Genomic DNA, 63,894 nt, shown 5'->3' on the forward strand with positions numbered 1-63,894 from the left:
AGCTCCAGGCACCACGATCATGGGGTTGCCCAGACCTAGACCTGGAAATGAGAAAAGTGAAATTTAATTCTTTGTAAAGTTATTCCAACCGGTGATTGATAACTATCCAGCATCTGAACTCTGTCCTCTAGGATCGACCACACATATGAATTAGCCAAGAGAAAAAAAAAATCCAAACTTATCAACTCAATATAAATTTATGTATCGCATCAATAAAAGTCTCAACTTCCTGGAAAAAAGATGTCGTATTTAGGCTTATCCTGCTATTTTTGCTTCACTCCTCAAGCCGATTTAAACCATTAGTGACGGTCCTTCATGACCTAGGTTATTTACCTTAACACATATATTAAAACATGACACATATATTACAGATGTTAATATGACAAATGATATCACTAAAATTACTTATATTAAATCTATCATGCATTCACACGCTCACTCACTCAGGACAGTGTATATATGTTTAAAGGAAACCAACTAACTACAAAGGTACAAATAGTTTATTACATTCATAGTGAAAAAAAAAGGACAAAACAAATAATTATGAAGAAAATATTAAAAGCACAAGTTCTTGGTTATATATTAATAGAGTACATAGTGTTATATTTTAGTAATTTTTTATATATTCAATCATATTGACAAACGAAAAAGAAAGGAAAAGAAAAAAATAATTACACGTATCATATCTTAGGCATGCTAAAGCAAAATGATGATTTGCGACATACGCAAAAGAAAAAAAACTTATTTCACTAAAAAAAAATTGGACAAAGAGGAAAGAAAAAAAAACTTTTAAGTGTATTAGAACTTATATGAGTCTCTACCTCACGTCGAGATATTAAAATATTAATAATTTCGAGCGTCCAAATCACAACTCACGCACTAGTCGTAGTGTCCAAAACGTTTCGCTCCGTTTAACTTAATTTGTGGTCATTTATATATATCTCTATATGTATATATATATATCTATTGGTTTACAAAACCATTCGTCGTCTATATTTGGTTTGTAACTGGTAACAGTTTATCTCTGCAATCGCACACTGCTACGTCTATATCCATCTAGGGATTTCGAGAAAATAACTTTCACTAGAGGAAGTTTCTCCTCTTAGACGGTCTATTTCCAAATTTATTAATCGAATAATTTCAAGTTATTTATCCAACACTGGGACACTTCACGAGACCTTTCATTAGGATCACTTTCGTATATGTTTATACATGGTTCGGATTAAAAAAAAATGATCTCCCACAGGTGTACGGAGTATGATGGTTCAAATTGAGGATAAAAAAAAACTGGTCAAGTCACAGGATACACATGTAGGTGAGAAGGATTCAAGGTGCACTTTCCACAATGGTTTTAGGTTAATTGTTCAGGGATAATATTTGTTATGATGTGGGTTACGTCTAGACCTGCCGATATTTTTTCAATGCATGCCATTATATAAGTACAGAGGTTATCACTTACATTGATTCAGAGGAAAAGGAAAATTACTTAATTGCACGGCGGTATTCTTAACAAAATCTACATTCTTAAATTCGTCGGAAGACTTCTGGTAAACTATAGCAACCAATACACGTCTAGGGGGACAGACACGAGCGCTCTTACATATATTCATAATACATTTAATATCATACTTTTACTTTAACATCATATTCACATACTAATTACACATATATTTCGAAGTATTTATTTCTCTCTCTATATATATATATATTTATAATAAATGCGCACACATTTAAATTAATCACCCCAACAATAAAATTTTTCAAGGTTGCAACATTGTCCAAGAAAACAAATGACTTCCAACATTACATTTGGAAACAAATTAACTTTTATCTGATACCGCGCGTCTATAAATTTTTAACTTTTATATAATCAATTCGTGTTTAAATCATGAAGGAAAAAAAAACTTTGTGAGGCAGGCACGTAACACAGAGCATTTCTAGATATAACTAGGTAAATCAAAATACAATTTCTGGGCCCAGGTTAACTACAAGGTCATTGAAAACCAAAACAGAAAGGAAAGTGACCAACGGATTAAAAAAAACTTAAGAGGAACGACGGTGAAAGAACGTAATCGAAGTGTCGTCAAATACTAAGTCTTTGTTCATTTCAGCGATAGGTCAAAATGTGATGGAGGACCCAATCATTATCTACTCCATTCATGAATCGTGTCTTGCAACGTCTCAGCTGGTAATTTCAGATCCGAGTTGTACGTTAAATAAATCGTAAGTAACAAGTTCAAAATCTTGGGGGGGGGAGGTTGAAAAAATTAAAAAAACTTGAAGAAATGAAGACAGAGAGAGAGATAGAGAAGAAGGAAGACGAAGAATAGGGGCGCCAAAGACTTAAGTGAGAAATAACTAACGCTACAAAGTTAGAAGTCGAATTTCGCTCTCAACAAAATCCATAGCCAAAATATTCTTAACATGCCAAAAAGGGTGGTCTACTCAAATACGTAGACTCAAGGGGCGTCCTGCTGCCAAGGATGCAAGTTCTGTGTCCATCAGATCCCAATCCCACAAGAGTTTGCTTGTAAGATTGAAATCCGATCCCCGTATCCGGCCCAGACCAGCAGGAAAAAAGGAGGGGGGGAAAGGGACCAGGTAACTGCGTCCCCAATTTTGAAATCTCTAAGTAAAAAAAAAATATTCGACCTCTTAGAAAAACTAAGAAGGTTCGAGGACAGTAATGAAACTAGAATAGAAGTATTATCTAAGATATCCCTAACTAATGATTTGCCGAAATAAAAAAAAAATTAAATAAACTGAATTTTGGATCGGTGATTTCTATTGCCAAACTTCACCGATAGCTACCCCGCGCAGACACGCCACAGTCTGGGATGTCGTTAATTTCCCTCGTCTAATTAAACTAAGAAAAGAAATGAAAATACTTAAAGGGACTAGGGGTCGACATCCGGGTACGCGAAAATAAATTTCAATAACTAATTGTTTTGATTCTGTACCCAGTCAGAGCTGTCGCCTCCATGAACATTGTAAGCTAGCCTGAGTAGGTAACGTGAAGAAAAAAAAATCTCACGGAGTGGTACATTCTATTTTTAAAACCGACCAGAAGATATGATTCACTACAGCCCTGTTGTCTAACTACTATTGTCTTTTCATAATTTATTATTCAATATGTCTAGTCAGCGATTAGATGATGCTACCCATTCTATCAGATGGTATTACTATGGTTGATTACTATTATGACACATAAACTACAAAGTATTACCGTAGTCCGACTATATATCGCCCTCCGGTCCGCGTGATATTATGGTGCAGGGGTCAGAACCCGAGATGTTTGTAGTTACACGTATCTATTCAATATCTATATATCAACACGCGGCGAAGTATTCACTGGGCTACTATATATTTAACTATATGGGTGTCCTATATTCTATATTCATTTACTACAATATTCATATACTTATTAATATTCATATTCACATTAATATTCATTTGCCACGACGCTATATTCTACAAACACCCTGTTTCCTCTATCTACGCCCAGCCTATTTACACATTTCATCATAATACTTTAAAATCTATAATCACTACAAACATTTCCCGCTCCGATCACCGCACGACAACCTCACTCGAACCCGAGACTCTTTCACCACACACACAATACTATGTAATACTTGGTAGCTTTCTTAAGAACGAAAGAAAAAAAATCCTATGTATGTTCACTGAAAATAGAATTATCTGCGATAATGTCTAATGTTTATAAAATTCTGCATCAACAATGAAATTCTACAGCCACGAAGAAAAATGGACATTTAATATATTTTCAAAGCGAAGAACTAGCATCATATCGCCCGACTTCTGTTAAAAATTTACGTATTGTTTATTTATTTAAATATTTAGATTTCTAGACTATGCAGAATGTTGAAACTTTCAGAATATATTAATTTTAGGTCACTTGACCTAACTGTACATTCATATGGGCTGTGAATTATACCTTCTAGGTTTTATTTCGGAAAGAAAGGTCAATTTCATGAAAACTAAATCACTAAGCACCTCGACGGAAGAATGGCGGTTAGTACTGACTTCTGACACTAGGGCTAGCGACGATATAATGAACCCTTGAACAACTGAATGTGACCTTGTACACGGAATTATTATACTATATTACGTTCACTTAATGACGGAGTAATAAAAATTTATCGCATAGTAAATACTACACTGTCCAACACACTCCTTCATCACTTAATTATAACTATCACTGATACTACATTACAAATATACACATACTACTCGAACTACAAGACACATCATGCCACATTCATACTACACACTACATTAATACATGTTATACTAATAAATATACACAGAAATCATTTAGATTTTACCATGTTAAATCGGCTCTATGAAAGGTAACGAAAGGAAAGAAATGAACAGGGCCAACTGGCCCTTATATTTACTAAATCATATTCTTTACTCGACCTATTTAATCGATGCCCTGAGGGGACATATCGGAGTATTAGCTAGCAATAGGACCCCTGCCCTGAAGGGGCAGGAACCCGGAACAAACTGAATGTTCAACTCATCCCGCTGGAAGCCGTACTCCCAATTTGGGAGTCAGATAGGAGCCCTTACTGAAATTTACACGTGCATTGTGATTACTGGACTGACTACCACAAAATTAAATACCGCCATGTATGTAATTAAAAAACAATCACTCACTAACTACATAAACAAATCTATAATGGACAGGTCTTGTAACCCTCAATTAGTAGGAAAATTGGGAGGTAGAAATATGATGGGAAACACTGATCTTCTGAACCGGTTTTGGGAAAAGAAAGACGGAAATCACACTACTGTTGAATCCTGTCCATAGCGATCCGCAGATGAAAACATGGCGTCACTGTTGCACTTACTATTTCAGCTTTTTTAGTCCAGTTTTGACTATGAAATTTAATAGTTTTTTGGCTCCTAGAGACTTCCAACGATTTTAGGTTAAAAAACTCCCAAATATTACCTTGTTTGCAGTTTTCTCACTCCGTTGCGACCTTTTAAGCTCGACGATCGAAATCTGGCTGTTGTCAGCAAGATTTTCCGGCTTGGAATGGAATAATTGCGCGCTAATATCATAGCGTGGGTTTATCAGCCAATCAAAACTAAGCATTTTGGCGGTGGGGCTTTGAAGCGAATAAAATTTGGTAAAATCTGGATTAAACTAGATTTTAGAAGGACCTAGGTATCTAAAAGAGAGGTGAAGGGTGGTCCTGAAAATTCTGTCGAATTTTAGATTGGTTATTTGATCTGAAAAGTTCCGTCCAATAGTGGATCTATATTTTCGGATAGCACTGACACCGTAAGAATTGTAATAATCCATTTACATATACATATGCAAGACTTATAACTAATTTAAAATATAAATAAAGATATTGATTCCCAAAACTATAACTCCTAATGAATTTTTTACAGTTTTTCCATGTTAATTTGAAATAGAATAACAAATAAAATTACGGATTATCTGAACAGCCAGAAATTTTTTGTTAAACGTCAAGTACAGTCGGTGCAAAAAATTTCGGGCACCCTCCTATTAAAAACATAATATCATTAGACTGTAATGGCACATTACAAGTTAGCCAGTTTTGATTTGATGATGAATCCATTTCGTGTTTCCACTATCTGTGAAATCTCGGAGCGTGGACGATACTTGAGAAGTTGCTGGAGCAAGAGCTTTGAATTCCTGTACTTTGGATCGTAGTTTTGCAGTAGGAAGCTGTAGATAGGCTGCAGAGGAGGAAAATCGTCGTCGATGATAAGCCGTTCGGAATCAGCGTCGGAGCTTGATATGCTATGTGCGTCGGTATGTTTCTTCTTCGATGGTGGTGAACTAGTTGATGGTGCTAGGTTGTGCCCGTGGATTGGAGAACGAGAACGCTCTGGACTTGGGCCGGTGGACGTCTTATCACGATTTCTCCGCTTCTCGATCATCTTCAGAGGTGGTGGAGGAGGTTGTCCAATATCCATGAAGCGATTAAGATAACCGATCTGAAGCAAGACCCATGAGTATAGGATGAAGATAAAAGAAAAAAATGATAATGAGGTTCAAAATATGCACTACTTGTGCACTTCAGCTAGCTTCCACTTGGGAGAATCCCTCAATCTCTTGCAGCCTCTCGCCCGCAACTGTGTTCGGATCACCGTGCGTCCACACGTATGCGATCAACACAGCCTGGACTTGGCAATGCCTCACTACAAGAGCTGTACTACGCCAGCTGGGAAAGTATGTAAAACTGGCCTGAGATATTAACACTTCATACTATTGAAACACATCTAATACTTGCGATAATTGAATATGAAATTTATTTGAAATGATATAACAAGGTTTGATATAAAAATATTTTAAATATTCTTGCAAGCAAAATTTTAGTTAATTTAATTAAATTAAATTTCCTTACATTTGAAACATATTCGTCGTTATTACCAACTGGATAATTTCACCACGTAGTTGTGACATCTAGGGTCAATCAGTTGAATTACGCTTAAACAGGCATACCGCAATCAACATATATAAATCGTGAATTGTAAGAAATTCTTACGTGATATGAAGAAACTAGTCCAGTTTCGGTTTCAGCATGTTCAAATACATATAAAACACCCAAAATTATAAAAACAACAGAACCTATGCGGCCCTGTGTAATTACTTTCTGATAAACCTTATCAAGTTCAATATCTGAACTTTTTCGTTCTTCAAACCTTGTTCTAGCTGTCATTCTAACATTATGAATTTGCGCAAACTTGCAACATTAGTGAATTTTATTCCCCTTTCTCTTGATGAATTGGAACCTCAAACACGGACCTTTGTAGAAACATTCCTAGCGCTCGCTTCGAAGTTTGTACTTGACATTCATTTTACAATTTTTATTATTTCGTTTATATGTCTCAAAAAGTTTTATGTAAGTATATATAATATTTTATAATTTAGTCAGTGTAATCACTCACCTCAGTTTTAATGACCGTCAAGTGCTTAAATTTAAATTATTAAATATGGAAGACTGCTGAATAAAACCAAAAAAGAAATAATCAAAGATAAAAGAAACATTTATTCAAACACAGTTTTATTTAATTTATTATGTATACCTGTTTTCTATATGCGTAATTTTCCTTAAATTGTAATCATTTCCCCACTCTTTTAGTTTACCATAATATAATGAAGTGTTATTTCTAAGTCTTCTGCCATAGGCTCAAATTCTGTTTAAGACATTTTTTCTCAATACACCTACCATCTTCTTTACTTAAAGAACAGAACCGTTGGTAGAAACTATAAATATATACTGTAAATAATAAATAGAAAGGTGGTAATCAATATAAATCTTGAATTGCAAACACAAACTCGTGTAAGTAGTGCTGTAATAATACAATTATAGAATAAGACCAACGTCTAAACAAATGTAAATTATTTTAACACATTCTTGCTTTATTTCTATAATTAAATCCAATTCAATTCGCACAACCAGGAAACCTATCTACGTTGGTCAGAATAGAAATATGTTGAGAGGAGTACAAATTACCTTCCTACGTTGAAAAAAAAGCGCCCTTAGATGACCTAATTCGAAGTTTCGAGTACGTCATGGTACTTTCTGTTATCCATTCAAAAACGTCTTGATCTCTGGTCAAAGAACCCGAAGTAAGTACCTCAAGAAGCACAAGATGCCTTTGTCCTTCAATTCCAGTCTACCACTGTGAATTGCATAATTTGATCAACTTCAAATGCATCACATGAGGAGGTAAACCTAATCAAATGTGATCTGATGGACTCTACAGGAAAACTAGACGGCTGTAGAAATGGCTACATCGAGCGTATAGTCCCGTTTATGAATCTACTAATTGGTCCCTAGAAATGAAAAATACCACAATAGTAGATCTGATTACTTATATTAGCACTTTTATTTAATTAGATCAATACTCAAATACAGTACTGTAAGATCATAGAGTGTAGATAAGTAAGAATTCTACTCAAGAGATTGCGCTTCACTTCATTACCATTTTAGTCTAGAAGAGAGCAGAGTTACTTGGTAGAAATTCAAACTAAACACTTAACATCTCAAAACACGTCATTCTGCGACAGTCAATATTTTGTTGCATCCCTAATAATGATCAAAATTAATTCCTACGTAACCAGGTACGTATAACCTCAACAAAACTGTTAAAACTCTTAAATATATGCATTAGTAAAACTCCGTTGAATTATGAACTAAGTATATGAGATTCCGTTATTCGGTTTACATAATTCTAAAATAAATTTACATCAGAAATATACTTCAAATATAAGAAATATTAAAGAATATAGTCTATACGCCAATACAGTCGAAGTTATTACGTCCTTGAAACAATAAGCATCGTCTTTTCCTTCATTAACTATGGCCTCTTATTTCGTATTATCTTACAACTAAATTCCTTATCACAGTATGTCCTTAACAGAATAAACAGAAATACTTCCAAATAGTTATATTTTCCAGTGATTCCTGCTGCAACCTATGCCCTACAGAGATGGCGGCGAAGGTGATATCCATTATTCAGACAACTTACGGTCCATGATTCAGGATGTCCAGTCAACATAAACTTAAAAATGATTAATGTTCTTTAAGAAGAACAATCAGAGACCTACACGTTCACCTTATATGCTACCTAGTGAACATGTTTTGAGTGTAGTTAGTAGCCCAGTATTCGGCACAGTTCTATAGGAAACAATGTTCGTATCTTTTAAACTCACGTGCAGGCAGAGCGGAAGGCGATTCCTAACAAATCCACCAATCAACTATTTAATTTGATGCGAAAATGTGGTAGATCTCTGAAGCTTAATAACTTCTTTATATATAATGGAGCACTATTCGTGTTTGAGATGACAAGTTTGTGATTCAATTACTGGATATTTTAAGTTAATCTGTAAAAAAATTTGACCTTGGCTCTTCTCTCTAATTTTCATATTCTGTTCCTCAATCTTACTTTACCAGTTATTTCATAATCATTCAATAAAAGCAGTGATTCATCTCGCTTACTTAATCGATATAACGAGTTTAAATTACATAATTTATTGACATGTTTTGCGTTCGCAAAATGCAAAAAATAAATAAACAAATAATAAAATAAAATAAAATAAACATTCCAATTCAGGTTGATAGAACACAAACTTATTGCACTACTTGCAACATTAATTCCGCTATCCGTAAATTATATTTTAAACCACAATTAATAGAAGAATGACAGATATGAAATGCTGAATTGTTTGTACATTTCTATTTCGAACTATTAAAAATATATAAAACTAAAATCAAAATACACACTAATTCACCCTTTCATTTACTTTCTTGTCACTCCTAACAAGGGTAAGCTATCTTAAGCTCCAAAGGTGCACAGCTATTCACTGAGATTTCGTTCATATGCACGAGTTCCAGAATGGTTTTAATCGAATACATAAATTGGTATTCAAGAAATGCTGATAAAGAATTCTCAACAGATGGCAAATAAGTTTATAAGAAGCTTTTGTTCCATTTCGGTACACCTTAAAGTTGAAGAATAACAGCGTCGTAACACGAAATTTAGAACTAATTAATTGTATCCATGCTAGCACCAGACTTTCTCTTTTGTCTAAAAAATTACACTAGCCTGCGAATTTTAACTTTTGGATCATTGCATGAGGTATAGTATGCCACGTTTCAAAATTCGGGTGTACCAAATTCAGAACAAAAATCGGTTTGGTTATTGCACATCAGGTTTTCTTGCAAATTTCATATTGCAATATCAATGTATCTAATGGTTTATTGCTACTCATAACACTGCTACGAATACTGGTACACTTACTAATATAAACAATATTAATATGTTATATTTGTATTTCTAGTGCTGTATGCGACAGTAAGTTAACTCGTAATCACGATATTAGAAACACAACGCAAGAAAACGAGGAAAAAAAGAAGCAATGTTTATGGATAAGCATTCACTATAAAACAGTAAGTTATAGTAACAGACTCAGAAAGCAAGCAAACGTAAACTGCATAGTGTTTTTGAATTTGTGCTCTTATCTGCGCCATTTTAAATGAGGAACTAAAGCACCCATAGGTCATGACATGCAGCACAAATATACACACTAGTGGGTTTTACGCCTCTTCCCTGAGAAACTGAGTCTTGTCGCGGCACGCTTGTGACTAGTGGCAGAGTCTTCTCTCTGCAACAACTATCAGTAGTCTGCAAGCATGTTGCAATTTCACTTTCCTTGATAACGACGTTCGAGTTCCTTGAGGTCCTGATGAAATTTCTCTCCTTGTTCCTCACTCACGACTCCAAGATTGTCTGGAAAATAGTCCAAATGGGAAAACAGTATGTGCACTTTCAAATTCATGTTACAACCCAATTCTTTAAAACACAGTAGCATTCTTTCCACCATGTCTTTAAAGTTTGGATCCTTTCTGTTGCCAAGAAAGTTTTTCGCTACATCTCGGAAGGCTTGCCATGCTGAACGCTCGTGCCAACATTCCACTGCCTATCTGGGCATTCCTTTTGAGTCCAGTGGACTGCCCCTGCCTCACTGTCCCACTCACACAGAAAACATGGGAATTTGGTATAGCCTGACTTTTGACCCAACAGAAGGTCGATGACCTTAAAATCCCCACATATTTGCCATTGATGTTCGTGGTACTTTACCTTGCTCAATATCAAATCAAGGTTGTCGTAGCTTTCCGTCATAACAACAGAATAAGCAACTGGAATGGATTCTGGCTTGTTTCCGTTGGGTGGGAGTACACACTTCAAACTCCGCTTGGAAGCATCGATGAAAAGTCTCCATTGGGATCGATCATAATCAGGTGATCCTAATTCTAGTATTAACTCCGGAATGTTGTTGGAAAATACTATATTATCTTCAGCAGAAACGAAAGCAACAAATTCTTGTTCACGATGCCTGTACCAATAGTACGTCGTCTCAGGCATCAACAGGTTTCTCTCCTTTAGTCGTGATCCCAGTAGTTCGACAGATTCCTTTGTGAGACCAAGGTCACGAATTATATCATTTAAACCACTCTGTTCGAAAAGTATAGGCTCTGTTCATTCTTGTGGGTCAAAGTCCGAATCGTTATTGTTGTCACTAGGAGTTTCGGAAGAGGCTTCGTTTAATTGGTTTGGTGCCTGTGGGACAGGTATGTCAGGACCATGGGATAGTGGTAGACTGACAAATGGAATTGTAGTTGGGTAAGCAATTTTAGCCCTGTTTCTACTGTTGAAACCTTTCACATTCACAGAACAAAAGTAGCAATTAATTGGTGCTGTGGTCAGTAGGCTCACGCCACACAGTGGGGATTCCAAACGGCAATGCTCGTCTCTCACCTTTCATCCATTGCCGCAGTTGTTCTATGCATGTTCGACAAAACTTATGTGGTGCCCAAGACTTGTCCTGATCTCCCAATGCTATACCAAAATACGCAAGATAAGCCTTTCGCACAAAGGAAGTTATATTGCGTCGTTGTTTCATGGGCACAAATGTCCCACATATATAACAGAATATATCTGGATTATTCTTACAATTACGACGCTGCATTTCGAAAAGTCTGCGAACAAGAACTTCACTTTCGTCACTAAATACTAAGCACACACCACGATATTAGGGACTTCAAAGCACTGAGAACAATTAGGTAGTTTACAACGAAACTGTATAGATCATTCGCAGAAAAAGCAATATACTAAACGAAACAATGCCGCTAGGTGTTACTATCGTACCGTACCGCTAGGCGGACACGATAAGCTGTTGTTTAGCTACTGCTACAACATTACAAGCCATGAGAGTAATTAAATTTCAGCCAGTCAGGATGTTTAGTCGTCCTGGCTTAAGACGCATATGAATGAATAGGTAAAATGAATATCTCGATTTTGTCACAAAATGTGATGTGATGAGACAAAACTATCTTCACTTTTAGCCTTAGGTGACAATCACCACATCACAGAAATATATTGCACTTATGCAATAAAATCATCGCAGGCTAGTGTTATGGATAGAGAGAAAAGTCAGTTTCAGTACACGTAAGTCGAATAATCGAAAAACGAGACATATGCACGTAACATATCTAGTTGCAAGAATCCTTGGCCTCTCTATTATTTGTTAAACATATTGTATAAGTAGAGCATTTATTTTCGTCAATTATGAGTTATAAATAAAACTGGATTTCAAGAGATGAGACTTCTAACACATGAGGCCTTTTATACTACACACGTTTTAGTGTGTTTTAGAGCAAAAGTTGACAAAGTTATTTTTTATTCACAAAAATATTTGTATAGTAATATTGTATGAAATATTAGAACTCCTGATAAGTTTGAGTTAATACCAGCATTTTGAGAAAAAAAATCCGTAATTGGTTGCACGCGCGTACGTTACCAACGTTTCGCATAGATTACTGACCTAATTCAAATTATCACTATGCCATCACGTTTTGTTATATAAATAGATGGAAAAATCAATGCATTTATACTTCAAAATGTCGAAAATAATGTGGCAAACATTATGAAAAATTCTGTGGTAAATTAAGCAAAGATTTGTACTAAAATAAACTGCAATTAAGTACAAGTTATTGCAGGTTAGCAAAAATATTCTTCCTCATATGCTGAAATACAAATTTCATGAATTGATACAAGGTATTTCACTTTGAAATACACATCTACAATTAGATTCTCGACAGAAATTAAAATACGTTAAGAACTTTAAACTTTAACACAAGTTTGAAGGTCAATGGTTAGTAGTAATTACATGTTACTACGTGTCGGATTTCAGTTAAAACTTTTTTTTTGTCTGTATATACTTCAGAAACAATAAGGAAGGTCAACATGTAATTAGCAAATGTAGCAACTAATTAAATTTAATAATACCTAATATAGTCTACTTTCCTTGATAGAACCTATTTTTGGTAGAAGCAGTGTTGCCAGACGAGTCAGCTGGAAAAGCAGGAGATTCGAAGATAAAAAACAGGAGAAAGCAGTAGACACATACAGTGGTGGAGTTTGAATGTGAATCCGGGGAGTTATAACATTTGCCATTATTAAGGGGGCAGTAGTCAAAACAAACAGTCCAGAATTCATTTCCGATGAACTACGTTGAGCAAATAAAAGGGAAAAGTCCCGATTTATATTAATATTATTTGACACACACATGTGTGAAGTAAAACGTAGTGAAAGAGCAAAGTGGAGTGGGAAAATGTCTTTTCATGCACGTAGCGATATCGTAGCTACATGGTGCAGTCCAGTGGCGTATTTAGGGGGGCTTCCGGGCTTAAGCCCCCCCCCGAAATCATACTTACTATAGTAAAGTATATAAAATATCTTGCAGAATTTTCACATTTTCAGGAACCTCCCCCCGAAAGTTAGCAAAGCCCCCCGATATAAAATCGTAAATACGCCACTGGTGCAGTCACACGTGACCGTGGCGTAAGACGATTTCTTACTGACGATCGTGGAGAAACGATCTAAGCTACTCTTCCAACCCAAGTCCCAATCTAAACAACACTTATTTGTAAATCTTACAGAAAGTCATAAAAACGGTAACCATAATGCATATAGAAGATAACGTACAGTTGTATTCTTTGGATTCATATTATATACAGTAAAGCTCTATAACTATATGCTCTATAGAGCTTTGTGTATTATAACAGAGAAATTTGTTTTCTTATGTGAGGAAACATTGAAAATTCAATATTATTAATAATATATTTTTTCAACTTCTCGAAGTAAGGAAAAAGCAGGAAATTGTTAACTTTTCATTTTCTTTCGCAGTAGATCAGTAGAACGTAGAAAAAGCAGATCTCCTGCAAAATCAGTAGATCTGGCAACACTGGGTAGAAGCCCTACATCAACCTTTTTTGCATTAGTTTTATGCTTAATCAATTTCATTAATAGTTTTGTTTTGAGTTTTCAAACATGGAGAAAATTACGACGAGATTACGTGTGGTTAATGTGGTAACATCTATAGTATATTAATCCTATGATTTGTTGAGCTCCTTCGTGGCTAAGCGGTTAGCGTACGCGCCTTTGGCGTGGGAGACCCGGGTTCGAATCCCGGCGGGAGCTCATGTGGTTGGGATTCCACGTTAATCAGTAGGTCCACGTCTCATATAGCCTCGCTGCTGAACGGGTCGTAAGACTCAAAGTCAACTCAACTCAACTCCTATGATTTGCTGTTAAGGAAGTTTGTTGACGCAGAGGTATTTGGGAACAAATCATCAACTCTTTTCGAGTTGAAGGCGGAAATCATACGTGTGATTGAAGGCATTGAGACAGATCTGTAAGAGGGTTATCAATAATTTCTTAGAATATTTAAATGCATCAGACTCTACAGTGGTGGACATATTCTTGCAATTATATTTAACATGTAAATGGGCGATTATATATAAGTAAAATATAACAATTTTCACGAAACTCTGCTCTTTGTTAAATTCCAAAATTGTGGGTGTTGTTTGTAACACAATATATATTTAATAATAACATCGTTCTTTAGTCTTCAGCATCGGACTCTGATATTTTCAGATGACATAGACAATCGAGTTCTGTAAACAGATGCAGAAAACAGTATGTTTACATTATATCGCCTTTGTTCCATTCCACCAATTAATGCATACCTTTCTTAGACAAGAAGTTAATTATTTTAGTTAGAAAACAAAGTTATGTCACCGTGTGAAAAAACAAAACTAATAATGCTTCTTGGTGCTCCACACATCCTGACACCCATTTTTTTTAAATTAACATTCTAAAGATTTTAAATAAACCACGTCCTGTATTCAAAAAAAAAATAACATTACTCCCTGGTTGCTTCCTCTCTACAGATTGTACTCAATTTTGTTTGGTAATACTGTAATAAGTCTTAATTCAAAAACAAAGGTGTACTATCACTCCACATTCCTCTCCAAATAAATTAGGAGCCAATCTGGCTCAATTGTAGAGGGACACGATGCTTACCTCTGGAGCGTGAGGTTGCTGGTTCGATCTCTGGAAAAGTAAGTTTGTGGTGGACATCATCATGTCTGTGGGTTTTCTCGGAGTACTCCCGTCTTCCCCACATTTTCAATTTACCAATTATTCCATCATTATTTGCTTGCCTGAATCATCCGTCTCCCTTAGCCTTACAGGCATACTCTTTGAAACCTCAACTTTATCCCTTGGCGAAAGAACCATACACATATCCGTGACGTAAAAGATAAGTTACAATGTACAGTAAAATATAACACATTTCTTAATATGTAACAAGGTGATCCACTGTAACCATGTGCCAACGACGTCTCTTAATATTATGAAGAGGGTAAAGGGCATATGCTGTTCCCTAATTTAAAGAGTGTCGTGGTAAGTTTTCAGATATGTACCCCTGTGTTAATGTATATCCTTTCCGTAAGATGGATCATGATGCTGATGTTTGAAAATTAAAGAAATTTTTAATCACATGCTATGTAGAGGTAATACCCTCCAAACATTGACCTATATACCAGGGGCGGATCCAGGGCGGACTGCTGGGGGGCGGTGGGTTGTAATACTGCTACTTTTAAAGAACTTCCGACTCTGGGATGGGCTTTATTTATATATAAAATAAAAAAAACTTTACTCATCTGGGTGGGATGCCCCGATTACATTAAAATTAAAATTATTGTCTAAACTATTTCTAAATTCTTTTACATAATAAGGGACAGATAAAAATGAGATATTTATCATCTATTATGCCTCAATATCATACAATTGCTTAAAACTGCAAATATAGCAAAAAATAAGGGACAATTGAGAACAAGGTATCTTACCACTGAAATAAATTTTTGTAGTGGTTACCATTAGACATGGAATGAAAAATATCGGGATTAGTATTTATGTTGTTTTCATCTGTTTGAATCTATGTAGCCTAAATTGTATAGATAAAAAATCTGTAACTTTACACCAATATACAGTAATAAATTATATAGCGTAAAGAATAGGATACTAACAACCAATGCAAGAAAGATTTCCTTTTCGATGAAAATTTGCACACATTTACACTTGATTGAGTTCAAATACACAATTAAGAATAAACCTTCAATTTCAGGCAAATCGTCTCTGCGCCTGGAAGAACTGCTATGTGACATTTTTATCGAAAATGAGTTATGCCGTGCAAATAAACCTGAAAGCTGTCAGTCAGCGTCCCTTACAATGTGGTAAGTGAATATTCAATTGTTTCGCCACAACATTGAAAAAAATAATAGATTGAAATAAAAGGCTTCAGTTTCTCATCATGTACGTATTGATTAACGTATAGAAATCCTCCATGTGCTTATAAAAGCGCAAAAGGTAAACCGACATATGCTACGTAAACATAACAAGAGTAATATAATACTGTTGAAGCAGGATACAACAATTTCCAGTACATTATACACGCAGAAACAATTTTACTATATTTTTCAAGTGTTTCCGTGTATATTTGGCAAATGTTTAAGTTTGGAATGTGTTTTGCTTGACCTGAAAAGTTGTGGTTTTAACACATAGCGGTTCTTCGAGGCGCAGCAATGAAATATTATTTTTCGAAAAATAACATTTACTCTTTCGTCTAATGTTGCTAGAAAACCATGTCCTTCAAGTCAGTTTTCTTCCAGAAATGTTTTGATGGGGCAGTGTCTCCCGGAGCTCTTAGAGTGCTCTCCCGGAAAGAACAGACTGATACGTCTGTAATATAATAATAAATAGAATGGAACCAGAGATACCCCTTGGACCACTCAGTGCGTCCCACTGAACATTTTTCTGAAAGAAACACTGCTTCAAGATAGACTTTAATTAAATCTTAGTCCACGATTAACGTCTATTGTGAGTATGCAATAATAGGCCTCAAGTAAAGCAATGTAAAACTTGACAAAAATATTAAAAATTAGACCGATAAAAATGAAATGAAATTAAATATTTCAGTTTAACGTATCACGATTTTGACGTTTACTCAAAAGGAGAAGTGAATGACGATGGAATAATTGGTAGAATAAGTTCGTAGGAGAAAATGGGAGTATCCTGAGAAAACCCGCCACACACACACACACACACACACACATACGATGTTGACCACCACAAACTTACTTGGCCAGGGCCTCAATCAGGGGCCGCACACACCAGAGGTAAGCGCTCTACTATTGAGCCACAATGCCCTTCTTATAAATTCTAAGATGTGAACACTTTGGCATGTGCTGTTTTTAAAGGATAAATACACTCCGTACCTCTTAGTAATTATATTTATTGATCAAATATAAAGCAGATTAAATTAAATATAAATCGGAAAACTCTTCAACGTTAATTGCAAAAAATGTTAGAGGTATATGCGTTCTCTTTCTTGAGCTCCCTCGTGGCTAAGCGGTTAGCGTACGCGCCTTTGGCGTGGGAGACCAGGTTCGATTCCCGGCGGGAGGTCATGTGGCTCGGAATCCACGTTAATCAGAAGGTTCATGTTCCATTAAGCCTTGCTGCTGAACGGGACGTTAAACCCAAAATCAACTGTACTCGTTCCCTTCCTCTTTGATGGGCTTTCAACACATGCTACAGGATAGATACTAAAGTACCCAAGAAAACTATGTAAGTGTATGGGACGATTAGTTTTAATGTTGTCTGAAATTTTTACAGAATAATGGAAGCGTAGCTAAAGGTCTTTGGAGATCTTAAAGATGAGGGTGTAAGATGTTATTTTGATGATCTCCTTATAGCTAGTAGAAATGTGGAAGAACATAAAAGAATTTTGCGTTTGGTATTGGAAGGAATGAGGGAAAATGGAATTACCATTTCGCCGGATAAAAGTTTATTTTTTTATAAGAAAATTAAGTATTTAGGTTTTGTGGCGGATGGTGAATCCATTGAAATAGATCTATCAAGAATAGCTGCCATTAAAAACATACCACCTCCTAGAAATAGGAGAGGTGTTATGAAAATTTGTGGGCTATTCAATTATTATTCCAAGTTCGTAAGTGGGATGCAGGAAATCATGGCTCCCATAAGTGAATTACGTTCGGAGCGTAAAAGATTTGTATGGTCAAGAGAACATCAGAAAACATTAGATAAATTAAAAGAAATTTTAATAAATAATGTAATATTAAGAACTCCGGATTTGAATAAAACCTTTTATTTGCATTGTGACGGAAGTGGGAAAGCGATTGGAGCTTGCCTGTCACAATTAGATAGTGAGAATCGACTCGTTCCCGTGTCGTTTTATTCTAAAAAACTAACGGAAGCCGATAAACACCGGAGTATATACGAAATAGAATTTCTTAGCTTGGTTAAGTCAATAAACAGGTTTAGACATTATCTCAGTAGGGAGTTTGTAGTCTTCACGGACAATAAAGCTTTGTCTTGGATATTGGGAAACTCTAAAAGATTGCTTAAATATGGACCATTGGTAGAGACACTCTGTCAATTTTCTTTTACAGTTCAACATGTTAGGTCGCAAAATAACATTGTTGCGGATTTTTTAACAAGAGTATATGACCCATTTGAATTTGTTCAGGTTGATGGGCCAGTAGGAATGGCTATAATTAAAAGAAATATGAAGATCGCAAATACTTGGAATTTACCTTTAGTAAAAGAACCTATCGATGTTCTACAGAGAAATGATCCGGAATTATTGAACATTATAGAGAGGATAAATTATGGAGAAAATGTGCGAAATTTCATCCTGAACAAAGGTATATTAATGAAGAAGAGTAGAGCATTTAACTGTCCATATAAAATATATATTCCGAAAGACTTACAACGGTTAGTAATAGAATATTTTAATGATCAAGTTCTGTCAGGCGGACATTCTGGTACATATCGTACTCTTAAGAAAATCATGAAAAAATACACGTGGGATACTATTGTGGAAGATGCAAAGGAATATCTAAAATCTTGTATTCAGTGTCAGAAAATTAAAGATCATAATAAAAGAAAAATGGGTCCTTTGATATCAAATTTTTCTGAAAGAGTTTGTGAGAACTACATGATCGATATTATTGGACCAATGCCTGTCTCTAATGGCTATAAGTTTGTACTTATAGGAGTCGATAAAGCGTCTCGATTTGTTTTTCTAGAAAAATTGAGAGTATTGAATTCGCAAATTATTTGTAATAAGCTACTAGAAGTGTTTAGCAGACTAGGTTTTCCGGAGACCTTGTCCACAGACAATGCTTCTGTTTTCGTATTGGAGAATTTCAAATTATTTTTGTTTAGTCTAGGTATTAAACATATTAGAATAAGTCCTTACCATGCTGAAGCTAATATGGCGGAGAGACTTATCAAGACTCTAAAATATTCTTTGAGAGCATATTGTTCTAATAACCAAAACATCTGGTCGAAATATATTCCGGAGATACAGTTTTCTCTGAATCTCTGAGCATTCTGGTCTAAAAGCCGTACCGGCGGAACTTTTTTTAGGACGTCCGATTAACACCCCTTTAGAAAATCGCTGGCAGCTTAATAGTACAGAATTGTTTAAATTTAATAAATCAAAAACTTGGGAAAATGCTCTCAAAAATATGGAAACGGCATGGATTAAAAGAAGGAATGTACTATCTAAATTGAGGCCCAGTGGTGGTTCAAGTTGGTGATGAAGTTCTCAAAAGATCACATGGTAAGTCATCGTTGACAGAGAAGATTACAAAGTCTTTGAGTGATAAATGGAATGGACCATTTATTATTCGAAGTTTTTAACTCCAAATACTGTTTTAGTGTCGAATCTGAATAATGATCAGAATTCTTTTAAAAGAGTTCATGTGACCGATCTAAAGAAATTCTTTCTGAGGCGTCAGAATAATTGAATCTCAGTTCGATCTAAGTTTGAATCCATTCATAAAGAAATATTTGAATATGTAAGGTTGTTAATTGAGAAATTGAGTTGTGATTGATCTGTTATTATTAGTGAATTGAAAAACAAATTTTTTATATTTTTACAGATTGTAATTTGTAAGTTTCTTTTAGAAATTGATTATTGTAAAAAATAATTTGATGGAATTTTAGACCATGGTCTTATGTATTCAAAGAATGTATGAAAGGTAATGGATGAAACAAATTTTTAATGAAAGTTTTTAGGCTAGCCTATAATAGAACTAAGTGATTGCAATGTTATGAATGTATTGTAATGTTATGAAAATTTCAACAAATTTTAATGTGTTTTCCTTTTTATTATTTTTTGTGAGTTTTACAGTATGGAGGATTGTTATTTGCCCGAAAAATTCCAAAGAATTTTTCTCCCTCGGCCAGGGAGGTTTGTGGCGTGTCTTGGTAGCCACAAGAGGTGAAATTAATTGTGGACGAAGTTTGGAGATGAAATGTTTGTATCCATGCAGATTTCCTGGAAACTCTGCCGACGCCCATGAACGGAGGTGAAATGTAAAAACAAAAAGGTGAAGAAATAGTTCTTTGTTTGTTGAGAGAGACTTTAAATAATGATGTTAATTTTCTTCTTCTAAGTCATTGTGTAATTTTTTTCTTTTTTTAAAAAAAAAGAAAATAGGAGAATTGAAATAATGAATATTTAAATGTTTAAAAAGAATAAAATTGAATGCTATTTGTAATTTGTTAAGAGCATAAGGCAAAGAGAAAGAAAGAACGATTGTATGTATGACGTCAGCACTCAATGGAGTATCCGTGCGCTTCTGTCTTGTGACTGGAGGTCTTTTCGTGTAGCTTCAGTTGCAAGCCAGAATGGGAAAGAGATAGTTGGTGTGTCAAACGGAACCTGTGATTGATTCAACCGTGAACATTCGTTGTCACTGTCTGGACTTAGGTTGCTGCCGAGTCGAGCTGAGAAGCGTTGATTTGATAGAGGAGGAATTCAAGGGCGATATCGGAGTTGTTATTATCGTAATCTGTGTGAGCTGTATAAAAGGACGAAACTTTCTTTGCTGCTGAGTTGTTGTTAGTCTTCGTTCATGGAAGATTGTCTTTTCGAAGTACCCTTTAGTTGAATGTTACTTTTGAAGCCAGAGAAAGGGAAACCATTGGGAGCTGATTACGGTAAGTGTAAAGTAGTAAAACCCGTAGAATATCCCTTTGTCCTTGTCCAATTCATGTTTCGTGTGGTCGTCTGATTGAATTCTCAGTTTGACATAATTTGCAGTCCGATTTGTTCAGCAGTTTTCTCCTTTGCATTGATATTGAATGGCTATTTAACGTCCCTATTTTGTGCATCGAAATTGAATTACTATTTAACGTCCCAATTTTGTGCATTGATATTGAATGGCTATTTAACGTCCCTATTTTGTGCATCGAAATTGAATTACTATTTAACGTCACAATTTTGTGTATTGATATTGATTGGCTATTTAACGTCCCAATTTTGTGCATTGATATTGAATGGTTAGGATTTTGATCTCGTTATTCGTTGAATTGAATAATTTACTTAAAACTAGTATTTTTATCATAATAGTTAAAGATTAAAGAATCAATTTTGATATTTTTGAAGCTTCGCTGACGTTGAATTTACTAAACGTGATTAAAATAAAAAATTACTTCTTACCTAATTTACTGAGTAATTTTGCATAGAATCTTGATTCTAAACTCAACTTGGGTAACCATTGATTGCCGACTTTTGGTTGCTTTTGGTTAAATAGGTTGATAAATTAAAATAAAATTGTGAAAGGGTAATTTGCAATTACTTGATTATTGTGTTTAGAGTTGTTGAACTTAATTAATCAGAAGTGTTGGAATGAGAAAATATTTAACTTATTGTTTTTTTTAAGAAATTTCAAGTTGTTTGTTGAATCTAGGATTTATATTCGTTAATTGAACTTAAAATTATTATTGTTGGATTTCCATTTAAAGTTAATGAAAATAAATTTACACAATTGTTTATGCGAGTTTACATTTCTATTTTTCAACTATAAAGACTGTTTTATGCTTGAATTGTTAAGTATTACTGCAATAGTTCTGTTACGTTATCAGTTGAATTGATATCAATTGAGATAAAGGTAAGAAGTATAATTGCTATTTCTTTGGTACGTTTGACCTCTCAGAAAGCCGCCCGCTGTGTTGGATCTGAAATACTTCAGTTTAAATTGTCCCATTATAGATTGGTAAACAGTCGTAATATTGCGGATTCCAAATAGGTGTGGTAGCGTTGCTACACGCCATATGAGATTGCCAACTTAACATGCCACTCATGTGACACTGGTTTTCCTGTTCAGTTGTTTCGTTTTTGCAAATATAAATGAAACAGAATTTCTTTTTTCTAAAAGTAAGATGTTTTACTGAGCGCAGAATAAAGACAGGGCCTATATGCATTATCCAACGCACCCCCCGATATATATATATATATATATATATATATATATATATATATATATATATATATATATATATATATATATATATAGTACCGCTAAACGTTTTCAGACACCCTCATATTTTTAAAGGATCAACTGTGATTCAATTATTTTGGCACAAGAACTTTACCGAACTGCATGAGAGATACTTCTCTCTATAGCATAAAGTTTGGCAACAGTTGAATCGAGGCCTGAGATATACTGTAGTTATGTCAAATCACAATTCTTAAATTGAAGCCAAAGAAGACAATTCGATATAGATATTACATAGTATAGAGAAATGTGTGGAAGGTGAGGCAAGATTATTAATTTTGTTTGCGAAATGACCACACAGAGGGTCAATGTAGAACAAAAATTTAAATAGAACATAGCTTTCGAAATTTTACAGCTGTTTATACTTTGTTGACAAGTTAACATCGAAACATTAAAAATGCCATACTTTGAAAGATACTTAGGACCGTTTCATATACTCTATTATTGCTCGTTAGAATCGTAAATACGAGTATTACATACACGCTCCCACTGAGAGACAATTCAGCAAGAAATTATGTATGACTGCTGCAAAAATATTTCAAAAAAGAGCGTTCTTAGCTTTCATCAAATAAGCATTTCTGTAATGTAAAGATACCTACAAATTACGAAAAACTATTTTCTCTTTCAAGCTTTTGTCACAGCATATACCTCACCCCCCATGTCTACACTTTTCAAACAAAACAAATATCGTGCCTCACAATACACACTTTTGTTTATACTGTGCAATATACATACATCAAATTGTCTTTTTTGGTTTCAATTTTAAGAATTATAAATTGACATGCCATGTACACGTACCTCTCAGACCTCAATTCAACTGTCGTCAAATTCTTTTCTTTAGGCAAGAGTACATCTGATATAAGGCGGTAAAGTTGTCGTGCCAAATTAATAGGCTCACAATAAACTCTTTAAAAAACCGGAGGATTTCTAGAACTTTTCAGCGGTAATATATATGTAATCAGGTTTTGAAAAATAAGTCTTACAACTCCTCTGAGATGACTCCTGCCACTGAGACAAGAAAAAGGTTCTTTTGAACTTTCGGCTATCGGACAGTTTCGGATCTACAAGGTGCCGAAAGCGTGGGAAAAATACTGTCGGACGCCAATAGTTCGGAAACTATCTAACGTAAAGTGGGCGGGTAAAAAAATCACTAAAGAAGTGATACCTGCTGTATTGAATTTTGGATGTTTCACAATTCTACCATGCACGCGCAAGGGGTTCCCCAAAGGAACGTAGGGAGTCCCGGATAAACTGCCAAAGGAAAATAGGTCTAAATGGATATGAATTGATACTGTTTCTACCAGGTAACAATAATTAGTTTGTATTAAGTCGATATCTGGAACAAATACAAAATGGCAGACACCTTCATGCCCGTTGTGTGTGGTTGCATAATCGCCAGGTACGGATGCTGGCCAACAGTGATGTTCTCAATATTAAGTGTAGCGAATTTATTCTCAAATGCTCCAGAAAGACTTCTGGAGTGTCCGTAGAGCACAATAGATGAAGCAGGGTGATTCACATGTGTGAAAACACGTAACGTAAAATGCCCAGAAGTGCACTTATATTCAGTAAACGTGAGTTCAAAGCGTCGCAAATATAAGGATTACCACCAAGAACATGAAAGTCATTGCCAATTCATCAATAATATTTCAGCAATCCGATGCAATATGATCTGCACGGTTGCATGCCACTGAAGATGACACAACTGAGACCAAGTTGAAATTGTGCAAGAAGACTCACTAGGAAACTGGGTAAACTCAAGGAATGTCAGTAGTAGGATCGCATGATCGATATTGAAATGTGGCCAATGTGTGTGTTGATATCATGTAGGTAATGGACAAATGTCAACATGTCCCACCATTGCTGGGACACCGTCCCGCATGCGAAAACTAGGAAAATAACGCTGTATATTCTGTTATTACATCTAGTGCACTTTTTGCTAGAACGAAACTAGAACACGACTATATCAATGTCTCTCTTTGTTTGGGACATTGTCCCACAGTGGACACATATGACAAGAAATCTCTTAATCCATGGTTTAAATTCTGACAGAGCGTGAAAATAACAAACTTCCATCATGTGCCACGTCTTCTGGGACATATGACGCGCTCGAAATATACGAAAGTACCTCCAGAAATTCGTATCTTACACACAGTGCATATGCCAAGACAAAGACGAAAATGAACCAATTTGGCACATGTAACCCTACTGCTGGAACTCATACATATGGAAAATAAAAAGACACGAAAAATATGAAAAAACGTCTTGAAGCTCTGATTGTTTACAACTGTGCAGTAGGAGTAACAAAATGAAGCTCACAAACATGTCGCGAAGCTGTACTAGAGCGCTTCCCAAACAAAGTGGGTAATCCTCAAATAAATGAATACAGAAAAAGTTAGGCTCCCTCGAAGCCTCAAAGCTAGAGCGCTGGCTTTCGCTCGCGTGGTCGCAGTTTCCAATCCTACTGGGAGCTCATGGCCTCCGATTCAAGACCCGAGTACTTATTTTCCTATTTTTCGCACCTGGGACAGTGTACCAGCAGTAGTGGGACATGTTGACCTTTGTCCATTAGCTACATATCGATATCAACACACACATGGGCCACATTTCAATATCGATCATGCGATCCCACTACTAACATTCATTTAGTTTACCCAGTTTCTTAGTGAGTCCCCTTGCACAATTTCAAATTGGCCTCAGTTATTGCGTCCTTATTGGTATGCAACCGTGCAGATCATACTCCATCGGTTTGAGGGAACATTACTGGTGAATTAGCAATGGCTGTCCTTGACGCTAAACCTTATATTTCTGACGCTTAGTACTCACGATTACTGAGTATGAGTGCATTTCTGGACATTTTTCGTTAAGTGTTTCCACACAAGTGAATCACCCTGCTTCATCTGTTGTCCTCTACCGACACTCCAGAAGTCATTCTAGAGCATTTCAGTACAAATTCGCTACACTTAATACTCAGAACGTCACTGTTGGTCAGCATCCGTACCTGGCGATTATGCAACCACACACAACGGGCATGAAGGTTTCCGCCATTTTGTATTTTTTCCAGATATCGACTTAATACAAACTAATTATTGTTACCTCGTAGAAACAGTATCAATTCATATCCATTTAGACCAATTTTCATTTGGAAGATTATCCAGACTCCCTACATTCCTTTCGGGAATCCCTTACGCGTGCATGATAGGATTGTGAAACATCCAAAAATCTATACAGCAGGTATCACTTTCTTAGTGAATTTTTTACCCGCCCTCTTTGCGTTCGATAGTTTCCGAACTATTAGGGTCCGAAAGTCATTTTCCCACGCTTTCGGCACCCCTGTAGATCCGGAACTGTCCGATAGGCGAAAATTCAAGACAACTTTCTTTCTTGTCTCAGTGGCATGAGTCACCTTCCAAGAGTTGTAACACTTGTTTTGAAACGCCCGATATATATATATATATATATATATATATATATATATATATATATATATATATATATATATATATATATATATATATATATATTACCATAGTAACAATGTTATACGTTGAAACACGTTGTTTCTCCCGTTACATAAAACACAAACACAACCTATAAAACTTACTATAACCTTGTTCAAAAAATCAAGGTTTTTCTTTTATTTTGAGGAGAGGGGTTAACCCTTAACAGTTCACAACTTTTAAAAATTATCAAAAAATTATGATATTTGCAGTATGTCGTCTATTTGGTTTGTATATCATTTGAAAGTAGTTTTCTAAATTTTCCCGCCAATAGTTTTCGAGAACTGAGTTGTGTCCAAATGGTTACATTGCACAGTTTTCCGTAAAGTGTTTTTTGAGTACTTGTAGCCATATAGTAATAAAGAAAAGTAGTCTCATAAGAAAGGAGAAATAAATGAAACATGGTAAGAGTTGTTTACTTTATAGGATTTAATATCTAAATCTGGAATATTAATTTATAAGAAAATGTAAGGTAATATCTATGGGTCCACATAGAAAAAATAATAATATTTACATTTCACAGAAAATACAGATTGAATAAATATGATATTCAAATATATGCGTAGTTTTATAGAATATTCTTCTTTTTATTTCATTTTTTATATTTTTAAATTTGAATATATCAACGTAGTGTAACAGTGACTTAGGGGTCTAGAAAAGATATCAATTGCCAAGTAACAAAATCATTTCTTATCGTGATACATATACTTGCAGATGGAACTGCATAAAGGAGTTCTTTAGTGAGCTTGTTACTCCCGACTTACAAAAACGACATCTTCCCTTAGATGTGTGGGCTGGCCAGTGAGCAATAAACTCTTTCCTTGTATTATCACATGGTCACATAGCATGGTCACGTATCGACATATTTTCACTTGAGGTTCTCCCAAGCTTTCTAAAGATGGTCTCTCTTGTTTAGGCTTTCTGCATGATACTAGTGCAGATGCAGTATCAGCCCGAAACACTTTAAGATGTCCCAAGTACGTTACACTCTCTTTTGTAAGGTAACCAGCTGTTTACAACAACTAAATCTAGCATGTACCCAAAAATTCTAAAACACCATCGTTTTGATTTCATTGGTGTACGACAGAGTTCTATGAACATGTTTGACTTGTCTACACTTCTCATGTGTTTGCCTCAGAAGATAAGAAAAAATCTTATCTTCTGCCTCCTAAACGATTTTGTCTCATTGTTGGAAGAGTTGAGATTTTCATTACATCCTTCAAATATTGCATTAATTTCAAACTTGCAAAAAGTTATCAATGTACACGACTAAAAACTCAGACTCCTCTATCTTGAATGAGGACGGTGATTTCCCATAATTTTTCAGCAAGACGGAGCTCCACCTCACTATGCCTTATGTTCACGCAAATGGCTCGATAGACCATTTCCGGGATATTGGAATGGGCGACGGAGACGGACAGAGTGGACCAGATTTTACGCCACTAGAGCTCTTCCTCTGCTATCATCTGAGGAACCTTTCTTATCAAGAACCCATCCATGATATCCACCATCTGACGCAGCGAATTTTGCTATGTTGTGAAACCTTGACATGCTGTTGCGGATTGGCAGAGGCGCTTTGCAGTTTGTCTTGCTCAAGAAGGATAGCACATAGAGCAAATAATGTTGTAATGCCAAATTTTCACACTTTGTGACAAAATAACTTCTGAACCAATAACGGTAGGTGAAGTAGTCTGTATCACTGTTTCCCTGAAATTGAGGTCGTATCAAATGATACTCCACATATCCCCTTCCATTTTAAAAATCCAAAGTTGGATCGAAGATTACGGCTTCCAAGATGGCTCCCAGGGCAATCATGTCAAACAATATGGTCCATTACCCACCCGAAAAACGTATACCATGAACCAAATGTGAATGCCAAGATCTTCCTGTGCTACAGGAGTCTTAACTGACTGATGCCTCACTCTGTACTATATCTCAGATATATAATCTGGATCTGAATCACTGAAAGTAAGATCAGGTTCTGAATCCGAGGTTCTGAAATCCGATAGATTAGAAGGGAAAGAGATCACTACTGTTGACCTTATGTTTAGGACATATCAACGGAGGTAAGTTCTTCATCCATTTTTGACGAAACACAGTCACCTGCAAAAATGTAAATAGCTTATCACAATACATGTATTTCTCCTTTGCATCTGACATGAGATTTCACAGTAAAACTTATTTATACACACATATAGATTTACATATATTTATATTCCATACTGAGCCTCTGTATGAAATTTAAAATTTGACTAATAAATAGAGTTCCATATTTCTTTTTTACGTTAGATTTTCTATAAAAATATCAAATGATACATCAATATAAGCTAGTCCAATATATTGTATTTTTTCCTGTACAAAGTATACGTTTGGTCCGTTACCGGACAATGTAACCAAATGGTTACGTAGTATATTTTTATCGTAAATAGTAATCAATTTTTGACACTATGCCGTTTTCATACTTGCACATTGTTGGGCAATGACTTACAAACAAGAACATATAGAGAAAAATAAAAACATAAACTGCTTACTTCAGTATTTAATATTTTCTGTCTGCTTCCAGTACTGCTTGCAAAACAACAAAATATCCACACACTACTTCCCGCATAAAATTCACCAGAGTTGTCACAAGGGGGCAATAGCTGCTCTCTCATCGCAGAAAGTATGTACACAAATAACTACAACGAACAATACGGAAATATAACACTCTTCAACCCAATAATCAAAATCAAAAAATGTGTAACCAAATGGTTACGAAAACTCGTTAAGGGTTAACACGTACTCCCAATACTTGTAATCCAGATTCAATCTCTGGTGAAGACAGTTTTACAACTACAGGGAAGAAACGAGCTACAGAGTCTTGACTGGACTACCATTCATCCTATTTTATTTTATTTCAGAACGAAATTTCAGTTGAATTTATGAACAAAACACCTCCTAGGGTATAACGTTATTCCTTAATACTTTGACTTCCTTCTGCTCAAGAACACAAAACGCGCTTTGTTCTGTGTTATGGTGTACTAAAGAACTAACTACTCCCAACATTTCAGACTTTCTATCCAGACCCACTGGAGACATTGGACAGTGAAACATGACAGATTGGCATAATTCCCCAAATTTACGATTTTTTCTCAGGCCTTTGGCAGCAGCCAGAGATCTGCAAATTTGTGTGTATAAACTTATCACCCCGGACTACATGCACACACAAATTCAGACCTCTACTTCAGTTGTTTCCTCTTTCTAAACATATCTTTAATGTCTAAAAATGTAGCCACTACAGACCCTGATTTCACCTCTTTCAGGTAGTTTTAGCAAAAATGTTAAGAGTTTAAAATTTTGGCTCTCCACGAGTTGGATGCGTCAAGCAATTTCCAATTTGGTAGGTCAAATACATGCTGAGATATTCAAGACAGCGTAAACGCCTAAAATCGAAAAAACGCAAAATGGCGGCAGCCACTGCGTCGCCAGGTGATGTTGCAAAGCATAATTAATTGTGGTTTTTAAGTACCCTGATATAAGATAAGCATTCATGAAAAAATTAGATATTTTTGGAGATGGTCGAACGCACATGCTTGATGACTTAGATTGGATTGACTCCTAGGACAAGCCGTCTGTTCATACGATATGTGGTTCATGTTTTCATAGAGTTCATCGAGCTCTGCTAACTAAAACAATAGAAAAAATAACGGCAAAGTGTTCCATGGCCACTAACAAATGTGATTTCTTCCGAAAATTAGCACTGGCATACAAGAATGTCTGATGAATCTACTCCATTAATCTACTCCTTATGCGTTTATGTTTCAAAAACACTTTTTAGTGTATACTCGAAATGCTGATCTAGCGTTAATCTTAAACACAAAGAAATAGTTAATTCATTTTAAACAACTGGAACAGAGAAAATATTTATTATTCGCATGTATGGAAACTATTAGATAATAATAGGGAAAATTACTAGATAATAATAATAGAAGGTTAAATAATAAACTAACGTTACTAATTTATAATTATAGTTGTAAAAAATTGAACGAAAACCTACATAGATGTTTTCTCAACACATATATAATCCCTAATAGCATCCGATATCCATGGGATGTTCTGAACTAGTCCCATTGATGTCACTATGTCGTACGGGATATTGGGACGTACTCAGGATAGCCTGAGGATATCCTATCGGGATAATCCCGGCTTTGTCAGTAGAGCGATATCCTGTGGATATCCTGGCAGGATAATCCCGACTTTGTCAGTAGAGCGATATCCTGTGGATATCCTGGCAGGATAATCAAGCGGTTGTTGATATTATTATTATTATTATAAAATATTTCTTCAAAGAGTAAATATAGTAATTATATAATACTTTTCTATTATAGTATTATTATTATTTATTAAATAATAATATAATAATAGAAAAGTATTATATAATTAGTATATTAATCCATCGTATTTTATAATTCTGCAATAACGAACTAATAATGTTCAGATAATTAATAATGATAATAAAGTTCAATCAGTACATAATTTCATACTATGTTTGAAGAAACTTCCAGCGCGGCGCGATCGTTCACTGTTTCTGCTGAGGACCGCGAAATGTTATGCAGTTGTTTCCATGATGCACTGCGCAAGGTGGGCCGTGATGGAAGTAAGTAGACTCAATGTTGTAAAGGTGATGGTTGCTTTAGCTGAAGAATATAGGGTAAGTAATTTTAGTATATTCAATACATACTTGTTGCAAATAGATTAATACACATCAAGTGTAAATGTGCAATAATTTCACTGCTTGTGAACTAGATAGTCGCAGCGTGTATTTTTGGCACTTACGAGAAACAACAGAAGTTGCTGATTCAAATGAGCGAAGCAAAATTGAGGTATTTAATGTGATAATTTATGCAACATAGCTCGACTCAAGTCTAGATAATATAACTTGCAGTGCTTTTTAAAGATTTATGCAGTTCAATCCTCCCAAAAGAATCGAATATGTCACAGTGAAAAAAAATGTAGTTTTTGATACCATAAATTGTGATTTCTGACTATAGGTTAGTTAAAGTTAGGTTTGTTTACTGTAGCGATAAAAAAATGTTACTTCTAATTCGATAAATGGGATGTAGACCCTTTTGTGTACTACTTTAAAGAAAATACAGTGATATATGTTCCCACATGTAACAGTTCCAGTTCAATGAACAGCAAGGAGCGGGCTGTTGGAGAAGCAGTAAAAACACATTAATGCTGGTCAGTGAAAATTACTGGTTTAAAAATGGTACATTTTATTTACGTGAATTTTGTTCTCTGTAACAATTTGCCGACTGGCAAGATTTTAGAATGTGTAGACCACTGCACATGTGCAATCGTGCAATAGTAATAATGTTAGCATATTTTTACGCCCAAGGGCCAAAATGTTACTAAAATTATTTCTGAAACGCGGTATCGGCACTACTTTAGCAGATGGCTCTACCAAATTTATCGACATTTCAATTTTTTTGGGGGGGGGGTGGTGATTTTCGTGCTGTTAGACTATACTACGTTCTGTTTGCTTCTGCAATACGATTCGTTTGGTGGGTTAGGTTGGGTAGGTTAGATTAAGATTCTACTAATAATTACGGTCCTTGTACCGTTATGGGGATCCAAAACTAGCAGAAAAACAGTATGATGTACCGGAAGGAAGGGTTGGTGATGTAAGGTGAATTGGAAAAAAAGGAGAAACCCATGGAAAGATAGGTAATTGGCCAGAAGTCCACTATGATGAAAATTATCTTCTTTCGTTCCTAATGATGTCCAGAATGCTAAAAAGGGCGGTGGAGATGATATATCTTTGAGTACAGGAGTACATACACGGTCCCGGTAAAGTGTCCTTGCATTCAAAACACGCGGCTGTATACCCCACTTTCAGAATTTTAGACATTACCTGGGGCGAAATAAGGAAATAGCACACAAAGAGGGTGCTGAGTCGGATGTTTTGATTGCAAGGACACTTTGCCAAAACTGGGTGTACTCACACTGCACCCCTTTTTTAAGCATTGTGTACATCACTAGGAACGAAAGAACGATGATTTGCATCATCCGATACTGTATGAAAGAAGGAGTTCTTCTGGGCAATTAGCGATGGATATTTGGTGGAATATCTGTCTCGATGTTGAGTGAACCAGGAAAACACCGTCCGGTAAAAGTCCACTTTTGCCTCCTATTATGATTGGCGTTAAGTATTCTGACGTATTTCTTAAGTACAGGGCCAAAATTAGTAAATGTCATTCGTTGTCATAAGTATGATTATTTACTATTATTACTATTAGTAAAGCCATGTTAACCTAATCTATCAAGGGAAGTGGAAAAAATGTAAATTTCGCACGTAAAACACTGGACCCCGCAACGGCACATTGACCATAAATACTTATAAATCTCCTCTATTGACTTCACTGAAAATTACTTAAAACATATTTCACCTGGACACTGGACTATATTTGGTAGGGCTATCTGATAATGTGAACACGGAGAGTTATATTTAGTAACATTTTAGTCCGTGTACTTAAGAATATAAAATTAATATTGCATCAGTCACTAGCTTTCGCATTCTAAAATCCTGCTATTTGGCCCTTGTACTTAAAAATACTATAAAAACGTTAATAAAGGCTAGATATCTGCATCATCCCCCAAACAGCATAGCCTGTGGTGGAAATAAAGGTTGTTTTGGGGTAGTGCAGTAGTAAGAAGTATCCATGTGCACAAGACATGCGATATGCGTTAAATCCCCCCCCTCAAACACACACATAGTCATAGTTAAAATACAAGGGCACTACACATGCAGATATAAAGAATAGCTACGTTCTTTTTTTTATTTTCGTATCAGTCGATAAGTAAATAAAAGTCGCTTTGTCACCCCCTTTGTAAGTTCGTACATACTCAATGAATAATCCCTAAAAGAATGAGCGTCCTGCTCTTTTGGGAACTGATGCAGCTTCATGTGTACTATATCTCTTTTGGGTATGCCAACGATCTGCAACACGAGCTTGTGTAGCCCGCTCCTTGCAGTTCTAATCTGGAACTGTCACTGGTCGGAACATGTGTCAAGTGACCATGAGCAATGTCGTTCACACAAACATATGTGAAGGGGTCATGTGTTCAATGAACAATCCCAAATTATTTATTAAAACAATGCTAGCTGAGCAAGGCTATTCACATTTAAAGATGGCGTCGTGTATACAAATTTAATCCTATGAAAGTACAAGAAATCGACCATAACTAGAACCGCTAAAAGAAACAGCAATGACTTCTTCACCCTTGGAAAGATAATTTTGTCCCCATTTAGTAGTGGTAAGCGCGTGGCAGTACAGCAAACTGAACTGCGGAATTTCTGAATTTGAAAAGGAGGGGGGGGCTAAAAATAATGGACAAATTTCCAAAACTGATTACACTTTTTTTTTGTGGAAAACCTGCGAAAGTGTGCAATAAAGGGTCTACGTTTAAAAAAAGCTTTCAAAAAGGTAATATTTTCGCAGTATTTTAACTATTGACAAAATTGTAATATGATAGCACACGGTTTGGAGCACAAAATCATTCGCATACATACAGTTTCCTAGCGAAGTGTGAACAATCGAGGAATTAGTGTAGACAGTTAAATTAAAAGGAAGAATGTGAACATTATTCAAAAAGCAAATAAACCCCTTTTCCTAAAGCTGAAAGCTGCCTCAGCGTGTTGTAAACGGAAAGAACATCATCAACTATCTAGGATTTGAAAAAATAAAAAAATAAAAACACTACAACAACACGGTGTAAGGTGAAAATGAGTTCACTCGATGCATTCTACGATACTACCAGGATTCCAACGTGGCACCACATCATCCATGCCCTGTTCAAAGTAATGTTACTCAAGGTTCCCTAATAGGTCAGTGTAGCCTGTGGTGCCTCTTTCAGTGTATGGAAATGGAGGTTTTCTTCAGGGGGAATCCGAAACTTCTACGTCCGGGCTATACGGAGGGTGATAGAGAATTTACTATTTAAACCCCCGGGGATGTGTTCCGTTCCGTTTGGCTGTATGAAGGCGTGCGTTGTCGTGCAGTAACAAGAAACCCTCTCGGAGTGCCCCCTCCTCCCCTCCCCGCCGCACATTGTTCTGGAAATGGAATTTAGCCGGACAAATGTATTTGCTCTGAAACTGATGCTACAAGAGCATTGAAAATGTTAGAACAGCTTAACACTGTCGTGCGGTGGGGTGGCACTGGCCACACTAGCTGGGTTTAAAAATAGTAGTGTTTTTTTACGTGGCCAGACACTGTCACTGGCAGTCACTTGTCAATAATTATTGGCAATTTTCAGTGATTAAATATCGAAAATAGGCATTTCTATTTGCAGCACTGTAATGCAAATGTAAAAAGCGTAAGGTAATATTTTATAATATTTATTTTGCTGCATATTTCTTTAGAAGTGTTCCGTAGTGTAGGGATTGTAGTTTTGGTTTCATGTTAGCGTGGTCCTGGTTTCAATCCTCAGCCGGAACATCCCACTTTCGGCGTCCACTCACGGTCAGGAAGCAGCAGGGGTAATGAATTCAGGGTTAGGCAAAAGTATCGGGACAGGCCAATAATACGAGACAGCATCGAATGCGGTGTCGTCATAATCGCTACACTATATGATGTCATCCAGTGATCAGAGAAGTTTATTTTATGTAATCTTAATATGTCTATATTACTTTAAGGAGCTGCTGAACCGATTGTAGTTTTTTTTTTTTTTAATTTCAAAAGTCAAAATATTTGTTTACAATTTGTGTACTTACTATTCATGCATATGTGATAGGTTTCGTGTTAAATTTTCCATATATTGCTATTTTCGATAGCATTGTTCTGTTCCATTGACCAGAATAACCCAATATAACGATTCACTCTATGGACCAATAATTCTTTTTTACGCAGGGCTCGAAATGAAAAGTTTCACGAAACGGAACGCTAGATACTTTCTGAAGTGTGCTTCAATTTGTATGAGTTTTTGTGTGGTTCATTGAATCTTCTCACGAGACGGAACGGAATGGTTCTCGCCTTTCACGAACCGGAACGCCGTCCGGTCCGCTCCGGGCCATTTTGAAAGAAAGGAAAAGGGGTAATTTAACGTCCCACGATTGTGCCAGTGATAGGGCTAAAGGGGACGATGAAGGAGAATGATGAAGAAAAAATGGTGGAATGAGGAAGTGGGAGGAAACGGGAGAAAACCCACGAGCACGGTGTTGGCCACCACAAGCTCACATGGCAATGCCTGGGATCAAACCTGGGAGCCCGAGCACTACCACTGAGCCACCGTGATCCTCCCCCCGGGTCCATTTTGAGGTCTGTTTTTACGTCAGTGTTTGAATTTCGTCCTTGAAATTAGAGCTGAAATGGTTTCAATTGATTCGTTAACAGTTTTCTGCGAGAAATAAACTGAACTGATAAACAAAAGTTGCTGATACGTGTAGCCTGTACAGTTATGGGGGGAAAAATTATATTTTTGCATGCTTAAACTCTTTATACATCTGTGTTATTCGTTTTTACCTGTTATAGAATTCCATTCCGTCAGTGCAAAATGTCTGAAGAAAAGATTCCAGAGGCACAGTATTATGTTGAATTCTCCGACGGGATACAACTAGTGCCGGTTAATTGGTTACTAGATGGGAAAAGAAAATGCTATTGGCCGAACTACAGCAGTTTTACAAAATACTATAAGGCAGTAGAGGAGAAATTAGAACCAAAGGAAGACTGGAGTATCCATAGGGTTTATGAAATTATTGGTCAATCATGTGAGTGTTTTAATATTTTCTTCACCACTTTCTTAATTATACAAAGACTTCTATTTTTTATATGGATTTTTTTTAATTTGAATTTATTGAAACTGAAAAGAAAAAGGAAAAGAAAAAAATGACAAACTTACAATTTTACAATAATATCTGTCACAAACAAAAAGTATGATTTTTTTATATTATTGTAGATATTAAGGGTCTTTCATACAGCAAAATTAAACTATACTAATTTTACAGTATTTCTATAATATCCTCAAAATCAATAAAAAGTAACTTGAAAAATGGAAATGTAGTGCAATAGACAATATTATTGTGCATGTCATACCGTTATCATGACTCATCTTTCTCGTTTTGCTGTATAGTTATTAATAGATGCGGCATGGATTTGTGAGATACACCTATAAGCTGCAAAGGGACGGCTAGATGATTCGTAAAAAGCTAGGTGCTAGGTGATTCGTAAAAATGCAAAATAATATTGTCTAGCGCACTGGGTTCACACTGTTCAATTTCTTTATCTGTTTTGAAGATATTACAGAAAAACTGTAAAATTAGTACAGTTTAATTTTGGTGAATGGAAGATCCTTGGTAATCGTAATAAAAATGAGACTGTAAACTAAGTTGTGTTTGCAATAATTGAGCGTGCTTGGTGAGAGTAATAATAAATTCCAAGATGATATATTTGCTGTCAAAAACCTACCACTTGTGGATCAATTCCTCGCTATGACATTCTTGCATTTTTGCATTCTTACATTGAAAAACACTCATGTAATAACCTGTTAACAAAGTTTATCCATACAGATGTAATACTTTATTTTACTCACTTAGAGCGAACGCTCTGACCATGAGGCTATGGGGGAAACTACTAAAATTTTATTATAACATTTTACTTAGAAAAAATACGGCCCCTTATAATGAAGTAAGGTAACACCAACGTAAATTACAGAAAGTAGAGACAAAGAATATTTTACTTACGATTTGGTGTCCTAAGTGGCAGATAGTTTCTATTAACATTGTTTAAATCTATTTATTGTTTACTTATTCAACGGTATCAGTGATATACTGATCATTGGATATTTGTGACATCGTATACGAAACTTTTTTTCTAAAAAAATCAAGAACGTAATACCGATTGGTTTAAACTTTTGTTTGTCTCGCCTGGAGTTCATGATTAAAAGTATGATGCACTTCTGTTCAACGTCCAGGAATGTGGATATTTCAATTTTTGGTTGTTTGAAGGTTACGGTTTTCATTCACAGTGCCTCAGGGTTCTTTGAATTTTCATAATAATGAGGCGTTGAATGTTACCAAACGTAATTTTTTTAAAAAATAATCATAGCGATGGTTACATAGTGGCCATTAAAAAAAAAAAAGGCTTCTGACTGCTTGTTGAGCTGAAGCGGTAGTAGCTCCTACGATTGGCATCTACACTCGTTTTTGTGATGATTTGGCGCAAAAACTACTGAACCAATCAATATTTTTGCTACTATGAAACTTTATATAAAGATTTGCCAGAAATAAATGTCTCCTTTTCTGTATACACATATGTATACAAAGTGCATGTTAAAAATGGATGAAAAAATGGATCTGAGGGAAACATGTACGAAACCAGAATTTTGACGATAACAGATTTCAGTTTCGTAAGCAAAATTCTCGTGGGCCGCAACAAAGTGCCCCTAGAGGCAAAAGTCGGGCGCAGTAGACCTAATGGGTAAAAAGTGCAACTGAAGGTAAAAATGGATAAAATAAAAGGTGGGTTTTAATTCTGTAAAGGTGCTCCCTGCCTTCCCGTCGTTATGGCTCTGGGGTCAACTTGAAAGCATTAAACGGAAAAAAATTGAAACCTCTATAAGAAGCACTATTTTTCGATTCTATAGCAGAAATCAGTGAGTTGCTGGAGCGAAGTCCCAAGTGGTCTAAGTGACACTTGGAATAAAGCCCAACAGGTGAAAACACGTTGAGTCAGTTCAAAATGGTCTTGCATTCGCTTTTGTTTAACTCGAAGCAATTCTGACATTGTATATAATTTTACTGACGAACATGATTAGAAGTGATATTAGTACCTTCTAATTTGTTTCAATATTCATTCTAGATTCTTACGAGCGTGTGATGAAGAAATTAGAACTCGGGAGAGACCAGACCGAAGTTGATACAGGTAATGAAGAATCTTTTGAGATACAGAGAAAGAAACGTCGCATACGAGCTAGAAAACAGCAATCATCATCTTCGGACGAAGATATTGCCCTTAGTGAAGCGATTAAGCAAAGTGTTTCTACAATAAAGAAGACTTTGCCACCGGTACCGAATCTCTTTTCTAAAAAGGTCGTGACGAGCACCAATGTGGATGATCCTGGAATGGCAAAAACCCCTAAGCGGAGCCCAGTCACTTCAGATGAGAGTACTGCTGTATAAGAACACGAAGGTTAGTTCCAGTAATATATAAAATTAGATCTTAAATTCAATTCATTTGTAAATTGCCATTTATAGTTTTTTAATACTTAATATGCTTTTACAGTAAAAATGTTTCTAACGCACGAAATATCAATAGTAACCTTTATTTTCAACCAGTTATCAACAATTCTATGACAAGGGTCCCTCCATACGGTACATTCCTTTTTATTTGTAGTGGGTGGGGTAACATACAGACAATTAGTCAAAATATTTTCTTCCTCAGGGTAATTCTAGGAATGTGAAATGATATTCTATGCTACTGCTGATGATGATGTGGTGTTCTGCCCGAAGACTGGTCTGACCCAAAGGTTTGTGGGTAAGGTGAATCCATATGGTGATTTCCCATTGCGTTCCATGGGATGTTGACGTCCTAAGGACAGGAACTACAGTTGAACGAGGGATCCGAATCTTTTGTTCCCAACCTGGAATTGAGCCCGGGACCCCTTGATTACAAGACGAGCTTATCCACTGGAGACATTTGTGCTATGCTATACTTTAAAAATGCTAATGCTACTAGACATTTATGCTTTACTTCAAATATAGATTTCTTTAAGGAAAACATATATTAGGTTCCTTGTATTTCTAGAAAAGTAGTCAAAAAGTAGGAAAAATGGATAGCCAATTTCCATTGTATAAAATTAAAATTAGCCAATTTTCCTTCTTCTGTTGAATAAAGTCGGAAAATCAAGAGGATTAAAATAATTAAGGAAACTAGCTGAACTAAACAACTTTTTTGATGTCAAAAAAATATTGTCACTGTTATTTACGCTTAAGAAGGCAACAAACAAATGTAAAGAAAACACTGAACAGTGACAAAGTAGTGCAGTTCAGTGTTTTTACGTTTTAGTCCACTTAGTTATTATGACTTTTTAAATCCGTGTGACTCTCCTACTTCATTCAACAGAAGGGAGGATTATTCCCGAAAGTTAAAATGTATCAATGTTTTATATCCATGCTTTATATGTCATATATCTATGTTTACGTGCACTTCATGGACAGCAGCAATATTCCTATTTCCAGAACTCCGTTTATGGGAGTAGGATACATACTTAACAATACCTTGAAAAAAAAAAAAAAGGAAAAGTGCTCAATGGTATTGTTTCTTAAAAGTTTCATCTGATGACTACGTCCGTATCTCTTGGAAATAACCTGGATAACGAGAGTTAATGTTAAAAAGGAAGTTCAAAAATCTCAAATACTACAAGATCGACGATTGTGTTAAATTCTCATTCTTATTGTAGACAATTATTAGATTTGTACTAAGTACAAAGATGTTCAGGAAAAAGGGTCACAAAGTTTCAGGGCAGAAAGATTGCATCAAAAGAAGGAAAAAGCCGTACTAAACATGTCTTTTGCGCTTCGTTTCGGAGTATGAGCTGCCGACAATGTGGGAAATCGAATTTCATAAACTATTCAACGTACAGAGTGGGGCCGCGGTGGCTCAGTGGTAGAGCGTTCACCTCTGGTGCTTAGGGTCCCGGGTTCGATCCCAGCCCCCGCCAAGTGAACTTTGTGGTGGACAAACACCGTGTGCGTGGGCTTTCCCGGGGTTCTCCCGTTTCCTCCCACATTCTTCATTCCGTACAGAGTGCGGTTTAAGCTTTCGCACTCAGTCATACCTGCTCGATTTGGAAATATATATATTCCAAAACTCTAATGCGTGCGTAAGGAATTCCTTAAAAAAATTCTGTATCGCCTTTCGTAGTAATCCCGTCCGAACGCATTGTACAGATTTGAAACACGCATTTTCTAACTAATGTAAGTATGACTTCAAGTGTACGCTTTACACAACACTAATTAGTACCATAACGTTAAATAGTTTCTGAAGTTCAGTTTCCCACGTTTTCGGCAGCTTTTATCTCCGAAACGACGCGTTTCTTTACTAAAAGAACTTTTCTTTTGATCTACCCTGAAAGTTTGTGACCCTTTTTTCTGAACATGTTTTATATTGTACATAATCATTTACTTAATAGTTTGTTTTTATTGTTGCAGGCACTGTGCGGTATCACAAGCATTGCAAGGCATCAACAGATGCAGAGATATCAGATGTAATAAAAAAGTGGCTTCGTCATGCTAAAGAGCGGGCTCTCAGGTAGAAGAACAACACTAACAATGATTAGTTATGCAAGAAAAAGTGTAAAATAAAACTAAGAACGCATTGTTTTGATGTTCTGTCATGCAGATTTAACGATCTGTGAAATCTGCAGTTAACGGTGATTTTTTTTTTATTGTAGGAACAAAAGACAACAGTTTTTCAAGAAATGTGTTTGAGTGATAATAATACCCAAGTTATTTATTCTAAATTAAAGTCGGTCGTCTTCTTCTTACAACTTAGTCACAAACAGATTATGTTGAATCATTTTTTTTTTTAACATTCGTCGCCCAAGGCAAAGACATTGGTATAACCCTTTTATGAGGGTACATATCCTCTTTTTTATTTTTAATGGAAGTGTAGGATTTACATGGATTAAACTTGAATTACTAGACTTTTTATGAGATTCAGTGCGTAGTGGTACTGTAACTGCTTTTTTGTAAGTTTTGAAATTCACTCAGAATTTTGCATTTTTTTCAACAACTTTGGTAATCGAGGTGTTGAATTGAAAAGGTTGAGAACCAGTCTCTTGGATTCATGTTGCATTTATTTTTATGCTAAAGAAACCTTTTGTGATGTGTCATATTTTGTGTTTGTGTCATTATTTGCATATGTAAATAATACTATGTGGAAGCAATTATTGTACTCAGTAATTTAGCTAAGTTTTAGCATTTATTGAAATAAAGAAAGAAAATCTACTGTACTTGGTTTTTAGCCTCAATGTAAATTATGAAATTGAAAACAAAATTTCAATCAATTTTTCAATTAATAAGAATTACATACTGTACAATATATATATAAAATCTTCTGATAGTTGATTGTTCCGTTTCTCTTCATTAATTATCTGTAACTTTGTTGCGCAGCTGATAGGATTCGGTGCCGGTGACTGATAGTTCGCAAACTAAAATCCTGTCGACACTAAACTAAAATTTAAAAAACCGTTTACTATTCTCGCTCAGCCATGGAAATGCATTGGGCGTATGGTTGCAGAGCTGCTTTCGTGGTTTATCACGACATATATTTTGAACCCGCAACTATTTTTTTTTTTATCCTTTGGTATATTATATAATAACACCACATTTCCACGAAGCTGGTATGGTTAAGCCAGTTTTCTTAGAAACTTTTTTCTCTGTTCTGAATTAGTACGTACACTAGAATGCTACGTCGAAATTAATTACATAAGTATTACAGAAAGTTCATTGTTTGCACCCTTTGTCTTTTCTTTTATTACTAAATGAAGATCTAATTAAATTTCCATTATGGTGCGGGAAATGTCCTGCTTCCGAGTGACGGACTTCATATTAGGAGTCATAGTTGGATGGACATTCAACTAGCACTCTTGACAATGGAAATTCCGTCTCTCGGAAGCAGGGTATTCAAGCATCATAAAGGACATTTATATCTTCGTTTAGTAATATAAGGAAGGGCAAAGGGTGGTCCCTCCCTTCTCCGTCCAGCTAGGCGATTTGAGATATCCATGTGACATCCACCGGACGTCCCATCGCGATGTACAAATCACGTCTCGCAGACATCACACGGACGTCTCGCGGGACGTCCATGGGATATCCATGAAGCGGACATTCGGCCGTCTGATCAACAGCTACAGGACGTCCTGCTGATATCGTGGGATGTCGCATGGACATCGCAAATATCCCATCGGGACATCCTGAGGATATTGAATGCTATTAGGGATACCTATTGTATATAGCTACGAAGAACGTAACATGTACATCTAAAAAGGAAAGGTTTGTTTCAGTTAACCACATATGTCCCATTGCGCTTTGATCCACTGCTCCAATACAGAAAGGGGGTAGAATTTATTTAATAACGATCTCCATGATCATATTATTAAGCGAGAAATTGGTTTTTGCGGATCATCCATGACTGTCTCAATTTACAATGTGATATGGAAAATACTGTTAATTAGTGTTCTCTTAAAAACTTAATGTAAACATAAACAAATGTAAGATTTTATCGTTTACCAGAAACAAAACTCAAATAAAGTTTAATTATTCAATCAACCAGATCTTACTAAATAGATGAAATTCAGTCAAAGATCTTGGAGTTACATTTGATACCAAACTTACATTTAATAACCATATAGAGAACATGATTAATGCATCTCTCGAGATGTTAGGGTTTTTAATTAGAACTTGAAAGGAATTTAACAATGTTAGCACACTGACAAAAATGTATTATTCATGCGTCCGATCAAATCTTAAATATGCTGCTATGATCCGGAATCCATCACAACAACAATATCGAAACCAACTGGAAAAGGTCCAATCTAAATTTATCAAGTACATAGCGTAAAAGAGAACTAGAATCTATCAATATTATGAAAATTATCTAACATTAATAGATAACTTCAGTATCCCTACACTTCAACGAAGGTGAAACTTGATAGATATGATTTTTCTCCATAAAGTAGTACGAAATAAATTTACTTATAATGATCTCATATCAACACTAAATTCTCATGTCCCGATCCTTAAAACTCGTGCTGATAACCGGCCTGTTATAATGCTAAAAATCAAGGACCAACCTATTATTAAATTCACCAATCCTCTTCTTATAATAAAATATGTTTCGAGCACAAAGAAATTCACATATGTTACATGAACTCTGTTTAAGAAAACTGTTGTAAAGTTATTATGTAATACATCAACACTAGAATTGGGCTTATGCCCCTTGTATTGAAAACAAATAAATAAATTTTATGTTCTCCAATGATTTACATTTGTTTCCAGGCGCGTATATGCAACGTATGTTCAAACGTGTTTTACTAATGTTATCACATTTGTTTTGTGCATGTATTGAACATACAAATAATTGACTTTTTCCGAAACAGACAATGAATTCTTTAAAGGTGTAAATTCTTGTGAAAGTTAGAGTTCTTCAATAGTAATTTAAAATTATGTACTTTTGCCTTTCTTGTTAACAATGGTGTAATTACTCTCAGTGAAAGTGTGGGATCAAGATGGAGAGTACAAATGAAAAAGCAATGGAAAATAAATTTACATGACATCTATTTTATTGAATTCCAACATACAGTCACACTTTATCTTTATTGGTGGTGAAGTATACACATTACTGATGAACTATTATGCAACAACTTTTATGCACTTCAGCGTTGGTTTGGTTCGTATCTTTTAGAGTAAATTTTGGTCAAAATACGGAAAAATCTTATTTAAAATATTGCTGAAAGATCATTTTACTTAGGAAGACCTGTATCGATCGTAACATAAAGGTTTGAAGGAAGAATTGCTCATGACATTACTCATAATCATGTGAGTATTCAATCCTAATACTCAAGGCATTAAAGGGCAAGTTTAAAGAAACCTACCGTTACGTGTGAATACTTATTTCAAGGCAAAAGTGTTAAGTTGCCTTTCATATATATTCAAATGTTTGCGATTACAATAACTAAGCTTAAGGTAAACGAAAAAAAATATGTAACGTAATATTGCAACTGTTGAAAAGAAATATTAATACAAAATATTTGAGAAGAAACGTACGTATTTAAACGTACCTGAGAGCCTGAGAATTGCTACCTCCTTCACGATTATCATTTTCTTGAACGTCCTCATCGTGATCGTTCTTACGTCCAACAGTGGCAGACTCTTCGGTGTTGTGTGTAAAAGTGTTGGTGTTACTGTGGTAAGGTTTGGCATTTACAAGTTCATCAGCTGTTGATAAACTCTTGAGCAAACATATTGTTTTCGAAGTTGCTTTCCAATCTGATATTTTTCATCCTCATTACTTTCACAAATAATATTAGCTCCTTCTGTTGAACTATCTCCTTCCTTACATACCAGACGTATTTTTAGAGGATCTTTATGATCATTAGTGTTGCTAGTACATAGTTTATAATCACATTCTTCAAGTGACTCGTTTTCTGTTTTCATTTCAACTTTAATATCAACGTTTTTTGTTTCCATTTCAGCTTTATTAAAAGTAACGTTGAAATAATGAAAGGCCATTTTGCTAACACAACAAGTGTTCACGATAGAGATCTCAAAAGTATAGCATTTCATACTCAAAAGAAACAATCCAATCTGAAAAACAAGGAAAATATCATTCGCTTTAAAACTTATAAGCTGTCCGGAAAAAGACAATGCTAAGTCCCACTGGGTGAAATTGAGTTAGTGGGTGAATACTTTCATACATTCAGTACTGCATTACAATGCATCTGAAGTGGACATGTCATTTGAATATAAACAAAAATCTAAAGGAAACATTAATGATGTTAATTTCACATACTAGGATAATAATTATGTCTTACATTTTGCATGAAATTATTTAGTATTTGGAGTGAATGTAGAAATCCTTACATATGTATCTAAAGCTAGGATACTGATTTACTCTATATCGTGTAAAATTTATATAGAGTTAGCAATTAATCTATTACTCTACCGAGTAAAAGCAGTGTTGTAATAAACGAAGCTCTTTTATAAATTTAGTGACGTAAGACCTGAGACATATATTTTTGGAAGTTTAGTATAACGCATGATACCCGCCTATTTACACCCGTACTATGTCCTACAATAGGAAAACCTTTGTTTGTGCTTTAGTATAATGATTATTTTGTTGTTCTACATGCTTAAGGTCGCCCTCTAGATATCTCTTTACAAACATGAATAAATTTAATATAAAGAAACAGGGAACTGGAAGTATACGACTTTTTTTTTAATATCGGTTGGCGATCTTTTCGTAAGATTACAATAATTCTTATTATTCGCTTCTGTATTGTAAAACCTACTCTAGCTATTTGCTTAGCGTAAGACGCACAAAATATAAAAAGCGTTTCACAGTCTTTGACGGTTGACATCAATGTTGACGGTTAACATCAGTTCTAATTACCACGATGGTTCTATGCTGTAGATGTATGGAAACCAGTCACTGTAAAGGCCGCCAAAATTTGAAAGATATCACGTACAAAAATTTCCGTCAAAGTTAAGTCTGTTTCGGAGAATACTACTGTGTACAATGGGACTTTGATGCAATAGTTGAAACTGAAATGTGAAACGTTTAAAAGTTAAAAAAAAGAAAAAAAGTGAAACTGGGAGAAGGCCATTTCAAAACCTCAAATCGGGGTTACTTTGCACCAGTCCAAAATACCGCTTAGATAAGAAATTATTTACTACCGGAACCTGCTGCATTCTATATTTAGGTAAATATTCTATTTAGGTAGATGTAGAAATGTATTTCTTGTTGGAAAAGAAATTATGAACAGTAGCGGATCCAGAAAAGTAGTTTGAGAGGGGCTTCACTCACAAAGGCTTCGATTTTTTATAAATTAAAAAAACTTTGCGGGAGGGCTTGCAGCTTAACACATAGGAATGACTAACACTAGATTTAAAAAAAAAAGAAAGAAAGAAAGAAAGAAATAATGCAATTTTGGTGGGCTTCAGCCTGAAAATCCCAAATCCTGTAAATCCACCGCTGATTACGGTTGGGATGATTTTCTTATACGTAAGGAACCACTAAGGCAAATCAGTTCACGGGGATTTTCTTTCTGCTCCTGAGTTGTTATTTTTGCGAGATATATGCTAAACTACTAGAATGTGGTCTCTGTGTCAGAACCAGAAAATACATTGTGTTCTTTACAAATATCGATAATTCAACTAAGTACTTATACCGGTACCATCATCTTAATATTTGTAGGCTGCAAAAAGTTTTGTGTAGAAAGTAAAATGTATAGATAGTAAAGGAAAACATTGCACATAAATGTTATGTTCGTATGTTGGACATATATTTTTATGCTGTGGAAAGTAATCCCACCTATGCGGTTACTTTGCACCGAAGTTTCTATTTCAATAACTATGGTCATACTGAATGTTTACTAATGAACTTGTACTAATGCTTTCCTGACATGTCTTGCTATTATATGTTTAAAATACAGATATCTAAATCATTACGTTGATAAGTTACATGCGATTTTCTTCAAAATTGGTTAAATCTTGTGCAAAGTCTTACAAAGTACCCCGTCTTACGATAAAACCCTAAAATATGTCATGTAAATTCGAATGGATTAAAAAGTAAACTGTTTTTAAAGTAAAATTTTCTAACACGCTTTTAAGTACGATACTTTAGTTGCGAAGTAAATCTGATTCAATGTCTTATTAAGTTTAGATATATCCATATTCCAGGGAAGATTTTTATCTATGAATATTCCTGAGAACTTGGTTGATTCACATAGTATAATTCGTTATTTTCAATTAAAATATTTACAGGCTGTGCATGTTTGTTGGTACATGATGAAAATTTCTTGGTCGTGTCTTTTCCACTTTACTATTATATTAGCGTCATCTACATAAACAATAGTTCTGCTGGAACAATATTACGTGGTAGATCGGTAATGTGTATCAAATAATGGATCAGATACGAATCTTTATTGTACTCCACATGATATTTCTTATTTCACGAATATGTGGTATGTCTGTTACTCTATGTAATATCTACTACTTTCCGGATACGAATTACACCATTTGGACGCAACGCATTTCATTCCATCATCTTGTTGCTTTGAAAGAAGATTTCTATGTGGAACTAACTCAAGTACATTGCAAAGATCAAGGAAAACACCTATGTATTTCTCTTTACTATCTAATATTTTAAGTGCAATTTCTACGAAGTTATACAAAGACAGTCACAAATACATAATATGTATATATATAGCAGTTTCCGATTTCTCTTTCAAGAACCGTGTATTAGATTATCGTGTATTAGTACATCCTGTTTAAGTATGTTACGCAAAACAAAATGTGGTTTCTCGAAGTTTAGAGGAGTGAAATAGGTCTACAATTTTCGACCGCTAATTAGTCATCTTTTACGCAATGGTTTTAATTTTGTATATTTTAATATGTTAGGGAATTCCGCATTTATGAATGACATTATTATGGGTGCACACTAAAGGTCAGTGATATATTTAATGCTTTTCTTTACAATATTTGGTGATATGCCAACTACGCTAGCTAAGTATTTTCCATTTTTTTTACCACTTTTATTATTTCTGTATTAATAACTGTGTGTAGATACATCGTATTCTTGCATATATATGAGAATGATTTCAAAGTGAATAGTGCCGACCCATTGCTACACATTTGTGATAACTTGCTGTTTTTTATTTTTATTTTATTTTTTTAAGTGGGTCAGTTATTACATTTCATTACGTCGCCATTTTTAATTATCTCTAAATTAGACTCAACATTAGGAGTGTTTACATATAACTCGCTCTGCGCCAGTTTCCAAAACTAGTCTGAATATTGATCTTTTTCATTATTGTGTAATTGTGTGATTTTTTGCTGCTTTCAGAACTCCTTTACATATCTTCTATGTACCGAGCGTTTAGGTTGTCTTGGTGGTGTTACACATTTTACAATAGGGAATGCTTGATTGAAAGAGAATGTTACGGTATCAGTGAAGCAACTGAAGGCTTAATTAAAGTGAGTATGCATGTAGATCTCGTGACAATTTTCTTTTTAAAAGATAATAAAATATTGCAAGTTTTCATCATTAAATTTGCTTTTGTTGCTTTACTTCCCTTTACATTAAAAAGTGCATCTTACTGTTCTGTTGGTATTCTTATCCGATAGTGATGTGCATGTTGTCTTACGGCAAAAATGGCGAGAAAATATGTCTCAAGATGTCATACCTCTAAATCTGGAAGAATTTAGCGACAGTGCCGGTGATGTTTTTGATGCAGAGCCATTTCACAAGATTCAATGGTTTTTGTCAGTTTTTGCATACTGCACAAAAAAATACTAGCAGCAAACTATTTATTTTAAATTTAAGAATATTACCTGCGAGCGACTGATTATACAGAAAAGATCTATGCACAAAAATTTCAAAGATATGCATTTACTAGGCCTACCCCAAAGAAACACCTTTATACTCAAAATTCCACCACAGAAACTGCAATTTTTATAAGAAACTTGCTTTGTTATTTTTATTTTTTTTTTATCTACAAAAGGACTTCACATCCAAAATCGATAGAATATAGTGGATTAAAATGCTGAAAATGGGTTTTAAAACTACTATAAATAAATAAATAAGTAAATTACAGTGCATGAGCTTCTTTCTGCATATATGTCTCTCTAACATTTTATTTACTATTAATTTTATTCAATAAGTAATGCACTTTCCAATATTGCCATACTGGTGTAGAATGTTTATTCAGATCCATATATTAAAAAAAAAAAAAAAAAACACAGGAAAAATTTGTAATAATATTTCATTGGAATAGTATGTAATTAATGAAAAGTTTATGTGCTCTTACCTATTAGATGCTTAATTACGTGAAAATATATTAACAAAAGTCGAAAATATGTGCACGTACTACCCCATCAGGTAAATATTGGTAGATTTCTAGAGGACTATATGATGTGTGACAAATCTAAAATGATATTACCAAAAAGATATATTTGTATCGTGAAAGCAGTGGTTTTCCACAATCCTAGATTACTTTATACCGATCATCGCAGAAGCAGCCGTTCACTACGGACGAACCCCGCGTTACCCGCGGGAGCTCCCGTTGCGCTAATTCGCTGACTCAATTAGATAGCATTCGTGCTTTCTAGTGGTCACCTATCACAGGTTGATTGGTGTTTTTCATGAGACTCCTTAAAACGAATCTGCACAGGGGAATGCAAGTGCACAGCTCAGCGCAACGACTTTAATAAAACGATATATTAGTTTCGTGAAATTAAGGGTATTTTACAATCCAAGAAGACACGTATACCTAACATCGCAGATGCGTCTAGTCCCTACGGACGTAAACCGTGATACCGTGTGTAAACCTGTCTGCGTTCCTGCCCAGACTTGGTTAGAGAGTATTCCAGCTTTTTACTGTCCGAATAGGACATCATGGTCGGTATTTTTGTACAAGACTACTTAAAGTGAAACTGCATGTGGGAATGCAAGTGCGCATGTCAGAGATGATCGCTGAAGGTACAGAAAATGAATGCTCAGAGATATTTCATGAATTTCTGCTTGGACCCATAAACTCAATCAGCACGCGTATTCTTCCAAAATAAAGAGGCCACATCAAACTTTCGAACGCTTTGTGATCTATAATGTTTGCATTACTGGATTTAGAGATCTAGTTGTGTTAATATAAGAAATAGATCTGTTTAGATGAAGGGAAACAGATCTTAATGAAATTTCTACATTTTTTTAATTCTGCAAAAAGGCAGGGCTCCATCAACTAAACATCAGGCTAGGCAAAAAAAAAAAAAGCCAGTATTCTCGGATGCGTGTCTCGTTTTTTCACTATATTATAGCTAATGAGCACATGCAAACTAACTGTTGCCCCGCACTATTTGATGGGCACTTAGCTCAAGTTCATTTGTGTGTTCTGCATTATAGCTTTCCTTATCTTTGATTGGACCCAATATTTACACGCAAAACGTGCACAAATCTAATTTTAAAAAAATTCTGGTGGATAGCATGAATTTTATCTGTGCTAAGTAGGATATTGTTTCATGTGGCCAAGGGAAAAGTAATCTGGAGAACAATGACAAGAACCATTAGGGTGAAAAAAGAACGTGAAACACTAACCGTACATAAAGATTGACGACTCCACATTGTGAATATACACTTTATATAAACTCACGGCGCAAATTCAGGTTGGAATAGTGATGGGCAGTGGGAATATTCCCATCGGGAAGGAATTTAAAAATGGGAACATTTCCGGGTTTTTCCCTGACCTATAAATTCCCGGGAAGGAATTTATTTCCAACTTTTTATTTTACCTTCCAAATTATAAGAACCATATGACTAATTAATTTATTTTAATATATTATTATTTACTTCTAGGTTTTAAAGAATTTGGAGGTTAAAAATTTAAAGTTCTTTGACTGTACTTTATATAACTAATTATATGATTTTTTAAGTTATATTTGAATTTGCACTGAAAAGTAAGCAAATTGTTTATATTGGGGTGCCAAAACTAGCAAAAAGTAGGATGATTTACGGAACAAATTAGTTAATAGTGATGTTCAAGTAGTCATGAAAGTATCAAACACAATTTTTTAGGGCAGTAAGGGATTTGTAAAAACCGTAAAGATACACCGTAAGTGGAAGTGATTTATGTGAGAAAAGGAAGTGAATTGTTGGTAACGAAGATATAAAACAACGTGCCATGCGGGGCTCTAACCCGTATTCAGTCGCTAACGCTCGCTCTGCAATGCTGTCTGAATTTAATATTGGTAACGTATGAAACCATAAAACAACCACATCAGAATAGAATATCGCAAAAAAAGGTGCAAAAGCTGGCCCCCAATGCTAAACAACAGCCAAAATTAGCAAAGTACTAATTTACAAATGATGGAAAGGACCATTTTGTAAAGTAATTTAGAATTAAGTAAACTTATGTAGAACTAGAGATGAAGTACTATTAATAAGCCCTGAACCACCCTTAGTAATAGACGTCGGTCTGTCTCCTCTCTCTGACTCAAACTTCTGAAGAGGTGCTGGGACTTTTCTTACATGTGAATTAACGCACGAAATTTCGAGAAATGGGCAGGAGGAAAGGTCGTGTGTGGCAATGTAACATGCAAAATCATAAAGATAAGAAAGTATCTTCAAATATTGTGAACATATATATTTATGCGCAAATGTTGACAAGATTGTTTATAACATTTAAAAATTTAATATTTTTATAATATCAGTAGTAGAATCAAGTTTAGAAAAGCTACTTACATGTAAATATAAACTGTTAGGGGTTTAAAAGTATTAGTAATTTTTTCACACATATTTAATTGATAGAACAATTGTAAATAAATATACATCTATGCGTACTCTCTAAATATAATAGAATATTAATCAAATAACATATCATCGTTCAGAATATACATTTTAAAGACTCCTCTGGGGACAACAGAAATAACTTAACTGTGATATAAAAACGAATTTATCTTTGAAATCATAATATAGTAATAGAATGCAATTTTCTTTGTAATTGTACATAAATTCCCGGATAAATTCCCATTTTGGGTATCTTCCCGGGAATATTCCCGAAAAATATCTTCCCGGTAATTTACCCATTACTAAATATGAAACACTTTACTTGAAACGCACATAATGATCTAACCTTGTCATTATTTTTACTGTATTAATTTTTTTTCTAGAATATTCAATTGTTGCATAATACTTTATTCAGGATACCAACTGCAAAACATATTACCAACAGCACAACATATTAAATCATACTAATAATCGTGTGTATAAGAGACAATATCCGGGTTTCTGTTCAGGTCTTCTACTAAACGTCACCCTAATAATTTTACCGCACCATTATTTTACGTTGCTGATTAATTAATTGCGAGGGGAAAATGTAATATTTTTTCAAATAAATTTGCCCTTGTACTCTACGTTGGTAGAGTTTACGGAACTGCCTCTAATGTTTTGGTTTCTCGAACATAACCTAAACAAACCATAACTAACCATACTATCTCTCGTTTAGCATTAATGTACGTGTGCAGGTTTCAACAAATGTGGGCAACTCTTTACTTTTGGTCGCACATGTAAGATCTCTGCTGAAAGAGTTGTTTCTTTGGTGCGATATCTAGTGTAATAGTTCACAAAACATAGCTGAGCGAGTGACAGCTAGCGAAGGAGGTTGAAGCTCCGCAGAGTTTGCTGTTTTGTACCTGTATCACAAGGCTGAAGTCACTGTGCGACCCAAAGTAAATTTTTGCCAAATATATACCCCGTTCGCAATTTCAGATTACAAACTATCACCCAAGTATTCATTAATATGATAATACATTTTGTTAAAAATAGACAGAAAAAGGCAATAAGATCTATTTTTAATCTACCACCAAGGTCCTCATGCAAAAGGGTCTTTCAGTCAAATAAAATTTTAACTGTGCCTTGTCTGTACATACACAAAAGTATCATATATGTAAAGAGGAATGAAAGTAGTTTTCTTTATGTTGACGATGTACATTCATGCAACACACGACAAAAGAATAACATATTCACAGCATACCAAAACCAGGGGACTCTTGATTCAGCTTTTCTGCTCTCATTTTTCCCAGGATACTTTGAGGCCGGTGACGTCACGTGGAGGTATCGCGGTATTTTTCAACAGAACAAGTGAAATGCTGCATAAACAATTACACTACTGTTTCAAGATGGGCAAAAATCATGTTAATTGCGAAGTAGCTTATTGAAATAAGAGAGGAAGCAATACAAATGAATTAATGTTCCATCGATTCCCTAAAAATGATGAACTTCGAAGAAGATGGATTTCCCGCGATAAGCAAAAGAACAAGTTTAATATGGATAACGCACGAATATGTTCTTACTTTTCACCACAGGATTATCAAAGGTTTGAAAAATGAGCTTGTAGGTTTCCCGCAAAAGTAGTGTTCAAGATCTGACATGGTTCCTTCATTATTGATATTAAACTGGCATGAGGAAAAAAATATAAACTAGACGCTAGTGAAGTTGAAAAACAGGTGTGCATCAACAATAATTTATTTTGCTTTTATTTGCATTTGTTTCTGAGGGCCTGAAACTTAAGGAGTTTATGTACGTAAAGCGCAGTGGAAGAGGGTACCAACGAGAATATAAATGTATACTCATATATTCTTTAGTTTAAATGATATTTTTAAATTCTGTTGAGTATCTGAATCGTTATTCTGGTAAAGTACTCAAAGTGCACTTTGAGCACAATATTCGTAGGAACCTATTACGAACCGAACTTAATCTAACCTTACCTAATCTTGTCTAAACGAACCGTACTTGTTATGTATAAATTACGTTGATCTTATTCCTTCTCCAATGCCACATCGTGAGACAAAATCACTTGTTCTGCTCAAAGTGCACTGTTATCATTATTCTTATAATTGAAGGGTTGACCGATAGAGGGAGCTAAGCCACGGAAACTAAATTCCAAGAAATCGAAGGGTAAAATGGAAGACAAATAACTGCAAATTTTCCCCTGTGAAGGTGGTTCTTTTATGTATGTATACCCAGTGGCGTATTTAGGGGGGGGCTTCCGGGCTTAAGCCCCCCCCCCCGAAATCTTACTTACTATAGTAAAGTATATGAACTATCTTGCAGTATTTTCACATTTTCAGGCAAAGCCCCCTCCCCGAAAGTTAGCAAAGCCCCTCCCGAAACAAAATCGTAAATACGCCACTGTGTATACCACTCTATACATATCTGTGCAACCTGTAATCTGTAATATATAATATAAAGTGTGTTGTATTGAGTATTAAACGAATATTAGTAATGTAAAGGAAATACTTTGCGTGATGATATCTGACAGTTTGACTAATACACACGAAATACAATAGGTTAGGTTAGGTTAGATTTGTAACCTAACCTAACAAAATTAAGTTAGGTTAAGTTCGGTTATGTTAGGTTAGAGTAGATTACATTTCTAACGTAACCTAACCTATCCTAACAGAATTAACCTAATTTGTTATTACATACCCGGAATCTCTCAATATTTTGAATTATGTTTGTTTATGTATTTTACTACTTGAAATGCTGCCATGAAGAGGATTGGTTTATGGAAAGTATTTGAACTTCTCCCCCTTAGAATTCACGTTTCAATGAAAGTGTAATGACAAAAATCTATAATGTCACCCCTTTCCCACGCCCAAAGAGGATGAATTTGGATTTAAAGGGTATCGGTAGGGTCACTATTCATTTCAGTGATACCGAAAATTGTGGACTGGACACCAATTTCGGCTGTTTTCGATTATTTGTCGTTTCCTTCCTATATCCTTTCACCCTCGAGCCGAAAAATGATAAGATCCTGAGTTAGGCCTGGGTGTATTAAAGTACCAAAAATACTTGGTACTTTAAGTTGGTCGAGAAAGAGTTAGCAGTCAAACATTGTTACAATGATTTTTATTTATATGAATAGAAAATGGTCTCTCCTCCCCTTAAAACGGACATTTTCAAAAACAATGGGACATGTTTTTCCTTAAGTTTAATGAGGAGTTTATATACCGAGTTTCATCTTTCTAACTTGATAGGCTCGTAAGATACTATTTTAGGCACAAATTTTGAACCTCTTCTATCCCCTTAGGATTCGCCCTTTAATCAAAGTAATGTGAAAAATTTTAGTCAGGCCATTTCAACTCATGTACAAAAAATTATAAAAATCGGACCAAAGGTCTAGAATAAGTTAGCGAGCGAACATTATATTCATTTTTATTTGTATAGATAATTAATCAATATTGATGGTATTTATTTATTTATTAAATTATGTCTCATCTATGAGTAGAAAAATCTCATTATTTGTATTTGGAAAGACAAGGAAGTTCATAATTATGTTTTGAATCCATTTTTACGAGTAAAGCGCGAAGTATAATAAGCAGGTAAGCGAATAAAATCTTCACGGATACCTCCACATGACGTCACAGACAGGGAGCCAACCAGAACGCTAATCGCGAACTGGGGCTACCTGTTATTTTATATACATTGTACCAAAACTATGCGTGCACCAAAAGAAGTGTTCTTCCTATGTCCGCTAAGTTGTTTAATAAGCTCCCAAGTTATTTGAAGAATATCAAAAACATACGAAATTTCAAAAATGAACTATTTAATTTTTTGTGTAACAAAATGTAATATCATATTAATGAATACTTGGGTGATAGTTTCTACAATAATGTAAATCATTATATTGAAATGTCTTATTATTATTTGACAAGTCCTATGTACTGGTCTCTGACCAATAATGTACGACATGGATGAATAAACAATGAATGAATGAATGAATATAAGATTTAAGAACTGTTTCCATTATTTTCTTACTTAAGTTATTTTAGTTCGTACAAGTTTACTTTTGGCACACCACTCGAAATAATTGTTCAAAAATTAGAATTAGTTCACTAATTTCGTTCTTATTGTTTCCTAAATGATTTGCCCTGGGCGTAATGAAAGTATGTCACATGGCATAGTTAAAATTCAAGGGGGCCATCTTAAGAAATTGTTGAAAAGATATAGTTCTTAACTGATATTTAGTATCGCCCCCAATTTAAGTAGTAGGAGTAGCCGTAGGGTAGTAGTAGTAGTAGGAACGGGTTAGAAGCGCCGCAGGGTTTGGTTAGGTTTTGTTCTCGACATAAGATAGACAAATTAAGGAGTTGGGAGGGACACTAAATGTCATCCCAATTCTTTTACGATTTACGTATACATATTAAGTCCGGAAGTATCAATAAAAACTACAGTCACAAAACGCAAAACAACCTGTACTAGGTGGCCATTAAATAGTGCGAATGCTATCTAACTGAGTCAGTGCAGGGCCAAACTTGAGAGTCTGGGCGTCAGCAATGTTGCGTCCGAAGAAAACAGGCGCGCCAGCGAAGGTGGGTATACGCATGGGCGAGGGAAGTGAAAACGAGTGAGTTTTGGCAGTTATACGAGTTTTAATAGCGCTTATCATATGAACATAAAACTTCTGTACTTTGTGCAGGAAATACACCGCAGGTAGAAAATAATTTATAGTACAGTTGTCTTCCATGTGCATTCATTTTATCTCTAGTAAAGCACATATAAGGATCTTATTCTAGTATCCCTGCACTTGTAAACAGAAAATACAGGTATATTACTTCATATTTCATTCTATTGCTTGTAAAAATTTGCTCTTTATAAAGATGTCTTTTCATGAGAGTATTGAATTTTACCTGTAAATATTGCAAAATGTAGTGCGCCAGAAGTAAACCAGCGCCTTGAGGTACATTAGGTCAGTCTGGCCCCCCTGATATTTAATGGAAACCAGAAAGATTAACATTTTGCCAAAACTCCGATTTGTTGGTTAAAAATTCACAAAAAAGATAAAGGATATGTGCAGATTGTTATAGACAAAAGTAAAAGATTGAATGTTATGTAGTGTCTTTAATATTTTCTCTTTTATCTGGAAATTCCGATAGCTGTACACATTGGGCAACTAGTACACTCACTTTCCTGAGTGTTTTTAGAACACTAGAGTCATATTTGTTTACGAGGGAACTGAAAACTTAGCCATGGAAATTTTGTGGGGCATAGAATCGTAAACCCTTTTGCTGTAGGAGACTACGGCAACAGTACATGTCCGTTTATCTGAATATCTCTCCACTATATCTTGCACTAGCCTAAGTGTGTGTAAGTGGCGCGATGATACGAATCAACTGGAAGTAAATCTGTTTAAAATACTTCTAAAACAAATGGAGTGTGTTATCTTACCTTACCTAGCCAATTTGCTTCGCTCACTCCTTCCCCTGCACTTATAGTATAATAAGTATTTTGTACTTTATAAAACTGATGTCTGAGTAGTGCGTTTTCATTAAAGTATTATTTTCTTTTCAGGTTTTATGACTTCATAATCAGAATTACCAATGAGGGTTATATAAGAAAAATCATTGAGAAGAAATATAGGTGACCAGAGAAATGAGAGCCGATTTGAGAAATGGTAATTATTTTACATTTAAATATGATTTCTTGCTATACAAAGTTTGTTAACAGTAAATTTGTAAGGTACACGAATTTTCGATATGAAAATTTTCTTTTTCTTTTGGATGTCGTAGGGAAACAGGAGAGACGAAACAGAAATAACACGTCTCCCTTTTCTTTTCCCCTTGCTTTCCATCAAACCAGCTGCTATGTTAGTTCATCTCTCTCACCCTCTCCGTAAGAAGGAATCCGGAGTTGGATAGCCAACACGTTGCAACTGAACTTTCTTAGCGCAATTAAAATAAATTGCACTGCCTTAAGAAAATTCTAAGACCAACTCAATTGCATACTCGGAGACAGATATAGTGTCTAAGGAACGGAAGTAACAGTTGTGAACAATACTGTGGAATATTCAGCTTTTGGTACTGTTATAAAAATAGGTCTGCAAACACTTTAAATAAGGAACCTTTCCCATAAGGGAGGACTTGTAAATTAGCTTTTGTAAATCTATAACTGGTAGAAGCAGCTGTGAGTTAACGAATGACTATTCCTAATGTTTCTCAGAATAAACCTTATAGAGTGTGAAGAATGTAGAATGGTACTAGTTAACATTTATGTGTAAACCCGAGTGAAAAGATAATAACTTTAGAGTAGGAGAAGAAAGCAGCTGCTTCCTCCCAGCCCAAATGTTATGTATTTTGTATAATACCATATATGGAATTATGTATAACAAATTTCCTCTCGTAAGAGTATAGGAACACTGTGCGCAAAACTAAAAACTCAGAAGAAGCGAATACGCCCTTCTGAAATCCAATCAGAAAGAAAGTAAACTTGAGCTAATATGCAAATTAGCCAACGCCCAATTCTAAGGGTAGTTTAAAACCTTAGAGACGCTCTCCAAGAGTTAGTCGACGTCTCAACCCCATCGATGTAGTACCGCGTGTCTGCGTGTGTTCATCATTTGAACTTAGCACAATTAGATTGTCTATACAAGTTTCTAACTTCATCTCTTTCGGTCTCCAATTCCAAATTCTATCCATTGCTCTATCGGTGTGTTCGACTCGCTTCAGTTTACGAACTGAAGTTTCAATTTTATACTCTGTGAACATTAACTCTCACATCTCATTCGTATAAGTGAACTTTTCACAATAACTCAGACAAACTCCTTAACTCGTGAAATTATTACTTATACGAACCAGAAGTATAGTGTTCTTATACTACAAATAAAACGAGAGTGGCCTTGTACTCGTTTTCAATTTAACTAATAAACTTTTATATATCTATTCTACGAAAATCGTTATTTTTCATTTAAAACAAAAAACCGCCACCACTACTAACAATTAGAGTTGAGGAAAGCCTCGAAGATTGCCAGGATCCGCGATCTCACGAAACGCTCGATCGCTCGACGCATTACAAAATTAAATTGGTGGCAGCCGGCGTGATCAAAGGCAACACTTTCATTGTTAGAAGTGTTCTTCAATAACATCATACCAGACACGCGGAACCGATACAGCAATTTAATAAGACAATCCAAATACAAGTTCGAAGAACAGTGGCGGCAAACGCAGCAACCAGATTTCCCCGGAGTGCGACTCTTGCATTAAGAAAATCAAGAGTAGGTCGGCCAGGAACTGAAAAGCCCCCAAAAGCAATGGATATAAGTGCAAGTACCAAATTGTGAGACAAGGAAGTTAAGTTTGAAACAGGCAACAGCGTGGTAGAGTCAACAGGCATCCAACTGGAACTTGCAGCATCTTGGTTCGACGCCCCTAGCAGTACCATAGTAGCAGCAGGCCGAGTGTAGCAGCGCCAGGCACTGGTCAGCACCGTCATCGCAGATACAATAGCAGCACGGCAGAGTATACACCCTGCCTTTTCAACGCCCCCGTGCAGTCTAGGCAACAGGATCTCAAAGGGTACCCATTAATCACCGTCAACATCAGGTGTGTAGGATCTAGTGCGCCTTATTGCAGTGGGTGAGTACAAAAGTTCATTTAATTTATCGGTATTGTGAAAGCAGTTTCCTTGAAGATAGGATTGTGTTTCATGTGTAACACGCGGAGTGCACAGATAATTACTACTAGTCCTAGGCCAAAAGTGAGTAATTAACTCTGTGAGTCCCAAATTTCATAACTTATCCTTCCGAGGAGGAGATCCTGCGGGATAAATTCATTCGTGAATTATACAAGTTAGAAATTGTGGGGGCAGTAGGTATTGAGCTCATCCTTCCGAGGAGGAGGTCCTGCGGGACAAATTCATGTTTGAATTATACGGGTTTTCAATATCTAAAAAGAAGGAAGGAAAATTGGTTGTTGTGTTATCTTATTATTTTCTTGTAAATTAGAAAGTGCAAGCTTTCGCCCTCAGAATGGCGACTAGTTCTAGCGAACGAAATTCAGAAAGTAGTAATTCAACTACAAATGAGGAAAGTAATAATCCCAATGATTATTGTAGCTTAGGTGAAGCATTGAAATTAATTACTGAACCATTTTCGGGTGACAGAGCTAAATTGAAACAGTTCATTGATAGCTGTGAAACTGCGATAGAACTAGTCCATCCTAGGGATAGAAATAAGTTACTTAAGTTTATTAAGTCAAAAATAATAGGCGAACCACGGAGTAGATTGTTAGTGCGTACAGCCACAAACACATGGGCAAAAATTAAAGAAATCTTAACAGAAAACTACGAAACTCGCAGATCTATTGAATACTATACATGTTCGTTGTTTGCAGCACGCCAAACAAAACACGAAACCATAAGCACATGGGCAAGTAAGATTGATGCATTACAATCAGATTTGAAAACAGCAGCATCTCGTGTGTGCACAGATGAAGAAATATCAGGAGCATTGGCGTTAATAGATCATTTGTCTAGAGCTTCCTTTATACAAGGACTAGCAGACGAACGAATGCAGTTAATTGTAAGGGGGAAAAGTTCAGAACTTCTGTCTTTCGGAGACATTGTTGAATTTTGTCTCGAAGAAGAGAGTCACTGGAACTCTCAGAAATTAAAACCCTTCCCCGACAATGCGGATCAAATGCGTAGTAGTAGTAATTTTAATCGCCAAAGTCGCGCGCGCAAATATAATGGCGACAACCGAGGTGGCTCGAACGAAGCACCAAGAAAATTCTCCGGAAGTGGTGAAAATCGTGCACATTTCACCCACGGAAAGTCCCGGAAAAGTGTGCGTTCCGATGCCGTTCCACGAAGGAACGAAGGGGGAAAAACTCCCCACAGCTCCTCCCACAGGTTGCAATATTTAAATGATGATGTTTGTACTTGTTGTACAAGTTGCTGTGAGGCTCCTGATGATAAGTCGGTTAACCACAAAAATGAAAGTGAAGTTGGCCACAGCGAAGATAGCACACTGTATTGTTTGGAGGACCTGTCTCTTAAGTCCCATTGTTGTAAAAGTCGCTGTCCACAGGAAAACGAATAAAAAGATGTTGTTCGCAGCCTGCAGCATCTTACTCAGTTCATGGTTGCAAGGAAAATAAAAGGTGTACTAGATGTTCCCATAATAGAACACACATTGAAAGTAAAGAACATCTGCCAAAAGAAACAAGAAAAGAGGTGATAGATAGTAAAGGTAAAATTTTGGTACAATTTAAAGAACTAAGTAAAGGGTTAAAAATGCTAATAGATACTGGTTCTGATATCAGCTATGTAAATTTAAGTAGTATAAGTGATGACATGTTGAGAAAAGTGAGACGTTGTCAATCAACAGTTGTACAAGGTTTTAATAACTTTAAAACTCACACAGTAGGGACTATTGATCTTCATTTGTTCATTAGCGATCACGAGATAAAACATACTTTTCATGTAATGCCAGACGAAGTAGTCAACACCTCTCATTCGGGAATATTAGGCAGAGATTTTCTCACGAAACATAACTGTGAAATTTATTTCGACCAAGGGTTGAAATTAAAATTACCCAGTAGTAGAAAATATAAAATACCTCCTAGATGCGAAATGATAGTAAAAATCGCAGTAGACAAAAACGGAGTAGGAGTTATTCCAAAATTACAATTAGATGAAGGTGTATTTTTGCCAGAAGCGTTGGTAAAAGCAGAAAATCACGAATGTTTCTCGTGCCTATTAAATGTAAACGAAGAAGAAAAGGAGGTTAGCATCCCTACATTGAACATTGAAATTGTCACTGACTGTCAAGCAAATGACAATATTCCAACAATTTGTTCAGTAAATGACTGCAACAATGATACTAGTAAATTAGAATAACGTCTAAACTTGTTGCAACGTAATTTAAGATTAGATCATTTAAACGAAGAAGAGCGATCCGCTATTCTAAAATTATGTAAAGAATATCACGATCTGTTTTATCTTGAGGGAGATAAGTTAACTTACACAGACACTATCGAACATTCAATTCCAATTAAACCGGAATATAAATTAGCCATAGTAACCCAAAAACCTTATCGCATTCCAGAAGCTCATAAGGAAGAGGTACAAAAGCAAATTTCAAAATTGCTTGACGAAGGAATTATTTCTCCAAGTAAAAGTCCTTGGAACTTCCCAATTTTAGTAGTTCCTAAAAAGCTTGACGCCTCAGGGAAACCAAAATATCGTATCGTAATCGATTATAGACGTCTCAACCTAATGACGTTTAGACCCTGCTATCCACTTCCGCTTATCACGGAAATTTTAGATCAGCTAGGAAACTCAAATTACTTCAGTACGCTTGATTTAGCCAGCGGGTATATGCAATTGAAAATGAAACCTGAAGATAGGTGTAAAACAGCATTCAGTACTCCGTACGGGCACTATGAATTTAATCGTATGCCTTTTGGTTTGTGTGGAGCACCTGCTACATTTCAAAGACTAATGGACATTGTCCTCTCAGGATTAACTGGCTTGAAATGTTTCGCGTATCTAGACGATTGTTGTATTTATTCTAGAGATCTTAAACAGCACATCAGTCGCTTGCAGGAAGTGTTCGACCGATTTCGAAAACATAATTTGAAACTACAACCAGACAAATGCGAATTCCTACGAAAAGAAGTAACCTATTTAGGACACAAAATAACGAGTGAAGGTTTGAAGCCGGACCCTCGATTAGTAGAGAAGGTCTTAAATTTTCCCACACCTAAATGTGCCAAAGATGTCAAGGTTTTTCTAGGCCTTGCATCTTATTATAGACGATTCATAGAAAACTTCAGCAAAATTGCTAAGGCATTGACAAAACTGCTAAAGCAGGACATAAAATTTGTGTTGAGTAACGAGCAGATCGTTGCCTTCCAAACACTTAAGGAAAAACTAACCTCCCCTCCGTTGTTACAATATCCCTACTTTAGTAAGCCATTTATTTTGACCACAGATGCGAGTGAATTTTCCATTGGCTGTATTCTCTCGCAAGGTAAATTAGGTTCTGATCGACCTATTGGTTTCGCCAGCAGAACGCTAAATAAAGCAGAAACGAATTATTCTACGACTGAACGTGAACTTCTTTCAATAGTGTGGGCTGCAAAATTATTTCGCCCCTATATCTTAAATAGACCGACAACCTTTGTCACAGATCACAAACCACTACTGTGGGTTTTTAATGTAAACGATCCAAGTAGTAGATTATTAAAATGGCGTATTTACTTGGAAGAGTACACGTATGAAATAGTTTACCGCGCAGGCGTAAAGAACACAAACGCCGACGCTATGAGTAGAATCCAAGAATTAGAATCTGAAACAAAAGTCGAACTATTAGATAGTGATACTCGATCTCAAATCCTTACAGAGTTTCATGACTCTAAATTGGCAGGTCACCAAGGAACTAAACGTACTATAGAAAAAATCAAGCAATATACGGAATTTAATGGCATCCCGCAAACAGCATGGCCTAATATGACCACAGAAGTGGAAATGCACATCAGGCATTGTAATTCGTGTCAATTAAACAAATTGAACCAACCGGCAGTCAAAATGCCAATGACTATAACGACAACTCCACAGTCTGTTTTTGAGAAAGCTGCAATCGATATAGTTGGCCCCTTCCCTGAAACAGAAGAGAAAAACAAATATATTCTGACCTTTCAGGATGAACTCTCTAAATTCTTAGTCGCTGTGCCTATTCCCCAACAAGACGCGGAAACAGTAGCAAAAGCACTAGTAGAAAAAATCATTTTGGTTTATGGAATTCCACAAATAATATTATCAGACCAAGGTAGAAATTTTACCAGTGACATTATGAAAAAGGTATGCAAATTACTTCAAATTAAGAAAATACAATCAAGCCCTTTCAGGCCACAAACGAATTACGTGGAACGTGCGCACCGCACCTTAGGCGAGTATCTTCGTCATTACGTATCTGAAAAACAAACTGATTGGGATACTTGGCTGCCTTATGCAACATTTGCATTCAACACGACCCCTCACTCAATCACATCATACACCCCTCATGAGCTAATGTACGGTAGGTTAGCTAATATACCGGGAGTATTACAGAGAAAACCTAATGAGGTTAATTATGCATATGACGACTATGTCAAAGTATTGCGTGAACGTTTGCAAAGAAGTTATGATTTGGCAAGACATAAATTAATAGAAGGAAAAGAAAGAAACAAGCAATACTATGACCGAGCAGCAAACGCTGAAGGCGAGTTGTTCCAACCCGGAGATAAGGTGTTATTGAGAGATGAAACAGTTAGGAGAGGTAGATCAAAAAAATTGGATTCGCAATTTATAGGGCCATTTACTGTACTAAAGGTTCAAGGAGTAAATTGCACTATTGAACGCAAGAAAAAGCCAGTAGTTGTGCATGCTAACCGATTGAAGCTTTATTACTTAAAAAAAACTATATCCCTCTTTTCACTGTGTATTCCTTGCAGGTATGAAAATGCTTATATTATTACTCCTGCCACTTATGCTGCTGTTGTCCCCAGCAAGGGCAGCAACAGAAGACATAATTGAAGTTCAATCACTTGACAAAGTACCCGGATTATATTATGAATTCGAGGGTGAAGTTCAGTTATGTAATAACGAATGGAAGCTTGTCACTTTCTTCAATCTGACAAACTTAAATCAAGCTGTAACACATGTACAGACTTACATAAGTCAAGCCACTGACCTATATAAGTCTAGAGTAGTATATGTAGACCGGGCTCGAAAAGAACCAAGGTTAGACACAATCCAGAGGAGGTTCAATAGAATAAAGATTTACAATCCTTGGTGGTACAAATAGTAAGACCTCAAGTACGAAGTAAACGTGGTGTATTTAATTTCGTAGGTGAAATGAGTAAAATCTTATTTGGTACATTAGATGCAAAAGACGCAGAATACTATATGACTCAAATAAATAAATTGCAATCAGAGCAGTCTGATTTCCTGAAAATTACTAAGGAATCAATGTTAATTGTTAAGTCAACACTTAAAACCATTAACAACACAGTTCTTTCAATAGAGTCA

The 63,894-nt window shown here is 35.5% G+C and overlaps 2 protein-coding genes across 8 annotated transcripts; one reads left to right on the top strand and one right to left on the bottom strand.

Moving 5' to 3' along the window:
• Positions 1-6,249: 6,249 nt before the first annotated feature.
• Positions 6,250-52,543, bottom strand: LOC145666371 (uncharacterized). 7 transcript variants are annotated; one of them, XR_014127732.1, is made up of 3 exons: positions 51,975-52,109; positions 43,616-44,141; positions 6,250-7,843 (listed from the first exon to the last, which is right to left on the bottom strand). XR_014127732.1 is itself a non-coding variant. In XM_081733543.1 (2 exons), the coding sequence occupies exons 1-2, from the start codon at positions 49,669-49,671 to the stop codon at positions 43,758-43,760; spliced, it is 411 nt and encodes a 136-aa protein (XP_081589669.1). In that variant the 5' UTR covers positions 49,672-49,843; the 3' UTR covers positions 43,120-43,757. The 7 variants fall into 7 exon arrangements, 1 of the variants encoding a protein (XP_081589669.1); XR_014127735.1 differs by lacking the exon at positions 51,975-52,109 and adding an exon at positions 50,481-51,960; XR_014127730.1 differs by lacking the exon at positions 51,975-52,109 and adding an exon at positions 49,645-49,843.
• On the top strand, positions 30,354-42,745 carry LOC145666370 (uncharacterized). Its single transcript, XM_081733542.1, has 4 exons — positions 30,354-30,482; positions 35,308-35,543; positions 37,633-37,962; positions 39,984-42,745. Exons 2-3 carry the CDS (start codon positions 35,330-35,332, stop codon positions 37,950-37,952), a joined length of 534 nt encoding a protein of 177 aa, XP_081589668.1. The 5' UTR covers positions 30,354-30,482; positions 35,308-35,329; the 3' UTR covers positions 37,953-37,962; positions 39,984-42,745.
• Positions 52,544-63,894: the final 11,351 nt, after the last annotated feature.

Source organism: Thermobia domestica, chromosome 12, assembly GCF_964235325.1.
Source record: "Thermobia domestica chromosome 12, izTheDome1.hap1.1, whole genome shotgun sequence".
In the NCBI taxonomy this organism is placed as follows: domain Eukaryota; kingdom Metazoa; phylum Arthropoda; class Insecta; order Zygentoma; family Lepismatidae; genus Thermobia; species Thermobia domestica.

Bases quoted from the DNA above. Each gene is read 5' to 3' on its own strand.
- LOC145666370 (XM_081733542.1), top strand. From the start codon at position 35,330: ATGTCTGAAGAAAAGATTCCAGAGGCACAGTATTATGTTGAATTCTCC. The intron at 35,544-37,632 runs GTGAGTGTTTTA...TATTCATTCTAG, and splicing joins TGAAATTATTGGTCAATCAT to ATTCTTACGAGCGTGTGATG.
- LOC145666371 (XM_081733543.1), bottom strand. From the start codon at position 49,671: ATGTGGAGTCGTCAATCTTTATGTACG. The intron at 44,142-49,644 runs GTTAGTGTTTCA...CTTGTTTTTCAG, and splicing joins GTCGTCAATCTTTATGTACG to ATTGGATTGTTTCTTTTGAG.